We start from the raw sequence: 72,089 nt of genomic DNA, 5'->3' as shown, positions 1-72,089 counted from the left end.
GAGAGACAGAATGGAAAAAGCATTAAAAATTATAGAAGTGATGGAGGAAACTTACTAGGATTTGGAGAAAAGTTTTTAAAAAAATTGAAAATTGAGAATAGTGGAGGCAAAAGCCCAGGGTTTAAGAGAGCAAGGTGGGGCTCAAGTCTGAGATCTAGTATATTCACAGATTACAAGCCTCTTAGACCCACAGCTGAGAGGTTTTTTATTTGACCCTGGGAGTCAGAGCCAACAAAAATATTTAAGGAAAGGTGCAAAATAGTCTGTTTTTGAAATATACCATTTTTACCTGATCCTATGAATGCCAGTAAATTTCCATTAGTCCTTAAGCCAGATTTGACCCACCCCACATGAGTAGAAGGGTGAGCTGTGACCATTAATTGACCTCGACTGAGGGTGCCGCGACAGGTAAAACTAGCAAGAAAGAAAATCATTACTGGGATCCTACTCCAAAGTGAGAAGCCCGACAAGAACCACGTCACCTCCTGTTTCCTGGCCACCTTCTTAAATTTTCCTTCCCGAGGAGCCCTGCATGGCCACCATCTTCCTGTCCAAATCACATATAAGCCCTGCTTCCTCATAGCTCAGGGAGTTGGATTTGAGGAAATTCCTCCCAGGCTCCTTGATCTTCGCATTGCAATAAAGTTACTTTCTTGAAGACCAGTGTCCAGATCATTGGCAAGTCTGAGCATACCAGACAAGGACACACCTTCCTGGGTTTTGCAACAATTTTATTCCCCATTGTGGGGCCAGAGGGTCACACAGGCTTTCCATCTGGAGCCTGGCATCCCCTCGACCACTAGTGGAACCTCCACAAACCGTCAGCATGCACTGAGCCTCTTGTTTGGGAGGATTGAGTGGGTCTTCTAACCAGCACCCAGGAGGCGGCCAGCCCAAGGCAATTTTACTTTGAGAATTGGAAACTAACTCAGGTCCACTAAATAAGTGCCCTCAAAATTTCTCTTGTTAAGTGTAAGTGCTTGAGATTGGAGGTAGGGAGGTATCTAGAGGATTGCAGGTAGGACTAAGACATTCCCATAAATGGAAATTGAAGCCCTGCTAAGACATCTTTGTTACTTGTCCCAACACTCTCCCTAGCCAACAGCAGAGAAGGGACACCCTAGTTTCTGGTTGGCTGTGGTCTGGTTTCTGTTACTGGTTCTGAGGTGGGGAGTTATCTGGAGGGTTGAAAGTGGGGATTAAAACATCCTCATTAGGGGGGAATTGAAGCCCTGCTAAGACATTCTCTTACTTTCACCACCACTCCCTCTAGCTAATGGCAGAGAACAGACAGCCTAAGTTCTAGTTGACCTTGGTCAGCTTCTGGTTCTGGTTCTGAGTGTGTGTGTGTGAGTGAAATATAGGAAACCAATCTTTACTGGTGCTCTTTGTTTTTGCATATGGCTTATAGCCAAGTGAACAAGACAAATTGAAATGTTTTAAAAGGGTTATGTGTTTAGGATTATGTGTTTATCTGAATATACTGTAGTGAATGTTTTTCCTCCCTAGTGTTGTAAAGCAGAGCTAAATGTATGCTAGAAATAAATATTGGGCATTACAGATTACAGAGAGCACGTAACTCCGCCTTCAGCAAGTACTTAATTGGATATGCTAAAAGGGGAACTAGAATTTGCCTGTGAGAAACATGGGCTTTTTGTTTTAAACCAATAGCAGATTTGCCTCCTATGCCCCTCCTCCTAATCCATCTGGAAGTGTAGGCCTGGTTCCTGACCTGGCACTGGCCCCTTCAGCACTAGGAATTTCTGACTTCCAGCCCTGCCCAGGGAATAGCCTCCCCAGTGCACACCAGTAATGGGGTGCAATTTGACCAGGATTCCACCCAAGTGTCCTCAGGGCAATTTCTGCTGAGTCAAATGCCTGCTGGACTGGATCACAACGACCAGCCTAAAGGGTTTATCTGGGTTCATACACTGTTCTCCACCTCCACTGGAATATTCTTTTCACTCCAGAGGAATGGAGGATGGTCTTAGAAAAGGCACACCAGAGACCAACAAGTTGCATAACCTCAACTCTCAGAATGGTATTAGACTCCCAGCAGCCCAGACTGTACCTGCCATAGATCCATCCACACTGGAACCCAAATGATCGGCTAGAGATAAGACAGCTAGAATATTATAAAAACTGTTTGTTAGCTGGTTTACCGGCAACGGACCCCAAAACAGAAGACTCTTAGAAAAGTCCAGGATCCACAACAAAGCCCCAAAGAAAATCCCTCCAGCTTCCTAGAATGGGTGCATGGAGCATATTGGCAGTTTACTGATATAAACTCTGAAGACCCAGAGAATGCTGAGTTAATAAATATGACTTTCATCAGCCAGAGTACCTTACACAACTGGCAGAAACTTCAAAATTAGAAGGAGGTCTAGGAATGAATACTTTGCAGCTTGCTGAGATTGCCTTTAAGGTCTTCAATAATTGGGAACAGGTACAAGGAAAAAAGATGTGCTCCTGGCAGCAGCTCTTGGAGGTAACCCATCACCCAGGCAGACTTCATGTGGGGTAACTCCTATTGGGTTCCAAAAGGGCCAGTGGCCAACACAAGGTCCCCTAAAACTAGGCCCCAGTGTACCTACCGCAAACAAGAAGGCCACTGGAGATGAGACTGCTCCTTGCTGCCAACCCAGTCCAAGAAAAGAACCTATAACACAGCTCCCTCAGCTGTCAGCCAATGACTTGGACTGATGGAGCTCAGGAGCTCCCCTGCAACCCATGATGAGCCACGGGTTGCAATAACAGTGAAAAACAACTTACTGACACGGGCACAACTTATTATTTAATGCACAAAACAAACCAAAGAGCTGGAGAACATAGCCTCTGCTGCTGTCCCAGGCACACAAGGAACCCTCCAGCCATCCCAGGGGGCAAGTCTGCAGTCCCAGGCCTCAGCTGGCTTCATTGGCAGGATGCAGAACTGCCAAATACAGGTAGAGGAAGCACACAGCTTCAGGGCCTGGCGAGACAGTCACCAGCCTTACCCCGCCTCAAACCCTGGTAGGCCCGTGACAGCAAAGAAATTCTCAGCTGGATGAAAGAAAGTCTATTAGAGATGCCTTTTTGGGATAATGTACTATGGTCAACAGAGGTGGCAGTTATACACTGCCCTGGGCACTAGAAGGGAGAGTCTCACATAATTAAATGATTAGGCAGCCAAACAAGCTGCTAGAACAAAAACCTCTGCCACTTGCCTTGTTTTCATTCCTTATTATCAGCTACCAGAAAACTCCCGGTGCACTGAATGTGATATAAACAAAGCTTGTGAATGGGGCTTTGATCTTGATAACAGAGCAGAAGACGGGTGGTTGTACAATTCCCAAGGATGGGTATCAATGCACCTGATAATAAATGCAGTTTCTGAGAGCACATGTTACTGTCGGGATGCTACGTTTCAGTGGCTAGCCAAACTGATTAAAAGGTCTAATACAATCCAAAAACAGGCCCACCACATCCCATGCCTAAAGTGCAAGCCCATGGGACCAGACCTGGAGAGGACCGGCATGTAAACTTCACTATTATGTTAACAGCTACAGGATGTTTCAAATATCTCTTAGTAGTTGTAGGTACCTTTACTGGATGGGTAGAAGCCTTCCCCTCCCTAATGAAAAGGCATTAGAGGTAGGCAAAGCTCTTCTTGATGACCTTAATCAATTCAAAGCCATAATGGAGAAACTTCTGTATCCAAAGTCACTCAAGAATTTTCAGAACATTTAGGAATTTGGTGGAAGCTACATGCTCCCTGGAGACCCCAGTCAACTGGAAAGACAGAGAAGATGATCCACACCCTAAAGAAGACAAGCTAAACTATGCCAAGAAACCAACCTGTCCTGGATCAAACTGCTACACATTGCCCTATTGAGAGTCCAGGCAGCCTCTAGTAGCAGGCTCTAATTGAGCCTCTATGAAATGCTGTAAGGCAGATCTTCCTTTAAGATAGCCTGGGGATGTAGTGCTTCAGATGATCCTCAAGTAGTCCAGAAACTTAGTGTTTCCAGGTGTTTTAGGTCACTATATGTAACTCTGAAAGCTATTAACCATTATACTTCCAGTTGTATGTTCTTCTCCACAGATACCCCTCTTTATCCCTTTGCTCCAGGAAACCTGGTCCTGATAAAGAAGTGGGACTATCATCATCCTCGCAGCCAGCTTTAACCCAAGTAGATGGGTCCTTACGAAGTTCTTCTCGTTACCCACTCCTCAGTGAAGTAGTTGGAGTCAAGCCTTGGATCCACTTCAGCAGGTGTGAACCCACCATTCCAGATGAGTCCTTAAAGACTTCACCCTTCAGCATTGGTCACCAAACTGGAGACTGTGGCAAAGACAGCCAACACTCAGAACCCTTAAAATAGAAGTGGGAGTGCGAGCCTCTGGAAGACTTGAGACTATTCTTTAAGAAACGGCCTCAACCTATAAAAGTTCTACTTTTCCACCTTCTAAGTCTTGTTTGCCTGCTTCACCCAGGAGCTAATCATTCCTTGCCTGTTCCTAGGTCCCTAAAACTCTACCCCAGGCAAGTCGCCAGCCCTCATCCCTTGTTGTTGTTATTATTAGCTGCTGTCTAGTAGGTTCCAACTAAGAGTGACCCTATGTACAATAGAATGAAACATGGCCTAGTCCTGAGCCATCTTCACAATCCTTGTTATGCTTGAGGGCATCGTTGTGGCCACTGTGTCAGTCCACCTCATTGAGGGTCTTCCTCCATTTCGCTGGCTTTAACAAGCATGACATCCATCTCCAGGAATTGATCCCTTCTGATAACATGTCCAAAATATGTGAGACAGAGTCTCCCTATCCTTGCTTCTGAGGAGCATTCTGGTTGTACTTCTTCCAGGACAGATTTGTTTGTTCCTTTGGCAGTCCACGGTATAGTCAATATTCTTCACGAACACCACAATTCAAAGGCGTCAGTATTTCTTACATATGAAATGATTGAAACACCATAGCTTGAGTCAGGTGCGCCTTAGTCTTCAAGGTGACATTTTTGCTTTTCAAAACTTTAAAGATGTCTTCTGCAGCACATTTGCCCAATGCAATGCGTCTTTTAATTTCTTGACTGCTGCTACCATGGTGTTGATTGTGGATCCAAGTAAAATGAAATCTTTGACAACTTCACTCTTTGTTCCGTTTATCATGATGTTGCTTATTAGTCCAGCTGTGAGGATTTTTGTTTACTTTGTGTTGAAGTGTAAACCATACTGAAGGCTGTGATCTTTGATCTTCATCAGTAAGTACTTCAAGTCCTCTTCACTTTCAACAAGGAAGATTGTATCATTTGCATAATGCAGGCTGTTAATGAGTCTTTTGCCAATCCTGATGTCCCTTTCTTCTTCATATAGTCCAGCTTCTCAGATTATTTGCTCAGCATACAGATTGAATAAATATGGTGAAAGGATACAACCCTGACGCACATCTTTCCTGGCTTTAAACCTCATAAAAATTTATGCTGTAAAAAAACTGCCTCTTTGCTCCTCATGAGCACGATTAAGTGTTTTGGGATTACCATTCTTCCCAATGTTATCCATAATTTGTTATGATCCACACAGTTGAATGCCTTAGCATAGTCAACAAAACACAGGCAAACATCTTTCTGGTATTCTCTGCTTTCAGCCAGGACCCATCTGATATCAACAATGACATCCCCAGTTCCATATTCTCTTCTGAATCTGGCTTGAATTTCTGGCAGTTCTCCGTTGATATATGGCTGCAGTCGCTTTTGAATGATCTTCAGCAAAATTGTACTTGCCTGTGATATTAATGATATTGTTTGATAATTTCCACATTCAGTTGGATCACCTTTCTTGGAAATATTGCATAAATATGGATCTCTTCCAGTTGGTTGGTGAGGTAGCTGTCTTCCAAATTTCTTGGCATAGATGAATGAGCACTTCCAGGGCTGCATCCGTTTGTTGAAACATCTCAGTTGGTATTTCGTCAATTCCTGGAGCCTTGTTTTTTGACAATGCCTTCAGTGCAGCTTCAGCTTCTTCCTTCAGTAACATTGATTACTGATCCTATGCTATCTCCTGAAATGTTTGAACATATACCAACTCATTTTGGTATAGTGACTCTGTGTATTCCTTCCATCTTCTTTTGATGCTTCCTGTGTCATTTAATATTTTTCCTGTAGACTCCTTCAATGTTGCAACTTGAGGTTTGAATTTTTTTCTGTAGCTCTTTCAGCTTGAGAAATGCTGAGTGTGTTCTTCCCTTTTGTTTTCTATCTTCCAGGTCTTCACACATGTCATTACAATACTTTACTGTGTCTTCTTGAGCCACCTTTTGAAATCTTCTCTTCAGGTCTTTTACTTCATCATTTTTTCCTTTTGCTTTAGCTACTTGATGTTCACAGTTTCAGAGTTTCTCCTGATACGCATTTTGGTCTTTTCTTTCTTTCCTGTGTTTTTAATGACCTCTTGCTTTCATCAAGTATGATGTCCTTAATGTTATTCCACAACTTGTCTGGTCTTAGTTTGATAGTATTCAATGGGTCACATCTGTTCTTGAGATGATCCCTAAGTTCGGGTGGAATATACTCAAGATTGTACTTTGGCTTTTGTGGACTTCTTCTAATTTTCTTCAGTTTCAACTTGAACTTGCATATGACCAATTGATGGTCTGTTCCACAGTCAGCCACTGGCCTTGTTCTGACTGTTGATATTAAGGATTTTCATTGTCTTTTTCTACAGATGTAGTCAAATTGATTCATGTGTATTTCATCTGGCGAAGTTAATGTGTATAGTTGCCATTTATGTTGGTAAAAAGATATTTGAAATGAAGAAGTCATTGGTCTTGTACAATTCTATCATGTGATCTCTGGCATTGTTTCTATCACCAAGACTACATATTCCAACTACGGATCCTTCTTTTTTGTTTCCAACTTCCCCATTCCAATCACCAATAATTATCAATGCATCCTGATTGCATGTTCAATCAATTTCAGACTGCAGAAGTTGGTAAAAATCTTCAATATTTTCACCTTTGGCCTTGGTGGTTGGTGAGTATATTGAACAGTCATACTAACCGGTCTTTCTTTTAGGTGTATGGCTATTATCCTATCACTGACATTGTTGTACTCCAGGCTAGACCTTACAATCAGGTGATTTTTGCAAGTCTTGATAAATTGTGTGGGGAGACCTGCCCAGAATACTTGCCAAATACCTGCATAAGCAGAGCTTGACACCAGCACACCTATCTCACATCTTGCAACTGGAAAGGAGAAGAATATCAAAGACATTTATTTGTGCAACTGCAAACAGCAAGGTAATCATTGCATTTTGTTAAGCTAATGAAATGACGCTATTTTCCTACTGGAGGTATAAGGCTTATTTCAGTGAACTATACAAGGTACCATTGTTTAAAATTGGCTAATTAGGTACTTATGTCTTTAGGAGCTTTAATTACCCAAGGGAAATCAGCTAAACTGTTTCTCATTTATGCATTATTATGCTCATTTTATAAGTAATAGGAAACAAATGGATTTCAAATTGAGTAAACTTAAAAGAAAAGTAAGAATGGAATTAAGGGAAGACAGAGACTTCCTCTCCGCCATTCGCATTGATATGGATATGGTCCTCATTTACTTTTATTTTATAATTATCTAGTATTATGCTAATTAAAAATGGAGAACCACTACAAAAACTACAATGTTAAGTCTTTTTTTTTTTTTTTTGAGGACTTGGCTCTGTGCACAATGCCGAATAACAATATAGGCAGATACATCCGCTTGAATTGAGCACAATGTATCTTTCACACTTCCGTTCTCTTCTATTCTAACTTGGGATCACCGCCTTAGATGTCTAGTAGGAATAATCTGCCTTTTGACTGCCCCGATGTCTGCACTCACATGCTTTTTCTGCTTGCTTTCTGTTCCTCACAGCCTCCTCCTCTGTTCTTGAGAGTTTAAAGGTGTACAGATTTTAATATAATCTTAAAGTTATCAAACTTCTTGTCTTCATACTTCATATATTCAGACACCAATTATTCACTTTGACTAATCAATACAGATTAATCAATACTGAAGTCCTAAATTATCACTGTTATTTTTACCAGAATTTTACATTACCATTTTTCTACAACTAACAGTCTTTTGAACTCTTCTAAAATAGTCTTGAAATTTTAACCTGTTGTTCTGTAGTGTGATTTTTTTTTCTCGTCATCAGTGTAGCTGTATAATATTGTGCTCTACCAGCATGTGTTATTTCACATTTACTATATTTAAAACTAAGAAATTGTAACATATTATCTATTTCAGTACTAATATTTATTGTCAAACTAGCACTCTAAATTTTTTGATAAATGGCAATTTTAAAATTTATATATGCTTCTAAGAGAACCTAGCTGTCTTCTTTTATCTTCTGTAAAATGGGAATAAAAATAATAATGATAATAATAATAGCTACTTGTTAAGAGTTGTTTTTTAAAGGATGAATTAGTAAGTTGAGAATAGGGTTCAATAAATATTGTAGTTTTTAGTATTAATAATTGTTATTATGAATTATTATTATTAGTGTTCCAAATATAATATTATGTTTATGATAGGGAGATATTTTGTTCTGCTCACTGCTGTAATCCTGTATTCTATAACAGACTGGTACATAAAAGACATTCAATGAATAATGTTAAAATAACTAAAAACAATTGATTGATAAATTAATATTTATTGAGATCCTAGGCACTAAAGGAGAGTATTTACGAAAGGCTCTGGATGTAACTGAAGTGGATTAAAATTGCAACCCTGTTTCTTACTAGCTGCATCAACTTTGGTAATTTATAAAAAATTTTAATCTTCAATTGTTCCATCTGGAACATGAGATGATATTACTCTTAACCCATATGTTTCTTTTGACCATGAATATGAAGATAACCTATATGGTAATAATTGGCAACATGTAACAAACATTTTCTATTATTATGAAGTCATGTTTTCTTCAAATAAGTTATAGAGAGATAGTAGTACAAAAGAAGCTAAAATTTGAAACATATTAAAATAACTACTCTAAGAAGAGTACAGGTTTCCAGAGAAATTCAAAGGAATAAGATGAATTCAATACTGGAACAGAATGAAAAGAGGCTTTAGGAAGTTGATAGTACTTTAAATAAACTTAAAGTATGAAGTTAAGAACAATGTTGAATATTTCAGAAAGAAAAAGAGAACATAAGGATAATCATGTGTTCAAAAGTCCATGTTTAATTTGTATATAGTGAAGTCTCAAAAAGGAGAATAGAAATGAATACGTAAAAATGATAGTCTAAAAGTGACTATTTTTACAAGGATTTGTGTGTTTGTTGATAGGGAGACACAGCTGTTTATAAGCTGGTTGGTAATACACATCTTAGGAACATCTCCAAAGTCAGAAACAGAATAGTGGATTAAATAGTCTATTTACCCAAAATATAGAGGACATTTTAAGTTTCACTTCATAATAACCTCTCTCTGATGATAAAAAATAGAGATGGGAAAAAGAAGGCAAATATGAAACTCTGCTGGAGTGTTTTCTAAAGGCAGTGGACAATTTATATCCCTTTGAAACAAATGCAAAGGTAATTTTGATGGATGTTATGTTTTGATTTTAGGAGATATTATTTTGTACTGGTTTGTACAACCCGACACGATAATATTGTAATTTACTATTACAGTTTTCCTAAGTAAATTAGAGTAACTAAATCAATGATATTTAGACCACAACTTGGGTTTAGGGAGAATTGATCGAATTAAAAATATGCCTTACTGTCTTGGCGAAAAAGTAATTGTTGATAGTATATTCTTGATTTAATGGAGCATAGCTGTGTAGGAAAAAGAAATAAAGACATTTCGTGATCTAGTTCCAGCTTATGGCTGATGCGATTAAGTTTAAGTGATTAAGTTTACCCCACTCGGAATTGACTTGACAGCAATGGGTTTGTTTGTTTGTTTTTGGTTCATGGGGTTAATGGGGTACTAAGACACTTCTACTATTGGATAGTACAAAATACCTCTACACAGTGCCACTACTGTTATTGTTGTGCATTGTTGAATTGATTTTGACTCAGAGTGACCCTATAGACCCTATAGTAGATCTGCTCCATAGGGTTTCTTAGGCTATAATTTTTACAGGAGGCAACTGACAGGTCTTTTCTCCCTCAGAGCTGCTGGTGGGTTTGAACTGCCGACCATTTGGTTAGCAGTGGAGTGCTCGGCCATTGTGCTGTCAGGACTCCTTAGTTGCCCTATTAAAAAAACACCTAATTAGAAAATTTTGTACCTATTGCATTGAGTCGATTCTGACTAATAGTGACCCCATGCGACAAAGTAGAACTGCCTCTTAGTGTTTCCAAGGCTGTAGTCTTTACAGAAGCAGACTGCTACATCTTCCTCCCACAGAGTGGCTGGTGGGTTGAAGCACTGACCTTATTAAAAAGGGCACTAAAGTTCCTGGGGTCTAGAGGAAGCAATTATCTGTATTCTACCAAGTGTTAGTGGGAAAAGTGCCTGATATCTAAAGTTATCCCAGTGAGATCAAAATGTAAGAATAAAAAGAGCACCAGTTTCTGATGACCATCCCAAAGAGGTAAGCATAAATGTGGAATTTATTGTCAAAGGACTGAAGCGCTCTTGTGGTTTGAGAGGTTGTTGTTTCTTTGACTAAATGTGTTCTCCAACCAGAACAGGGCTGGAGTTGAGTATAAGCTTTATCCAAATTCTTAGTTAACTACTAAATATAGACACATTGGACACTTCCGGAGGGGGCCAAGCAAAATATTCACACATAGAAGGAGGAAATAAAAAAAAAAAAACTATACAGATTCATCAACAGCTGAAATCTGTACAGAAGATAAATTCCACAAGTAAGGCAAGTTAATTCCTACGAGAACAACAACAAAACAATATTCCTCAGAGTAAAAAAAAAAAAAGCAACACTCCAGTCATTTTAATATATACAATATCCAATTTTCAACAAAAAATTATTACATATCAAAGGCACATAAAATAACCTTTACTAGGGAAATAGTGCAATCAGTAGTAGCTGTCCCAGATGTTTGACGAACAGATAAAGAATTTTTTTTTATCTTCAAAGAAAATGAAAATATATCCAAATAAAGAAAAATATACCAATAATGTGAGAAGAGACAGACTTTCAACAATGAAATACAGAGTACGATATAGGATTAAATAGAAGTTCTAGAGGTGAAAATTTTGCAAATAAGGTCAATAGCAGGTATTGGAGAGCAGAAGTGAACTTTAAGATAAATCAATAAAATTTTTTCAGTCTGAAAAACTGAAAGAGCAATGATTGAAATGAAAAGCAAACAAAACCTCAAAGATTTGTGAGATAAATCAAAATCCCCAAATATTTATTATTTGAGTCTTATCTGGAAAGAGTGAGAATGGGGGAGAAACTGATGAAGAGGTAGTGGTTGAAAACTCCCCATATTGTGGGAAAATAGCAACTTACAATTCAAGAAGTTCAACAAAACCCAATGAAGATAAAAAAAAAGCAAAATATAGACACATCTTAGACTAAGTATTAAAACATAATAATACAGGTTTAGCCCCTGACTTTCAGTGGGGTTCCAAACCAAGGGCCCCGTCATTAATTGGTTTTGATGTAAAAAAAACCTCATTTATTTTATTTTTTTGTTTTCATCATTATTGCTTTTATTATCAGTATCTTCATAAATCTGATCTTTATTTGTCTTTGGAGTTTGGAAACCTTACATATAAACTTACAGATATATTTTCATGCATAGATACATAAAAAAAGAAAAACACAAATCATAAAAATTTACTTCAACAACGAAGACGACTTGCGTAATGTTGGCATTTTGCCAGTTGCTGTAATAACTACTTTTGTGGAAGCTCTAGATCATCTGCATTATCCCTGGGAACGTGGATGGCATGTCCAGTCAGAAAATTAGTGAGAGTTTTCTGTAGGGTTCTTTTCATTTTTCTTCATATATGTTGGCATCACATCTCACTGCTTCCCAAACCGGCCAATAAATTTAGCAAAGCGATCAGTGTTTGGGCTCATGGTTTCAAGCAACTGAAGCTCCTGATTTAGTTTAGAAAAACTTCAGCTAATACTTTCATTGTAAAATTACTAATGATAAGATGTGCAAATAAAAAAACACACACATGCACAAAAAACCAGACTGTCATAAGTGCGGTTTGTCCTAACTCGAATATGTCTTAAATCGGGGATTACATGTAATAAAAAATACTGAAAGCAGCAAGAGAAAATTGAGATTTTTTATTCAGGATAACAATTCTACACTTATATCCTGATCTCTCATGAGGATCAGGACAATGGAAACCAGGGGACACTAGCTAGACATATTGAAAGTGCTGGGGGCTGGGGGGGAGAACTAAAAACCACTGGGGTCTCATATTTAGAAAAATGTCACTCATAAATGGAGGCAGATTTAAAATATTTCAAGACAAACAAGAACTGAGACTATTTGTTGCTAACACAACTTCACTAAAACTAAAAATAAGAGATGGTAAAAGTGGTCCTTCAGGTTGAAGGGAAATGATACCAGTTAGTAAACTGGATATGCAGAAAAAAATGAAACACATGAGATGCTAAATGTGTATTTATCTATATGTATCTATATGAATATGTATTTTTTTCTAAATTTCTATTTAAGATATATCACTAGAGCAGGGATTGGGAAATCTTTCCGGTAAGAGTACAGATAATAAGAGTTCAGCTTTGCGACCTGTGAAGCCTCTGTCAGAGCAACTGGCTTCACTGTTGTTGCACAGAGACAGTCACAGACAAACCTAAATTAGTCAGTTTGGAAATGTTCCAACAAAACTTTATTTTCAAAAAGAGATAGTGGGACAGATTTGATTCATGGAACATAGCTTTCTGACCACTGCTTTAAAGCAAAAATTATAACACTATCTTGTTGAGTTTATGAGACAGGTAGACAGAATATATGATTTTTAAAAGCACAAAGTGGAGATGAAGAAACATAATGGTCCAGGCTTCCTACATCTTTCCAGAACAATTCAGTAATAACTTTAAGAAGATGTTAATGAGTTAGAGACGGAAATTATAATCCCTACAGGAATCAGTAAAATACAATCCAAAGAAGTTTGGTCAAAACATCAACAGAAAAGTTGATAATATAAAATATTTGTTTAATAAACAAGAAACTAGGAAAGAAAGAAAGGATGTTTAAAGAAATGTGATACAAACAGTAACCAAATACTGATATCAAAAACACAAAGTTAAAATTAAAACAACAGCCATGTAATGTTCCACCACGAAAAAACTCCCAAACCTAGATAGCTTGCCTGAAGAATTCTGCAAACATTTAGGAATAAGGATTACCAATCTTGCAGAAACTCTTTTAAATATAGAAGGGAATATTTTTCTTTCTAATGAGAGAGGTCAGTATAACCCTGAATATAAAACCATTCATATAAATTACAAGGCATAAAACTAATCACAAACATAGATGAAAACACTCTTAACAAAATATTAGCAAATTTTATCCAACAATATATGAAAGTATTAATGTATCTTGACCAAACATATCTTATCCAAGGAATACAAAGATGATTTAAAACCTGCAAATCTATCAATGTAATGCACAATATTATTACAATAAACAAGAAAATAATTCATTCATCTTAATGGATTTTACATATTTAATAAGCATTCATGATAAATAAAAAATACCTGAGTAAAATAGAAATTGAAATTAGTTTCCTCGAATTGATGAAGCCTGTAAATGAAATCCTATATCAAAAATAATAATTGTGAAAGAGTGAATTTTTTACATTAACGTAAGAATAAAGGTAAAAGGTTTGTCTCTCATCACTTCTACTCAATATTTCAGTAGAAATTCTAGCTAGTGAAATAAGGTAAAAGGAATAAATATAAGCTGCCATCGAGTCAATTCCGACCCATAGTGGCACACAAATATAAAAGAAATGCTTGTTTGCAGATGGAGCAATCGTATATTTAGAAAACCTTAAGGAATCTTCAAAAAAAGATACTAAAATAAAAAATGAACTTAATATTCACAGGATAGAAGAGCAATCTTTTAAAATATTATAACATTCATAATTTAGGAAACTAGTGGGAATTGAAGTAAACATATCAATCCATTTTAAAGTGCCATGAAAGTAAATTTCATAGAAACAAAATTAAAATATATCTAAAACCAGTAAATTGAAACTCATAAAAATATCAGTGAGAGAAATTGAGGACCTAAAATATGAAGAAATATGCCTTTTCCATTGATCATTTAATCAATGCTAAAATTTAATATTTAATATTGCTAAAATGGTAAATGTCCCAGAATTAATATTCAGATACAATTCAATAGTAATCACATACCACATTCTCAGAGGGTTTGTTTATTAATAAATTAACAATTTAGTACTAAAACTGATACAGAAATTAAAAAGAACAATATAATTTAAACAAAAAATACAAATGAAGAAGCCAATCAGGATAGTCCACAATACTTAGAATCTAAACAAAATAACTAAACATGAAAAAGACAAAATTTGAACTAGAATGGGCAAAGATTTAATCAATTAAAACTGCACCATATATGACACAAATGATCAAATTGGCAAAGTAAGACAGTTTTATATCAGTTGATATAAAACGAGAAAATACAAAAATGGATAAAGAGAAAATAGAAGCAGTTTTAAAAATAATATTCAGGTTTTAAGTTAAACAAAAATATAATAAATAGAAAGGCGTCACAGTCACATTTAAAAAGATGAAAACTATGTCTAATATAAAAATGCAATGATTGGATAAAGAGCATATTAAATATTGCATAAAAAACTTAGTAAACTTGAAGGAAAAAAAATATTATCCAAAATGAAGTCCAGATTGTATAATGAAGAAAATAAATAAATGAACAGCATGAGAGACTTCTACAACTTCAATGTAATCTGTTTGTATTTGGAATTTTTAAACACAGGAAAAGAGAAAGGGAAGGGAGCAAATAAAATGTTGGAAGAAATAATATCTGAGTGTTTTGCAAATTTGATAAAAATTACAGACAAGAAAGTTTAAAAAGTGCAAAAACCTGAAGAAAACTACACCAAGGGTATCAAAATCAAGTAGCTCAAAACCAATCATAAAGAGAAGCCATTTAAGGTTGTTTTAAAAAGAAATCCTGAAACCCTGTATCTATTAACAGTCGTTACCCATCCTCAACCATATCAACTACTCATCTACTTTCTATCTCTGTAGACTTACCTGAACCAGATATTTCATAAGAATATAATAATACAGTAAGTAGCATTTTGTCCCTGGCTTCTATTACTCATCTTAGTATTTACAAGTTTATCTATGTTATAGTATGTATAAGTAATGTATTCTTTTTTCTTTAGAAAAAGGAAATCTAAGGTGACTTTTATTGATGCACCAATAGACCAACCAGCAATTTGGTAGGAATGATAATGTTAATACAATAAACATCACTGAAGCAGATTCAATTTGAGATGGCATTATAGTGACATGATGCCTTAATAAATTAAGTAAACTTAGTGCTTTTTAATTACTTTCTCTTTTCATGTTCTATAGAAACTATTCTCATTTCTTGAATGCAGCTTTAAGCTCAGAAATCACTTTGGGTACCATCTTCTATTCAAAAGAGGAGATGTTACCAATGCCCAGATTCAACTCAGTGCTTTTTGTTCCTAGCAGTAATGGTGTGAAATAATAGGAACAGTCCATTTCTTGTGACTTCATAAAGGAGCATTTGTCAACTCCTTTTCATTCATTACATCCATAAGGTAGAAGACGAACAGGGCACCTACATGTGCCATGGACCCAGGGAGGTGGGTGCAGAGCCTGCTCCAGCTTTAACCATGACCACGTCCATGATGACCTCCTTGGATGTGCTCAGTGAGGGCTCAGCTGGTCCTGGGAAATGTCTATTTTTGGAGTGCACTGAAAATTCAGGGAGATGATAGTCTTCCCAGCATAGCAACCAATGACATGAACATTACTTTTTATGTTGGCTTTTTTATTTTTAATAAATGCTCCATAGATTGTTGTATACCTTTTCAATGTAAATAAAAAGTTGATTTTTGCCATTTTTGTCGGTGTTTTGACCTATAACTAAAAAAAGAAATTGAATTTTAGGTCATAATATTTCCTCAAAGAAAGTCTACTCCTAGAATTCAGTGGTGATTTCTACTGAAAATATAAAAAGAAAAAATACCAAGTATACCAAACTCCTTCAGAAATATGAAGACGATGGAATACTTTCCAATTATATCTTTAAAAACAGTGCTATATTGTTTTTCAAAAACTGAAAAAAGACATTATAAGGAAAGGAAACTATAGACCAATATACATCATTAACATCAATGCAAAAAACTCTAAAGTTTTAGTTCATTGAATCAAACAATATATATAAAGAATCATACATCAAAACAAAGTGTACTTTACACAAGGCATGAAAGATTGGTTTGATATTTAGATAACAATATATGCAATTCACAATAACACACTAAAAATGGAAATAATATATTATCATTTCAACATACACAGAGAAAACACATGACAAAATCTAAGATCTCTTCCTGAATAGACCTACTATATAATTCAGCCACAGTATTCACAGGTTATCCATTTACCAAAGAGAAATGTAAACACACCTCCCTACAAAGGACTGTCTGCTAATGTTCACAACGTTTTTATTTTTAATGTCAAAAAACAAGAAACACCCCAAATATCCATCAACATTTTATTAAATTCATTCAGTGGAACATTATACATGGCTCTTTGATACATGCTACAACTTGGATCAATCTCAAAATAATTAGGATAAGTAGTAAGAAATGTACTTAATGTAAGACTTCATTAATATAAAAATTTCTACATAATGAAAACTAATTGATAGGGACAGAAAGTAGATCAATAGTTGCTTGGGGACTAGGGTGATGGGAAGAATGAGAAAAAGTATTTTGAAAAGGGCTTAACCTATTGCCATCAAGTCAATTCCGAGTCATAGCAACCCCATAGGACAGAGTAGAACTGCCCCATAGGGATATATTAGCTATCTTAATTATGATTATGTTTTCAAAGTTGAATACATAATCAAAAATTTCTAATTAAATGTATTTTAAAAATCACTTTAATTATATGTCAATTATACCTCATTAAAGTTATTTAAAAAATGAAAGCTTTTTTTTTTTGAGGACTCTGACTTGATGGCCTAAAAATCATGAATAAATATTTTTTGGAATACATACCAGACAATTTAAGAACAGAAGCTAAAACTGAAGGATTTTGGCTCATTTCAAAATAAATGGAGTGCCAAATGCATAAAACCTGAATGAAGTCTCAAAATATGCTAGGCAGGGCTTCCTTCTAGTACAGTGTCCCATCCAAAGAGAATCTGCCAGGCATAATATAAATTTTGAAAAGAAAAAGGACAACAAAGATAAAATGAAAGTTTATATAAAATTGTGGAAATTAAGAGATACAATCAATCTCAGGAAACCCATATTTTTATGTTTTATACAGAACAAAAACAAGAGATTGGAGACTTCAGTAATTTTTGAAAATGCCCTGAACTGAACATCTGTTTAAAAGTTCCAGAAAAATGAGTTTACGTAACAATGAATGACAAAAATATTGAAACTGAAACTCATACATAGTTAATATTTTTTAAAAAGCATACACACACACATACATACAAACACCAAAAAACAAAACAAAGAAGGTGTACTTAAAAGACATGCTAAACAAAATAAAAAGATAAAAAGTATAACTCAATATTTGAAAGCAAATGAAAGTACATCAACATGAATGAAGTCATGGAAGATATCCAAGAATATCATAAATAAGAAAAAAAAACCGATTTAACTCAAGAAATAATTATAAATAAAAGTAATAATTTCTGATATGAAGACTAAATTAGAAGGAATATAAAAGCAAATAAGCACAACAAATAATTTCTTATGGTAAATAGAAGAAAACACAGACAATTTTCCAAGTTTAAAGTAATAAAAGATAAAAGGTTTTAAAATGCGACAAATATTAAAAATAAGCAGATAAAATCCAACATACAGATGATAAGATTCCCTTTGAGTGGGGGAGAGAAAAGCAAAGCACATATTAATAAGTATAATTTAAGAAAAAAACTCTAGAAATTAATTAAAAAATGAGTTTAAAGTTACATCCTGAAAGACGGTATCATGCATATGAGAATATTCACCAGAAAGACCAACAACAAAATATGTCCTAGTCAAATTATTGAGTTTAAATAACAAGAAAAAATTTTTACACACATGAGCAAAAATGGCATGTGACATATAAGAAAAGTCAATTCAATTAACATCAGAAGTTTAATAGCACTGATTCAATGCCAGAAGAAAATGGAATCATATTTAAAATACAGAGAAATAAAAAAGAAAAAATGAACCAATGATTTTTTTTTTTAACTTATCTTAAAGGGTAAAAAAAAAAAAAAGTATAGATAATAAGTTTTAAACATGCAGGAACTCAGGTAACATTCTTCCCATGCGTCCTTTTAAAGAAATGCACTAAAAAATGACCCCCAGACAGTCAAAATTACTAGAGAGATATTGACATCGGAATTAACACATCAATATTTTGAAAACCCCAATGTATTAATTTATTTAGGAGGAATAGTGAATAGTGTGTCTTATGATGAAAGATTAAACCTCTGGATCCAGGTGCCCATTTAGAGAAAATTTATGTAGGGGAACATGTTGAACTACACTATGTACATGATACTAGCTAAATCCAGATTACGGGAAATCTAAAGGTCAAACAGCCTAACTGCCTCAGTGTATAAATTGTAAGGAAACAAAATAGGTGCAAGGGGAGGGGGAGGGGGAACTTACACACTAAAACTTAAAATAAAGAACACGTTTAAAAATAAGAGACAGAATAAACCAAAGCACCTAGAGATACATACTTGTGTAAAAGAAAGTAAAAAACCACAAGAGAGTGATATCCCGTAAAATTATAATAGTGGTTACTTTTAATGGGTGTTGTAATTGGGATGAGATCCATTGAGAGGTTTTTTACTTATTATAATAATTAATTATGCTCTAATTTCTGTGTGTGTGTGATTTTTTGGATCTGTATTTTATTATAATAAGTGTAAAATGTTACATATTTCTAATTGTAATGCAATATAAAACATTAAATATATGATGAGGGAGTGACATAATCTCACATAAATTTCACCTCTTATACTATGTTGTTGTTAGGTGCTGTCGAGTCGGTTCTGACTCATAACAGCCCTATGCATAATAGAATGAAACACCGCCCAGTCCTGAGTCATCCTTACAATCGTTGTTACCATTGAGCTCTTTGTTGCAGCCACTGTGTCAATCCACCTCATTGAGGGTCTTTCTCTTTTCCACTGACGCTGTACTCTGCAGCTAGGAAAAAGAACAATCTACAAATACATTAGAAAATATGGCTGAATATTAGTAAGTAGAGTAGCCTGACACAAAAGACAAAAGACCTAACATACTGTTTGATTCCATTTAAATGAAGGTTAAAAACAAGCAAAACTAATATATGCCATGTGATGGGGGGGTGGGGCGAGTTATACACATGGGCTTAGTGTTTCCTGTAATGTTCCACTTTTTAACCTAGATGCTTACTATATGAATATATTCAACTTTGTGATTATTCATCAAATTGTATAAGAATTGTGCAACTTATAGTATGTACATTAAAATTATTAAAACTATTCCATTATTAATACACTGTTAAATATGTTGTTGTTTGCCATCAAATAGATTCAGACTCGTAGTGACCCTATAGGACAGAGTAGAACTGTCCCTTAGGGTTTCTAAGGAGTGGCTGGTAGATTTGAACTACTGACCTTTTGGTTAGCAGCCTCAGCTCTTAACCACTTCATCATCAGGAAAAAGACAGGAAAGAAAGAAAAGACCAAAAGGGATGTCAAAAGAGACTCTGAAACTTGCTCTTCAATGTCAGGTAGCTAAAGTGAAAGAAAGAAACGATGAAGTAAAAGAGCTGAACAGAAGATTTCAAAAGGCAGCTCGAGAAGACAAAGTATTATAATGACACGTGCAAAGACCTGGAGATAGAAAACCAAAAGGGAAGAATATTCTCGGCATTTCTCAAGCAGAAAGTACTGAAGAAAAATTTCAAGCCTCGAGTTGCAATACTGAAGGATTCTATAGGGAAAATATTAAATGACGCAGGAAGCCTTAAAAGAAGATGAATACAGAGTCACTGTTCCTGGGTACCAAAAAAACCCAAAAAGCGGTTGTTGTTCAAACATTTCAGGAGGTAGCATATGATCAGGAACTAATGGTACTGAAGGAAAAGTTCCAAGCTGCACTGAAGGCACTGGTGAAAAAGGAGACTCCAGGAATTGAAAAAATAACTAATGAGATGTTTCAACAAACGGATGCAGCTCTGGAAGTGCTCACTCATCTATGCCGAGAAATATGAAAGACAGCTACCTGGCCAACCGACTGGAAGAGATCCATATTTATGCCTATTCACAAGAAAGGTGATCCAAATGAATGTGGAAATTATCTAACAGTGTCATTAATACTACACACAAGTAAAATTTTACTGAAGATCATTCGAAAGCAGCTGCAGCAGTATATCAACAGGGAACTGCCAGAAATTCAAGCCAGATTCAGAAGAGGACTTGGAACCAGGAATATAATTGTTGATGTCAGATGGCTCCTGGCTGGTTGCGACAAATACCAGAAAGATGTTTACCTGTGTTTTAATGACTATGCTAAGGCATTTGGCTGTGTGGATCTTGGCAAATTATGGATAACATTTCAAAGAATGGAAATTCCAGAACACTTAATTGTGCTCATGAGGAACCTAAACAGAGACCAAGAGGCAGTCACTGGAACAGAACATGAGGATGCCGCATGGTTTAAAGTCAGAAGAGGTGTGTATCGGGGTTAAATCTTTTCACCATTAGCTATTCTATTTGTATGTTGAGCAAATAATCTGAGAAGCTGGACTATTATGAAGAAGAACCAGGCAACAGGATTGGAGGAAGACTCATTAATAACCTGCATTATGTAGATGACACAACCTTGCTTGGTGAAAGTAAAGAGGGCTTGAAGCACATATTGATGAAGATCAAAGACCATAGGCTTCAGTATGGATTACACCTCAACAGAAAGAAAATAAAAATCCTCACAACTGGACCAATGAGCAACATCATGATAAACAGAGAAAAGATTGAAGTTGTCAAGGATTTCATTTCTCTTGGATCCACAATCAACACCAGCAGATTTGCCCAATGCAATATGCCCTTTGATTTATTGATTGATTGGTTTATTGACTTTTCATTTGATTTCTTCACTGCTGCCTCCATGGGCAATGACTGTGGAATCAAGGAAAAGGCAATCCTTGATAACTTCAATCTTTTTTCCATTTATCATGATGTCGCTTATTGGTCCAGCTGTGAGGATTTTTGTTTTCTTTATATTGAGGTGTAATCCATACTGATGGCTGTGGTTTTTGATCTTCATCAGTAAGTGCTTCAAGTCCTCTTCACTTTTAGTAAGTAAAGTTGTGTCATCTGCATAACGCAGGTCGTTAACGAGTCTTCCAACCCTGATGCTCTATTCTTCTTCCTATAATCCATCTTCTCAGATTATTTGCTCAGCATACAGACTAAATAAGTATGGTAAAAGATACAAACCCTGGTGCATACCTTTCCTGATTTTAAACCACACAATATCCCCCTGTTCTGTTCAAATGACTGCCTCTTAGTCTATGTAGAGGTTCTGTATGAGCACAATTAAGTGTTCTGGGATTTCCATTTTTTGCAATGTTGGCCGTAATTTGTTATGATTCACACAGTCGAATGCCATTGTCATTTTCATGATGTTCAGTCTACATATCCATGAGCATGGATGTTTTTCCATTTATGTACATCTGTTTTGGTCTCTTGCAGTAGTGTTTTGTAGTTTTCTTTTGTAGGTCTTTTACATTACTGGTTAGATTTATTCCTAAGTATTTTATTTGTTGATTTATATTTTAGGGGCTATTATAAGTGGTATTGTTTTCCTGATTTCCTTTTCATTGCTCTCTGTATTGATGTATAGGAATCCAACTGATTTTCGTATGTTTATCTTGTATCCTGCTGCTTTGCTGAGTCTTTCTATTAGTTCCAGTAGTTTTCTCACACAGCCTTTTGGGTTTTCTGTGTATAGTATCATATCATCTGCAATAAGGCACAGTTTAACTTCTTCATTACAAATTTGGATGTCCTTTATTCCTGTTTCCTGCCTTATTGCTGTAGCTAGGAATTCCAGTACAATGTTAAATAGGAGTGGTGACACAGGGCATCTTTGTCTTGTTCCTTTTCTCAAGGGGAATGTTTTCAACCTCTCTCCATTAAGAATGATGCTGGCCATTGGTTTTGCATATATGCCCTTTATTATGTTGAGAAATTTCTCTTCTATACCTACTTGATTGCAAGTTTTTATCAGGAATGGGTGTTGGACTTCTCGCATCTACTGAGATGATCATGTAATTTTTTCTTTCTTTTTATTTATGTGGTGGATTACACCGATTGATTTTCTAATGTTGAGCCATCCTTACATACCTGGTATGAATCCTACTCGGGCATGGTGTATTATTTTTTTGATATGGTGCTGAATTCTATATTTGCATCTATATTCATGACAGACATATTGGTATGTAATTTTGTTTTATTGTGGTGCCTTTGACTGGTTTTGGTATCAGAGTTATGCTGGCTTCATGGCATGAATTTGGAAGTATCGCTTCCTTTTCTATGTTCTGAAATAGTTTGAGTAGTACTAGCATACGCTCTTCTTTGAATGTTTGTTAGAATTCTCCACTGAAGCCATCTGGGCCAGGGCTCTTTTTCTTGGGAGTTTTTTTTAAATTACCTTGTCAATCTCCTATCTTTTTATGTGTCTGTTCAGATTTTCAACATCAATTTGTGTTAGATTGGATAGGTAGTGTGTTTCTAGAAATATGTCCATTTCTTCAAGGCTTTCAAATTTTTGGAGTAGTTTTTCATACTAATCTGTTATGATCCATTGTATTTCAGCTGGGTCCCTTGTAATGTCCCCCATTTCCTTTCTTATTTGGGTTATTTGCCTCCTCTCCTATTTTTCTTTTGTCAGTTTGGCCAGTGATTTGTCAATTTTATTGATCTTTTCGAAGAATGATCTTTCGGTTTCGTTGATTCTTTCTATTGCTTTTCTATTCTCTATTTCATTTCTTTCTGTTCTGATCCTTATTATTTCCTTTCTTCTGGTGGCTGTGGGCTTCTTTTGCTGTCCCTTTCTATTTGTTTAAGTTGTCTAGCTAACGCTTTGATTTTCCCCTTCTTTTTTGATGTGCGCATCCATTACTATAAACTGACCTCTGAGGCCTGCCTTTGCTGTGTCCCAAAGGCTTTTGTATGATGGTCATTCTCATTTGATTCTAGGAATTTTTTTACTCCATCTCTGATTTCTTCTATTTCCCAGTGGTTTTTAAAAAAAGCAGGGTGTTATTCAGTTACCATGTAATTGATTTTTTTTTCCCCTTACTCTTCCTGTTTTTAATTTGTACTTTGATAGCATTATGATCAGAGAAGATACTTTGTACTAAGTCAGTATTTTGGATTTTGTTGAGGGTTGCTCTGTGGCCTAAGATGTGGTCTATTCTGGAGAAAGTTCCCTGTGCGTTGGAAAGGAATGTGTACTTTGAAGCTGTTGGGTGGAGTATTCTATACATATCTATGAGGTCAAGTTGGTTGATTGTGCTCTTTAGCTCTTCTGCATCTTTGTTGAGTTTTTTTCTAATTGTTCTGTCCTTTACTGAGAGTGGTGTGTTGAAGTCTCCCACTATTACTGTAGAACTGTCAGTTTTTCTTTTCAGTGCTTTTAGGGTTTGTTTTATGTATTCTGGAGCCCTGTCATTAGGTGCATAGATGTTTATTATGGTTGAGTCTTCATGACGGATCATCCCTTTAATTATTACATAGTGCCCTTCTTTGTCTTTTATGGTGGATTTTGTTTTAAAGTCTATTTTATCTGAGATTAGTATTGCCACTCGTGCTCTTTTTTGGTAGTTATTTGCTTGATATATTTTTTTCCATTCTTTGATTTTTAATAAATTTACATCTTTGTTTTGGTGTGTCTCTTGTAGACAGCATATTGATGGGTCCTTTTTTTTTTTTTAAATCCATTTGTCGCTCTTTGGCTCTTTATGGTGCATTTAGGCCATTTACATCCAGTGTAATTATTGATAGATGTGAGTTTACGGTTGTCATTTTGTAGTGATTTTTTTGTGGTGCTAACATTTTCTTTGTTCCTCTTACTCTCCTGTACCGAGTTCATTTTGTCTGTGGATTTCATTTTCATTTCTTTTGTTTTTGTAGATTTTGTTTTTATTGAGACTTTATGTTTTCCTTCTTTGTTCTGATGAGTAGGTTCGTTAACTTTCTTTGTGGTTACCTTGAAATTTACCCTTATCTTCCTAGGTTTGAAACAGGCTATTGTTACTTGGTATAGCTTTGTCTTCCTCTCCATTAGAACGTTCTATACCTATACCATTTATTCCCCCTTTTATTGTTCCAATGTTGTTGTCATTTAGAGATTAACCTCTCTAGTTCTCTGTTGCAATTCTTTTGGTTTTGGATAGTCCTTGAGAGTTCATTTCCTACTTTAGTATCTGTCTGGTACAATCTTGCTTCATAGATTCAGGCTGTGGTCTGATGTTGTTTGTTCTCAGACCGAAGGACTCCCTTTAATAATTCTTGCAGGTTTATTTTTACTTTTACATATTCCCTTAATTTCTGTTTATCTGGAAATGGCCTAATTTCAACATCATATTTGAACAAAAGTTTTGCAGGATATATTATCTGCAGTTGGCAATTTTTTTTTTCTTTCAAGGTGTTATATATGTCATCCCATTGCCTTCTTGCCTGCATGGTTTCTGCTAAATATTTAGTCTTGTTTCTCCTGTGTATGTGACATTTTGTTTTTCTTGAGCAGCTCTTGGGATATTTTACTTTGTTTTTGGTTTTAGGGAGTGTTTTTTTGGTCATGATGTGCCTTGGCTTTTTTTTTTTTTTTTTTTTAGGCGGGGGGGTCTGTCCTATATGGGATTCATTGAACTTCTTGGATGTTTCAGCTCTTCATCATTCATGATATTAGGGAAGTTTTCTGCCAGCAATTCTTCAATAATTCTCTCTGTGTTTCCTATTTTCTCTCCCTGTTCTGGAACTCTGATCACTAGCAAATTTTTGCTTTTGATTGTATCCCACATAATTCTTAGGGTTTCCTCATTTTTCTTTGTTCTTTTTTCTGATTTTTTGTCAGAATCCCTATACAAATTTTTATCTTTAATTTCACTGATCCTGTCTTCCATCATTTCAAACTTGCTCCTCAGCCCTTCTATGACACTGTCCATTTCTGAAATCTTGGTGTTTATCTTCTGGATTTCTAATTATTGTTTTCATATGATTTCTAGTTGTGAATTTATTTTGGCATTTTGTTCCTGTATTATTTTCCTGAATTCTTCCATTTTTTGTCTGTATTTTCCATAAATTTGTCTAATTTTTCTTCATTTTTGTCTGCTTTTTCTTTCAACTCTTGGATTGCTCTGAATATTAGAGATTTGAATGCCCTTTTTGGTACGTCTAGTGCCTTTTCTTCTACTGGAAAGTCATCTGGTATTTTACTTTGGATGCCTACTGAAACCCACCTGTCCTCTTTTTTTTTATGTGTTTTGATATTGTCTGCTATCTTTGGGACATTCAGTAGTTGTTTTCTTCATTTCTTGATTGTAGATTTGTTTGTTTCGTCCTGGTTTTTTGTTTTATTTGGTTGTCTGAGCAGGTAGATTCTGCATTCATTGTTCTTTGCTCATCTGTAGTCTGTAGTCATGATACTTTTAATCTCCTTGTCGAATGGGCAGGGTCTGTCACTCAGCTATGGTGTAGCAAGGCAGGTCCAGCTGAAGGGGAGGAGCTGGGATGGGTCGTTTGTTGCATGCACTAGGGCTGACAGTGTGGGCCAGGAATCAGTGCTGGGCAGGTTCCGGTAGGCCATGCCTGTGCTGCTCAGAGATGTGATATTCAGTGCCCAGTGCAGGTAAGCAGGATGGAAGGGGGAGGTTGTGACGTACAGAGCTAATATGGGTATGGGAAAGAGGAGAGAGAGACAGGAGCCAAAAGCAAACAAAGGTTAAGAAAAAAAAAAAGAGTTCAAAGGGAGCTTGCCTTTGGAATGGAGAGATGAGAAACCAAGAAATGGAGAAAAGCAAAAGTAAAATAAAAGTTAATTAGGAAAAATAGAAAAAAGATAACAGGATAAAAATTCGGAAAATAAGAAGAAAAGAAAAGCCCCTAGAGGCCCCACCAGTGCAGCCTCGAAGACTGGGGGCATCTCCCAGGCTGCACAGTACAGCCTGGGTAAAGTTGGTATAGACATCACACAGCGCTAGATACTCAGGAAACAGGAAAAGAAGGCATGTATAGACAGATGAGAACTGAGAAATGAAAAGAAAGGGGAAGAAGAGAGAAGGAAAAAAAAATAAGATATGCCCCTAGGGATCCCACCTATGCAGCTGTGCAGACTGGTGGAGTGGCTCCTAAGTCATGCAGTGCAGCCCAGCTAGAAGGGGCTCCCAGCTGAGAAAATAGAAAACAAACAAACAAAAAACACCAAACAAAACAGAACATAGGAAAACAAAACAAGCAAAAAAAGAAAAAAAAATCCCCAGGGATCTCACCAGTGTGGTGGTGTGGGCCGGGGAAGTGGTTCCCCAGTAGACTGGGGCTTCAAAGCCTTTCAAGAAGAAGCAAAGATGGCACACAGAGCCAGGTGTTTGAGAGAAAGGAAGGAGAAGTGGTGGAAGGCATGGAAGAAACCAAAAGAGACAGAAAGAAGCAACACCAGCTCAGGGACCCAGCCAGGGTGGGCTGACTGCATCTGGCAAGAAGAGGAGGCCGAAGGGGGAGGGGAAGAAGGGTGGGAGTTAGGAAAGCATATATTGCTCATTACCGGGTGCTCTGCCTCCTGCTGGGAACTTTGTGAAGCTGCTTTACCATACTCCCTGTATGCCGATCTGCGATGTGGGTGGGACGAATCCAAGTGGCACAGATGCTGCACTTCCCAGCTGGCTGAACCACCGCAGCCTGCCAGCAAGCTCAGGGAGAGCAGCAGGGAGAGGATTGGGGGGTAGGAAAGCCTATATAGCTGGTTACTGGGTGTTCTGTCTCTTTCTGAGAGCTCCATGAAGCTGCTTTCCTGTGCTCCCTGTCAGCCGATCTCTCCGACTGGAATCCAAGATGGCAAATCCCTGATGCGTTAGCTGATAAGGAATCTCTGCACGTATCTCTCCTCCCTCTCTGTCCTCTGCCAGTTTCTTATTCCATTTGGTGTTTGGCTGAGTCGTCTCTTCATTTGACATTTCGGATTCCAGGAATGACATTTGTCTCTGTTTTACTTAGTTTTTCGGGTCTTTCTTGTGGAGAGAGGGTGTGGTGCTTCTGTCTACCGCACCGTTTTGGCTAGAAGTCTTGAAATACGAATTTTCTAATTTCTCATAAAAAAACCATTTCCACAGAGTTGATTCCTCTTCATAGCGATCATATAGGACAGACTAGAACTGCCCTATGCGGTTTCCAAGGCTGTAAATTTTACAGAAGGTGCCTATCACATCTTTCTCCTGAGTTGCTGCTGCTACATTTGAACTGTCGACCTTTCAGTTAGCAGCCAAGTGCTTAACCATTGTGCCATGAAGGATCCTTTAATTTCTAATAGTGGTAATTGAAAAAGATAATCAGTAATTTTTGAGACTCATACACAATTCAGTAGTTACCGTTTTATACTTCATTATATATTCATAATTTTAGCCTACTCAGCAAGTAATTATTAATTAAAAATCAGCAACTATTCCCCATTCTAATTCTAAAATTACTTTTCTCCCATTTCATATAATAATACAAGTTCTGTGCTTTAAAAAGAAAAAACAAAGGAAAGAATTGCAGTTTACATAAGGAATAGATGATTGGTTAGGATTAAACTATATTTATGGTTAACTTGGTTAACATCAATATGAGTGAATACAATAATATAGTATAAATATAAAATAACTGACATACATAATCAGAATTACTCCCTGAGCATATTTCAATGTATTTTAGTCTGATTTTATTATATATGAGTGCTTGTGAAAATTGGACATGTATCATTTTTCAAATACTATGAAAAGATTTACATATTTGAACCTGATTTTCTACATAGTATTTCATACTTTTTGCCAACTTACATATGTAAATGTAGTTATTTATTTTTAATTAAAATATTCAATATCCTTAGTAAAAATGTAAATTTTTGTATATATATAGAGAGAGAGAAAGAAAGAGCCCTGTTGGTATAATGGTTAGGAGTTTGGCTGCTGTCATGGATTGAATTGTGTCCCCCCCAAAACATCTGTCAACTTCGCTAGGTCATGATTCCGTTGTATGCATGACTGACTGCCATTTTATATTCTGATGTGGTTTCCCTAAATATTGCAATCTTATCACTCTGAGGAAATAAGATGGATTAGTGGCAGTTATTCTGATGAGGTCTAAAACATTAGATAGTGTCTTAAGCCAGTCTCTTTTGAGATATAAAAGAGAGAGGCAAGCAGAGTAACACGGGAACCTCACCACCAAGACAGCAGCTCCAGGAGCAGGGCAGGTTCTTTGGATCTGAGGTTCCTGCGCTGAGATGCTCCCAGACCGAGGGAAGACTGAAGACAAGGTCCTTCCTCCAGAGCCGATGAAGAAAGACTTCCCCTGGAGCCGGCACCCTGAATTCAGACTTTTAGCATACTGGACTGTGAGAGAATAAACTCTTTGTTAAACCCATCCACTTGTGGTATTTCTCTTACAGCAGCACTAGATAACTATGACAGCTGCTAGCCAAAAGCTCAGCAGATCAAATCTACCAGCCAATTCTTGGAAACCCTAAGGGGCAGTTCTACTCTGTCCTATAGGATTACTATGAGTCGGAATCTCCTTAATGGCACCTAAGGACAACAGCAAATAGATATACATTTTTTTTTTTTTGTTAGGTGCCCTCGAGGCAGTTCCAACTCAGAGCAACCCCGTGTACAACAAGATGAAATTCTCCCGGGTTTTGCTCAATCACAGAATCCTTGCTATGTTGGAGCCCATCGTGGCAGCCACTGTGTCAGTCTACCTCATTCAGAGTCTTCCTCTTTTTCGCTGACCCTCTGCTTTACCAAGCATGATGTCCTCTGGGGACTGGTCGCTCCTGATAACATGTCCAAAGTACATAAGATAAAGTCTGACTATCCTCCCTCATATACATACAAAACAAACAAACAAACAAAACCATTTCTATCTAGTCGACTCTGACTCATAGCAACCCCATAGGACAGAGTAGATTTGTCCCTTCCAGCTTCCAAGGCTGTAATCTTTAAGAAGCCAAATGACACATCTTCCTCCTGAGTAGCTGCTGGTGGGTTCAAACTGTCAACCTTTCAGTTAACAGCCGATTACTTAACCAGTGTGCCACCAGGTGTATACATATATCTCTCCAAAAAGTCAGTTGTCTTCGTGTTGATTCCTGTTTATGGTGATCACATGTGTTTCAATGTAGAAACACTGTACTCCATAGGATTTTCATGACTGTAATCTTTTAGAAGGAGATGGCCAGGCCTTTCTTTGGAAAGGCAGGTTTGAACTGCTGACCTTTGAGTTAGTAGCCCAGAACATAATCAATTTTGCCTCCCAGGGACTCCTACACAAATATAAATTAATATTGTCTCACTATAAACACCAAGAACAAGAACTACTGTGTAAAAGCTGTGTACATTTTTAGCCTATGGATATTTTATGAAATCAACATTCAAATTATGTTATTCATATAAAATGTATTTTCATTTACTGTAATCCTGTACCATAAAACCAAAGCTACATGTAAATAAAACATAAAAAAAAAGAACCCTAAGACAGTGGGTCCTGAATTTTGCTGTTTATTGTTCCTTGTATCTAGCCTCAGACATTTTTATATAATTTGTTTAGCATGTGACCTGAGCATTAGAATTTTTAAAAGGTGATTTTAATGTGTAATAAAATGTGGGAGCTGCTCTTTTAAATTAATTGGTTCCGCACTACCCCACCCAGGAAGAGGAGTGCTTTACATCCATCAGTGCTTTTTTACCAGCCACCCAATTACACTGTCTTTTTATTTAGAAGGTTTAGTTGTATAAGGTGATCTGATATATATTGTTTAACACACTTTTTTATAAACATTCATTTGCTCTGCATTTTGTTAAAACATCTGGTCTGTATTTTCTTTTTCTAATGGTTTAATCTTCACCTATTATATAATGTCCCTCACTTTGTGTCTACAGCAATTTTGTTTATTTTGTAGTTGTTGTAAAAGGCATGTGGTGTAAATTTGGAACCCAACTTAAGAGTATTTGCCTTATAATTGTCCTTTCAGTGATTTGGAATCATTTATCCTAATTTACTCTCCTTTTTTGTTTTAATTAAAAAATATAATTGACCTATCTGTTCTATATTTTCAATGTAATGAATAAAATTGTGTGTTGAAATCATTTGGGTCTAGTACTTGGAGCTGAGGGACTGAGGATCCAAATGAACATGAAATTGGTGTAAAGTTGCAATGTTTGGAGGAAAATTTAATTTATGATAACTTTAACGAAACGGCAGTAAAGAAATGTAAGTATGGTGCTTAAAGACTACAAACAGATGAAAAAGTAGAAAGTACAAACCTCAGATGAGCAGAAGAAAAAACATTTCATCAGATACAAATCTGACAAGAAAATATATTATTCAAATATTAAATGCAGGAATTAGGAAACATTAAATGACAAAAATATAAGTAGTACTAAAATAGAAAAGTATTAATATAAATTGTTTAAACATGAATTAAAAGGCAAGAACACTCTGATTTAACCTAAAAATAAGTTCCCACTTTGTCATGTCTAGATGTAAAGCACTAAAAAGAAAAAAAAAAGAAGAAAAAAAACTAAAGAGAAAGGAAGCTGAAATGGTTTTAAAAGATCAAAATAAATAAATAACAGTGGATTTAAGCAAAATAAAATGGAGATATCAAAGTTATTGCCTAAAAACATAATTTAAGTAAAAAATGTCATATAGAACAAACAACATCACATATTGGTAAAGGAAAAGTAGAGCAAGAAAATAAAAGGAGAATGAATACTTATGCAGCACAGTGAGGAAAAGATGAGAAGAAAACAAGATTATACCTAGAATCAAATGCATCTGGGAAAGATGAGTAATAAACTTTTAGTTTTACTTGACACCTCAGTACCCTGAAAGATTATCTTCTTTTGTTATGTCAAAGCAATACATCTTATACACATATAAATAAAATATGTGCTTTCAATAGAAAGGTTCCTGGAAAAAAAAAAAAAAAAAAAACAACTTTCATTTCTTATAAATAGTGACATTTTGGAAATGTCTGTTTAAAAAATATTTTAATACTTAGATTTTTTCTCTTTGTATTTTACTCTATCACACTTTTTTAAATTTACAATGGTGATTAATCTGTGATGATAAAAGCATGGTTATTGGAGTTAGGCAACTGTGACTTTGAATACTGTGTTTAACACATAGTAATAAAGCAAATTTCCTCAATCTAACTTATCCTCACATTCTAGGTTATCACTTTTCTAAAATAGAAAAAAAAGCAAAGATGTCACTATAAGGCCTAAGGTGTGCCTGACCCAAGCCACGATGTTTTCAATTACCGCATATGCATGTGAAAGCTGGACAATGAATAATCCTCTGTTTGGGGGGCATTATCCGAGCAATGGCATTGCCCTCCCGAATCTGGGTGTTGTCCATATTTCTAGATTCTGGGTGGAGACCCTTTAGCCCTGGACTTCAGCTCTGCCTTCCAGACTAACTTTGCTCCTTCAGCTTTGGGCAACCCCATTCTCCCAGTACATCTGAGTGGCAACCCTACAACCTGGGCAGGCCCCATTCTTCTGCCACTTGGGCATGACAGCCGCACTTCCTCAGCTGTGGGCACTGGCCCAATTCTCTTGGCCAAACTAAATGGCAGCCTCACACTCCAGAACCAAGTTGGTGAGTATCTTACTCTTTGGAATTTAGGAGGCTGAGGCTCTACCCTTTGAGACCCCAGAGGCCATGGCCCCACCCTTTGAGAACAAGGCATCTCTACTTCCAGTGCTCCTCCCAACAGTTCTGCTGATCTCCAGCTGTTCCAGGGATAGCTGTTCCCTTTTCTTGGAGGACAACAGATGTATCTCCTTTGGCCTATATCCTGCCTGTAGAATTCCAAGAAGCAGATAATGTTCTCTTGCTTTGTTCTTTCTCTGTACCCTTCAGTCTAAACTGATGGATTTTCTGCTGTGGTAGTTGGTTAGAACCTTAATTTGTTTTAAAAAAGATTGTGTAGCCATGTCCTTGGTGAACATTCTAGGACACATGTCCCTAGTTCATACAACAGAACTTTCCATAGTTTTAAGTTTTGTTTTCATTTTGCACAGTTCATCTCTTCCTTCTCTCATTTAACTATTAGCAGCAAGGAGAAATCACACGGCCCCTTTAAGATGTCATTTAGAAGTCTCCTCAGCCTGATATCCAAGTTCATCACTTACAAGTTCTACCTTGAACATAATTTGAACATAATTCAGACAAGTTCTTTGCCCATTGCCCAATCACATGTTCACTTTCTTTTAAAACCTCACGAGAAGCACAATGAACATCCACATTTCTAGCAATATTCTGTTGCTCGTGCCATATGTATTCTCTAAGATGATAGAGACTTTATAGCTCTTTGTACATTCTTCTGAGCTTTCACTAAAATTGCCTTTGACATCCACAATTCTACAAACAGATTCTTCAAGACATTCTAGGCTTTTACTATTACTGGCTGCCGTCAAGTTGATTCTGACTCATAACCACCCTATAGGACAGAGTAGAATTTCCCCATAGGGTTTTCCAAGGAGCAGCTGGTGATTCTAATTGCTAACCTTTTGGTTTGAGGTCGATCTCTTAACCAGAGTTCCCTGCTTAGGTACCTTCCAGCCTCCACTCATTACTTAATTCCAAAACCACTTCCACATTGTAGGTATTTGTTAGAGCAGCATCCCACTCCTGGTACCAAATTCTTAGTTATCTAGTGCTATTCTAACATAAATATCACAAGTGAGTGGCTTTAACGAACATCTATTTTCTCATAGTTGAGGAAATTAGAAATCTGAATTAGGCTGCTGTCTCTAGGGGAAAGCTTTCTTTCCTTGTCTGCTCTGGAGGAAATTCTTGCTCTTTGAGCTTCTGTTCCTGGATTACCTTCATGTGACTTGGCATCTCTCTTCCCCCATTTCTGCTTTCTTAGCTAGTTTAATCTCTTTTATATCTCAAAAGAGATTGACTCAAGATACTTCCTACACTAATCCTGCCTCATTAACATAACAAAGACAATCCATTCCCAAATGGAATTATAACCACACATATAGAGGTCAGCATTTACAACATGTATTTTTGGGGAAAATAATTCAGTCTATAACAACATCTAACAACAACAATAACAAAATAGAGAAAATCAATTTATTGTGAAGATTTTATGCAAATTATTTAACACTGAAACTAGGAATTTAATAAAAATATTACACCAAGGTAGTAATGCCTATAATTTAAGAAGACTACAATGTAAAAAGAATTTTAATATTTATTAAATTTATTGCTAACATTTGTAGGATCCTATGGCAATTCAATTCAAAAGAGCCCTGTGGTTTAGCTCTTGGCTGCTAGCTGAAAAGTCGGTGGTTCAAACTCATCAGCTGTTCTGCAAGAGAAGATATGGTAGTCTGCTTCATAAAGATTTACAGTCTTGGAAACCCTATGAGGCAGTTCGACTCTGTCCTGTAGACTCACTATGAGTCAGAATCCATTTGACAGTAACATTTTTTTAAGGCAATAAATAAATAAATGGATAGATAGATAGATAGATAGATAGATAGATAGATAGATAGATGATAGATAGATAGATAGATAGATAGATAGATAGATAGATAGATAGATACATGATAGATAGATAGATAAATACATAATCAACAGTTGCCCATTGTGTTAACTCAGACTCGTGTTGACTCCATGCTTCTTAGACACCTCTTATTGGCTCAAACCTTGAATCTCAAATCTATCAGTTAACAGCGAAGCACCTTAACTCTGTGCAGCACCCAGGAAAGCCCAAGTAGACATTGGTGGTTGGGTATAGAATTTTGCCTTCTATGCAGGAGACCTAGTTTTGATTCCTGACCATGTGTCTCATGAATAGCCACCACCTGTCTGTTAGTGGAGGCTTGCATGTTGCTCTGATCCCAAACAGGTTTCAGCAGAGCTTCCAGGCTAAGGCTGACTAGAAAAAAAGGTCTGGTGATCTACTTCCAAAAATCAACAAGTAAAAACTCTATGTGTCACAACAGTGACCAAACAGCATTTTTTTCTGTTGTGCATGGAGTCAACATGAGTCAGGGGCTATCATGGCAGCTGAAAACAAACAACAATACGGCAACCGAATGTCTATCATATTATGACTGTGAGTATAGCTTTTCACAATACATGTGCTCCAATAATGAGACAAGATGACAAGGTCAAAGTAATAAAGACACTTCAAACTCTGACTATAATAACTAATTACAAAAGCAGGTTTGTATGTACTCAGCATTTAAATAAGATTAACTTGCACATTGAGCTTTACAGTGTGCACACTGATGGTAACTCCAAATAGTACAGGATTCAAAAGCATTGTAAATAATGATATTTTATAACTAGAATCACATTAATATTTTCTTTTATATTGATAGTGTGTAAAGAAACTTGTATTTTCACCCAATTTAAACTACAAAATTACTGAAACTTGTGTTCATCAACATCATAGAATAACTGACCGTAAAGCATGAAATTGGTGCAAAATAATACCTATTGCAACAATGTCATTTTTAGAGTTCAGGGAACTGAGAACAAAGTAGAAGCAACTTACTTAGATGCGTACACATAAAGAGCTATTATCATCTGAATTACTAGTCAGTGCATTACTGCCCATAAATTGCGGGCATTGCTCTCCTTATTTTTGGAACCTGAACAAGATTTTAATACATCTTTTTTTTTTTCATGTGTTGGTGGTGTTGGTAATTGTTCTCCTCCTTTCCTTCTTCTTCTGCATTTTTTGTTTGGTAATCAAGAGTTATAGAAAAATGGATATACTGTGCCCAACATTTATAATGAATGGTAACACAAAGAATAGCACAGGATTCCATCTGGGTTCACTTTAAAAGATAAAATGGCATTGTTCAATAATATAGACTTATATAGGCAAGCCAGGCTGACATTCCTCTTATTTATTTGTGGTATACTATAAAATATCAAAATGATGTTTGATGAAGAGCTTCGATGGGAATTTAGAAAGTGCATAGCTGTAAAAGACTTTAAATAGTAGATCACAACTTAGAGTAGATAGTGTAGGAGAATACCCTCTAAAGATAGAATGGTCACAGAAAAATTAGAAAGCATTCAGATCTGAGAGTAACTAAATCATGTTTAATAATACTTAGATTGATTGATGGGATATTTCCTGTATTTATGACCAATATCTTGATAAGAGAAATATAAACTCCTATTTGGTTTGGATATTGTGATTTGGACATATTGAAAGTTTGTGAAAGTCTGCTGCTAACACGATTTTATAAGTAGAGTATTTTTAATGAACTAATATCGACACTTTCTTCATATTTATTAATGTATTGTTTGCAAAGAAGACAATAATTTCTTTCTAGTAGCAAGCCTATATTTTCTGCAAAAACTTCATTATTCATTAATAGCTAATATGTTTTGCCCATTGATTTTTAAATTCTGTTTTGCATTTATATATTTTTTGTGAGCAGAAGGATAAGTGGTCCATTGTGTCTTTATGAAATATGATTCTAAATTTCTGTTTTAGCTATTAGAATTTTAGAAATAAATCTAAGATCATTTTCACAACCTTTTTGGGTTCTGTTTAGTTTCTTTTCCTTCACATGCATTTGTGGGAAAAGGCTTGTAAATTAGGAAAAGTAAATATGATCATCTTTTTTTTTTTTTTTTTTGAGAACTATTTGTGAAATCCCCACTGGAAGGATAAAAGTTTTTCTCTCTATTATAAAGACTGTGTCTCTGGCCAGGAGTTTTCTTAAGAAAATTTTTAGCTATTATATTTGCACAGCATTTATAGAAAGCATCTTCTTAAAAAATGTGTACTAGCCATGTAGACCAATGGAACAGAATCTAGAACCCAGACATAAATCCATTTACCTATAGTCAGGTGATCTTTGACAAAAGATCAAAGTCCATTAAATTGGGAAAAGACAGTCTTTTTAACAAATATTGTTGGCAAAACTGGAAGTACGTCTGTAAAAACAACGAAACAGGATCCATACCTCACAACATACACAAAAACTATATCGAAATGAATGAAAGACCTAAATATAAAACCTAAAAAAGTAAAGATCTTGGAAGAAAAAATACGGACAATGGTAGAAACTCTAATACATGGCACAAATACAATACAAACCAGAACTAACAATGCACAAACACCAGAAGAGAAACTAGAGGTGGTGAGGGGAAATCACAAACTTAGATAGTAGACAAGTATAAACTTTGGGGAAGGCAAAGACAACACACAAATAGGGAAAGTCAGCACAACTTGAACAAGGCAAAGTCATAGAAGCTTCTTGGGCACGTTCAAATATCTTGAGGGAGCAAGTTACTGTGGCTGAGGGCTGGGGACCATGATCTCAGAGGACATTTAGGTCAATTGGCATAACATAGGTCATAAAGAAAAATTTCTATATCCTATTTTGGTGAGTAGCATCTGGGGTATTAAAAGCTTTCAAGAAGCCACATAAGGTATATCTATTGGTTCCATCCCTCTGGAGCAAAGGAGAATGAAGAAAACAAAAGATATAAGGAAAAGTATCAGTCCAAAGGACTAATGGATCCCATGAAACACAGCCTCCACCAGCTTGAGCCCAGAAGAACTAGATGGTGCCTGGCTACCATCACCTACGCTTTGACAGTAATCACAACAGAGGGCTCCTGACAGAGTGGGAGAAAAATGTAGAACAATATTCATAGTCACAAAAAAAGATCAAACTTGCTGGTCTGACAGAGGCTGAAAGAACCCCTGAAACTATGGTTCTTGGACACCTGACTAATTCAGAATTAAAGCCTCTTCGGAAGTCCACTTTTCAGCCAAAGTTTAGACGGGTCTATAAAACAAACAATAACACATGTGTGGAACTTGCCTCTTAGTTAAATCAAGTATAGGAGCCCAAATGGACACACCTGCCCAAAAACAAAGATGAGAAGGCAGAAATGGTCAGGAAAACTGGACACATGGACATGGGGGGCCCAGGGTGGATGGGAGAGAGTGCAGACACATTAAGGCAATTGCAACCAGTGTCACAAAACAATTTGTGTATAAATTTTTGAATGAGAAACTAATTTGTGCTGTAAACTTTCACCTAAAGCACAATCAAATGAAATTAAAATTATGTATGGTCTATCGTGTCTGTCTTTGAATAGTAAGGATAGAATCACGATGAAGTTCAAATTCAGCTCAGAGGGAGATCACTGTCTTATGTACTACTTTGCATTCCTTAAGTTTTCACCTTGTAGTTTTCCACCATCATTCAGAAAAAAGATAAAAATTTTAACTTTTAAAGAAAGGATATAAAGTAACAGAAACCATGGAAAGCACATTTAGCAGCACATGAAGATACAAAATTCATACTGAAACACAGAGTCAAATCTTTTGTTTCATCAAGGCAAATTGTGAACGCCTTCTCTCAGTGCCTGTGATATGCAAAAATTTAATTTATGGGTCTGTTCAGATTTCAAGACAGAAGATCACATGACTAATTGGACAAAGTAGACGTTCACCTTGTCCTAATTTAGCTATATTTCTCTTTTGGTTTGACTCAAGCAATCACTTCATATTACACCTAAACTTATTTGACCAAATTTTTATTCTACTTAGAGAATCACAAATGGAATAATCTCAAACATAAATCATATGAATAGTGTAATTGACCAAATCACTACTCAAATTTGAAAGTCAGTAATAAATTAACCTAAACTATAAGAATAATTTCCACACCCTTGGTGCTTTTGTCATTAGCCTCATCAAGGTGAAAGTTTTGCTGTTGTTAGAATTCAAACGCATTGTTAAGTTTCCTCTGTTTCTCCATGTAATTTTGGCAGTGTAAAATGAATAAACTAATATTATCAAGCAAATTCATTACATTTACTTTTATCTTCATTTAAAAAGTTCTATAGAAACAAAAACGCAGACTTTTTCTGACAAGTTTATCTTAAACTATACAAATCCTGTAATATGCATTCTTCTGCTCAGAATATGATTGAAGGTGAGCCAGGCTCCTAAATTAGGCTTTAAACAATAAGAGGGGGGAAACTATTATCAGCTGTAAGAACAGCCTGGTGTTCTGTAGAACTAGCCAACCTGCAGCAAAAAACTCAGAACCAATCCATGGCACACCATCTGCTGAGTTGCTCATCAGTGCAGCTGCTTGCTAACACATCAAAGTCAGTACTTTCATTTCTGATTCATGAATTTTGCAGCCTCTTGGTTGGAAACCTGATGCATCCAGAGATTGGTATAGTCTCAATGACTGTTAAATTGAATTGAAACATGAAGTTCAGACATAATTTTGCAATATTCAAAATCATTTATGGATCCTACAAATTTAAGGTAGACCTGGAGAAGGTCCAAGAAGCTCAAATTTGAATAGCCACCCCCCTCCCTAGGTCAATAGAGCTTTTTTCCTCTAATCCAACTTTGATTAAAGATATTCAGTGACATACCTCCTGAAACACATAGCCATTAATTAGTAAACTAAAAAGTCCCTCAATAGAAAGAGAACCTATGGTATACATGCGTATTGTAAAAATGCATTTTTTCTTAGCCCGGTAGATGAGGCAGTTTGAGATGCGTATCCTAGTATTTTATGTACTCATGTTTAATTGAATCATCAGGAAATATGAAGAAAATTACTTCAAGTTGTGAATGTATGTGATGAAAGATCCTACAAGTGACATGACACAACATCTACTGAAATGATAGGGGAATAATAGTAGACAAAATGTAAATTAAAAAAATAACATTCTTTTACATTCTAGAACAGGTCTTTTATTCTTCTAATGTTCTCAGAAAGAGTCAAAGGTACTGCCATAGATATTATCTAGCCCATATCATAGATAACCAAAGATGAAGCTCATGGATCCAATTGATTTGGAGATACTATATACCAAGTAAATATTAAACATCTTCCTCCTTCTTTCTGTTAAATACATTATAAGTCAGTGGTAGTATTATTCAGTTCTTACATAATGTTACTAATTTTCTAATTCACTGCCCTGTTAATTATTGAGGAAGAAATGTTGAAGTCTCCAACTATAATTGTTCCTTTTTCTATTTTCCTTTATAGTTTCATCTGTATTTTGCTTCATGAATACTGAAGCTCTGTTTCTAAACGGGTGCCCATTTAGGACTACTATATGTTAATGATAATTCGACTCTTTATATGATGTCCCTCTTTATCCTTGGTGAACTGGGGTCTACATCTTCTGATATTAATATAGCACTGTGTTTGTCTTTTGATTAATGATCGCATCATCTGTCATTTTCCCTTCTTTTATTTTTAACCTATACATATTTTTTATAGTGAAAGATGATTTTGTGGAGATATTACACGGATGGATCTTGCTTTTTCTAAATCCAGTCTCACAAGCAACATCTTTAAATTTTAGAATCTGAATGATTTATTTTAATGTAATTATTGACATGTTGTTGTTATTAGGTGCTATCGAGTCAGTTCCAATCCGTAGTGACCCCACATACAACAGAATGAAACACTGCCTGGTTTTGCACCATTGTCAAAAACATTGCTATGTTTGAGCCCATTGTTGCAGCCAATGCGCCAATCCATCACGTCTAGGGTCTTCCTCTTTTTCCCTGATCCTCTCTACCTTACCAAGTATGATGTACTTCTCTAGGGACAGGTCCCTCCTTATAACATGTCCAAAGTACGTGAGACAAAGTCTTCTCATCCTCACCTCTAAGGAACACTATGGCTGTACTTCAAAAACAGATTTGTTCATTCTTCAGGTATCCATGGTATACTCAATATTCTTAGTCAACACCATAATTCAGAGGCATCAAATCTTCTTCATTCTCCCTTATTCATTGTACAGTTTTCACATGCATGTGAGGTGACTGAAAATACCATAGTTAAGTAAGGAACACCTTAGTCCTCAAAGTGACATCTTTACTTCTTAACACTTTAATAAAGAGGCCTTTTACAGCAGATTTGCCCACTGCAATCCATACCTTTTTTGCTACTCCCACGGTTGTTGGTTTTGTATCCAAGTAAAATGAATCCATAACAACTTCAAAATTTTCTCTCTTTATCACAATGTTGCTTATTGACTCAGTTGTGAGGATTTTTGTTTTCTTTATGTTGAAGTATAATCCATTATAATCCATACAGGAGGCTGTAGCCTTTGATCTTCATCAGTGTTTCAAGTCCTCTTGGTTTACAGCAAGCAAGGTTGTGTTATCTGCGCATCACAGGTTGTTAATGAGGCTTCCTCGAATCCTGATGCTGCATCCTTCTTCATACAGTCCACTTCTTGGATTATTTGCTCAGCATAGAGATTGAAAAATTATGATGAAAGGATACAACCCTGACACACACCTTTCCTGACTTTAAACCATGCAGTATCCCCTTGTTCTGTTAGAATGACTGCCTCTTGGTCTATGTACAGGTTCCTCAGGAGCACAATTATCTGAAATTCTCATTTTTTGCAATGTTATTCATAATTTGTTATGATCCACACAGTCCAATGCCTTTGCATAGTCTATAAAACACGGGTAAACATCTTTCTGGTGTTCTCTGTTTCAGCCAAGATTCATTTGACATCAGCAGTGATGGCCCTCGTTCCGCATACTCTTCTGAATCCAACTAGAATTTATGGCATTTTCCTCTCAGAGTACTGCTGCAACTGTTTCTGGGTTACCTTTAATAAAATCTTACTTGCGTGTGATATTACTGATATTTTTTGATAACTTCTGCTTTCTGTTGGGTCATCTTTCTTTGGAATAGGCACAAATATGCATCTCTTCCAGTTGGTTGACCAGGTAGCTGTCTTCCAATTTCTTGGCATAAACAAGGAGCACCTCCAGTGAATGCTGCATCTATACTTTGAAACATCTCAATTGGCACTCTGTCACTTCCTGGAGTCTTGGTTTTCACCAATGCCGTGGACTTCTTCCTTCAATACTTTGGGTTCTTGATAACATGCTACTTTCTGAAATGGTTGAACATTGACCAATTCTTTTCGTACAGTGACTTCGTGCATTCCTTCCATCTTCTTTTGAAGCTTCCGGGGCTTTCCAATATTTTGCCTATAAAATCCTTCAAAATTGCCACCTGAAGATTGAGTTTTTCCTTTAGTTCTTTCAGCTCTAGAAATTCTGAGCATGTTCTTCCCTTTTCATTTCCTAACTCCAGGTCTCTGCACATATAACTGACTTATATCTACCAAGTGTTTTTGCCAGTTGTTTTCTATTTGATCTACTGCTTCGTTATTCCTCCTTTTCACTTTCTTCTGTCTTTGTTTAGCCTGTGTATTTTTTATTATCCTATTTTATCTCTACACTTGGTTGAGTAGCATACCATTTTTGGTATTTTTTTAGTTGTTTTTGTTAGTGCTTACAATTTATGTCTTTGATTTATCACAATTTATTTTCAAATAACATTATACTATTCCACTTAAAATATAAGGGCTTAAAGTAATATACTTCAAATTCCTCCATTCTTTGTGCTACTGTTGTCATGCTTTTTATTTTTGCATATATTGTATACTTCATACATTACTGGTATATTTGCTTTAGATTTTCAAATGTCTTTTAGAACAAATAAAAATAACAAAAATATATTTACCTACATTTTTGTCATACCCTGAAATCTACATGTCTTCATTTAGACAGCTCTTGGTGTCGTCCATCATAATCTTTCTACATGAAGAACTTCTCTAAATCTTTTTTCACAGAATCAGTATGATAACAAATGATTCTTTTAAGTTTTTGTTTGTCTGGAAAATGTATGCTCTTTTTCTTAATTTCTGAAAGATATGTAATTTTGGATGAACAGTTTTTTTTTCCTTGTACTTTTAAGGTAATGCTCATTGTCTTTTGCCTTTCTTAGTTTCTGATGAGAAAATTCCTATAATTTTTCTTCACCTGTATGTAGCATACCCTATATCTTCATTTAAAAAGTATATTTGTGTGTATTGCTTTTTTTTTTTCCAGGCTCTTTTAGTTGGTGAAGTTTTGTCTCTTAAGCCCCAGGCTACCATGGAAGATTTCACTCTGTCTTTGGAAATCTACCTCTCCTCACTACAGGCTCCTTTAAATTTTTCCTTCAGAGCCTGTTGATGTTATGCTTCTTGATCTGAAAATTCTGCCTTTTGCAAAAAAGTATAAAGACAGAAAAAAAATTTGCTGGTTGTGAGGACTTTGGCAGGGAGGGTTGAAGGAATGAATAGTTGAAGCACAGTAGATTTTTAGGACAAGACTATTCTGTCTAATATTTGTAATTACAAATACAGGATATCATGCATTTGTCAAAACTCATAGAACTGTACAACACAAAGAAGAAACTCTAATGTAAACTATGGACTTCATTTAATGAAGTGTGTCAAATATTTTCTCATCAATTGTTATTACCAGGTGGAAATCCCAGGTTCTTGCTCAGCATGCATTGGCCGATAAACGAGAGACCGAGGTGGGAACAGGAAAGGCACCTGTATTTTTGTTGTACAAGGAAAAGGAGTTAGTTGGAGTGGCTGCTGCAGACTGCTCCCCAAGGGCCAGCAGGCAAGTTAATTTTACAGAGTTTACAAGTAGGGAGTTCATACAAGTTACATCAGCAACATTCTTAATCATACTACACAGACGCAATGGGGTTTACATATAACCTCCAAGCAAAAGCAGGATTCACATGCAAAGCTGGGGGGTGGGGTGAGGAAGCCCAGCAAAGGAAACAGGTCCTTCAACACAACACTGTGAGGGAGGAAGCCAAGCAAAGAAAACAGGATTTCCCATACAGCACTGCCTCATTCCTTCCATTTCTTTTTTGGACATTGGTCATTCAGGATCAGTGTCCATTTTGAATTATAGTCTGGCTCAGAATTGTTTGGCGTATTTTCGGAGATGGTCAAATATTGGACCAGAGCCTTTCATTGTGGCTACTGACCTTTTGTTGGTTTATAACTATTTACTAAATATTTAAAAGAGAAAAGAGTGGCTTTTAGGCCCTGTTTATGTGAATGTTTCCCTAAGAGTCTTTTTTTTTTTTTTTTCAGATTTGTCTTAGCTATTGTCTTTATACCTCAAAGCCCAGTTGATGTGCCTTTATGAGTCCTTGTGAGTTCAGCTCCAGCTAGGTCACATTCTTCATGCTCGAGGACAGGGAGTAATGGCTCCAATATTATCTCCTAAATCGTTCTTTTCTTTTGATCAGAGATTGGAGATAACATATTGATGATTAATACCTGAACTTAGTTGAGCCTTTAGATGGCACCCACAGCAGGCTCTTTAAACTCATGGGCCTGTCTTCCACCAGATACCATCTGGTACTTCACCAGGATCTTAAGTAAGAGCAATGTTCCCATCAATCACATTGCCAAAGTGTGCAGACTCAATGTGCATCAATATTTTAGCCTGAGGCTTTTTTAAGTGTGAAAGACATAGAAGATGAGTTTTATTATGCCTAATACTATCAGGATGTGAACTAAGAATTAATAGTGATTTAACTCATGTATGTAACTAACCAAATAAATCTGGTGTTTGCAAGTGTGTTATAATGCGTACCCAACTAGCTTGTTGTCTAATTCTAGATATATTCTGTTCTATTTCTCTTGTGTTATTCTTCAGAATGCAACAAGAGGTCTTTGCTACAGTACAGATTACCCTTTCTTGGGCTAAAAATCTAAGGCTATTTTGTTATTTCACCTTGGCTAATGAGGTCAGAAATTACTGTTGTGTTTTTATCTCATTAGCAACTTCATCTTTTATTTGTCCCATAATGATTGATAAATTAAATTTTTTTTTCAGTTCAACTATACCATAATAGTTACCCTGAGTATTGGACCAATGGGTTTCTTTTTTACTCTTGTTTTATAATGTGTAACCATTGAGTATTGCCTTTTCAATATTTACTAGCATCATTACTATGAATATCTAAAGGTAACCCTAAAATTCTCAAAGTGCTTTGCCCATGCATTCTCAGGAATCTAAACAAGAGATTGCCCACATAAACTGTGAGCTGGAAAGGGATCATTTAAACTAGTATAGTTGGCTCCACCCCACAAAAACATGAATCCATCAGGTGCACACACACAAAAAAAACACACAGTTTGTCTAAATGAAACAGAAGGTATAGAAAAATTTACATGTGACAACCAAATTTTCATTAGAGAATACATGATTTTTAATATAATCGAGGATGGACCTCTCCTTTTGGAAGTCTTCAGTTAGCCTATTTAAAACATACTAGATGTTCTTCTCTAGGGCAAGCTGCTCCTCCTTTGATTACCTTTTAACAGTCACGGGTCACTTTCTCAGAAGCAGAAGTGTCACAAAACTGTTTTCATGAGAGAAGAACTTCTAATTCAAGAGTTACAATGTCTAAACCCACTGGTTAAGTAATTAAGGAGGAAGAAAAATGGTTTCTCATATCAGAAAGTAGAACTTTCAAACATCAGCAATATTCCCACATAAAACCCACAGTATTCCTTTACTCAGTCTTATGTAGTTAATTTCTGTTCCACATGATTCCAGATCAGTCACTGTCTGTGAACTCATCAGTTTCTATACAAGAATTTTGGAAATCTTGATTCAGTCTAGTCACCGTTCTTTTCATAAGCCTGATATAGTCCATCTTTTTGTTAAGATATTTTGGTTAAACATTTTCAGCACATCAGCAAAGTAAAAACGTATTAAGACAACAAATCTTAATATGGCCATGATTAATTTATAAACAATACTCTTAATTATAAAAAAATTCAGAACTAAAGTCAGTTAAAAAAAAACTTTAGATGAAAATATTTTTAAATATAATGATTGTAACCTCATTTTTAAAGAGCTTCAGATATTAAAAACAAAAACAAAAACCAAACCAGTTGCCATCAAGTTGATTCCGACTCATACTGACCCTATAGGACAGAGTAGAACCGCCCCCTAGAGTTTCCAAGGAGTGCCTGGTGGATTCGAACTGACAACCTTTTAGTTAGCAGCTATAGCTCTTAACCACTGTGGCACCAGTGTTCTCTAACACATTACATAATAATTTTGAGACATCAAGTCTCTAAATACCTGAATAGGAATAAAAAGACCTCATAGGTAAATGATGTGAATGCCCCAGTCAAACCATTGGCTTTGATACTAGATTCAAAAAAAATAAAGTTGCAGCCAAGTTGGCAATAAAGAAGTAATAAAATTATGGTATTGTATTATGTGTTTGCTGTCTAATATTAGGCAAAGACATAAAAGGAAATACTAACACATAAATGTTGACACGAAGGGAATCAGGTGTTTCCCAAAGAGAATCAGGCATTTCTCTTGATTTTGACTACACGTTTTACGTAATTTATGACGTATTAAATAAACCTTTCCTTTATATATATATAATATATATATAATATATATTATATATAATATATATATAATATATATAATATATATATAATATATATATTATATATATAATATATATAATATATATAATATATATAATATATATAATATATATATTATATATATATAATATATATAATATATATAATATATATAATATATATAATATATAATATATATATTATATATACAATATATATAATATATATATATTATATATATTATATATATAATATATATTATATATAATACATATTATATATTATATATATTATATATATTATATATATTATATATATTATATATATATTATATATATATAATATATATATATTCCGCCCCCCCAGCCATGTGGCTTAGTTGTTGACTCAGAAATTTTATTTTAATGAAAGGCTGAACCTTTGTCTTTGAGGCAGATTATACAAAGAATAAATTAACCCTTTAACTCAGAAATCAATTTTTTTTGTGTTATTTTAACAGTAATTCAATTCTGTTTTTTATATTATTTAGTGTTACTGCTCTTAAAAATCTCATAAATTAAGCTTTAGTCAGACAGATAGAACTTTTGACCATAGTAAATAAATTTCTTTTTAATAAACCTCTTAAACTTTGCCTTTGTTTTATATCTCTTATAGTACCTCTTTTTAAAATGGCAAAAATGAAGATGTTACAGTCTGGGATCCATGGACCCCAAAAAGTGAGTCCTTGTTTTGCCCACAAGAAAATAATTACTCAGGAAGACTTGGTTGACTTTCGAAAGGAAAACCTTTACTGGAAAATGAAAGCACTACACAGTGGGGCAGCAGCCGAGTGTATAGCACTCTAGGAGGCCACTCCTGTGCACAAGTCTTTGTCTTGAGCTTTTTCATTATTCGCTAAGGAAAGGAAGTGGGGTAATAGCAAATCAGCAGCTAGGATTTCAAATAATTCCTTTTTTGGTATAAGCAGTCCATCCGGGCTCTTTAGTTCCTTATCTGCACACGCACTCTGCTGGTACGATGGAGTCCATGACAAACGCTTCTGGGAAGGTTGGCAGCACTTATCATGGGGTGCTGCACCTGCACAGTCCCTCCTGTGGTGCAGTTTCGATTTCTGCCTCTAGCAGAAGTCATCCATCGGTCATCTTGCAGATGTCTGTGCGTACTCCAGGGAACAAATCAGGCCTGTCCTTCTGAAAAAAACATCTTACAAGGGAGTACATTGTTTGTTCTTTCTTTATTACCCATTTCAGGATGGGGGTCTTATGTTATTAGCCAAACATATAGTATTGTAAGTAAGTTGCAAGTTGTAGAACTTTTTGCCTAAGGGCTCAGTCCCTGTTTCTTCCCTGTCTCATTCCCCCCTGAGAGAGATGTTATTCATAATGCTTTATGGAAGAGGGGAAATGGTCTCTTCTGTAGCTACTTCCTGCTTGTCAGGGGCGCTGTCCTGCCTAGCCAAGTAAAAATCTCTATCTGTTCTAAAGAGCTCTGGGTTTTTTTTTTTTTTATTGGGTGCCACCCTTGCATCACCATAAGTTTAACATGGAACTGTTGGAGCCTGGAAGACACGAACTTTATCAGAAGTTTGAGGAGACAAGGCCCAAAAATCAGAAGTAGAAGTATACCAACTAGAGGGCCCAAAAAGGGTAGAAACCAAGTAATAGAGGGGAGTGCCTCCCACACTGTCCACCAAATATCTTGGCCTCCCCCTCTTTTGTTTCCTAGTCTCATGCTCTTTTTTTTTTTTTTTACATTACTGATTTACCCTCAACATAATTCTCAGTCTAATCTTTGGAGTCAGTTTCTCAAAACTGACTGAATTCTTCAAAGAAAAGCACAATGCTCAGAGCAAAAATGGTCTTGCTAGTTTATCTGAACAACTGTTTGACTTAAAGTGGCTTCAGGAGTCAGTTTTTCTTTTTTCTCAAAGCTTGAGGCTCAAAAGGACATGCAAAGGTGGTTGCATGTGTAGGTTGCCCCAACCCCTATGAAAGCCAGAATTCTGGATTCTAGGAGAATTACATACAGCTCTCTCATGGTTCCCTCCTTTGGATTATGATCTTGTTATAGAATCTTTTGATCAAAAATGTTTAATAAATTATAATTGGGCACTATTCTGGTTTTTAAGATCCCAGGCACCATACAGCAAATCAGGAGGTAGACTAGAAACACTAACACTAGAGCAATTGTCTGAAATAATCAACGAAACCATGACCCCAAGGTCTTTGAACCAAGGAAACAAATCTCATGAGGTGTTTGTTTACGCATAAGCAGCATCCATAACTGTTTTTCATGTGCCTCTGTAGCAACCATACTCTGCAAAATCTATGATAGTGTGTTAATATAAATACAGTAACATTTACCTGTTAAAACACAAACTGTTCCTAATAGAAAATCTAATACTTTTTGAATTTGTAAAATCATAGCTCAAATTTTAGACACTTTTCTGTTTATGATATTTACAACTTTGTTACGTTTACCAACAGGAACTTTTAATTCAAGAGTTACAATATCTAAACCCACTAGTTAGATAATTTAGGAGAAAAGAGGAAATTTTTTTTTTTTTTTATATCTAGAAAGTAGGACCTTAGAGCTTTTCTTATTTCCAGAAAGAAAGACTTTAAAACATCAGCAATATTCTCACATAAAACCCATAGTACTCTTTAGTTTACCCAGGCTTATGTAGTTAATTTCTGTGCCAAATGATTCTGGATCGACTGCAGTCTGCAAAACTCTCAGCCTCTGCATAAAAAAAAAAAACTCTGCATAAGAGTGTGGAAATCTTGATTGAGTCCAGTTAGTCTTTTTTACAAGTTCAATATAGTCTATCTTTTTTGTTGAGATATTCTGGTCAAATATTTTCAGAAAATCAGCACAGTAAAAATTTATCTGTAGATGACAAACTTAATATGGCCATGATTAGTTTAGAAACATAATTTTTAATAGTGAAAGGCCTGATAGAAATTAATTACAAGCATAATGTAAAGGCCAAATAAAATCAGTTAAGTTTTAGATAAAAATATATCTAAATACAGTCATTAACCATATTTTTAAAGAACTTTAAATGTAACACATAAAAATCTTGGGACATAACTGCCCTATAGAGTTTCCAAGGAGCACCTGGCTGATTCAAACTGCTGACCTCTTGGTTAGCAGCTGTAGCACTTAAACACTACACCACCAGGTTTTCCCATAATAACATACAGTCCGGACATGCTAACATACCCAGATTATCAAGTCTTTAAATACCTGAATAGCAATAAAAATAACTTCATAGGTAAATGATGTGAATTCTTCGATTAATCCATTGGCTTTAATGTTGCTAGATTAAAAAAAAGTTTTAACCAAGTTCGCAATAAAAAATAATAAAATTATGATATATTATGTATTTGCTGCCTAATATTAGGTAAAACACAAGAGGAAATACTGACATATAAATTTGGCACTACCCTTGATTTTAACATGTTCCGTGTAATTTATATCATGTCAAATAAACCTTTTTAGCACTTTCTTTATAAAAAAAAATTTCAAGGTTTTCAAACTTGTCAGAAGTTTATCATAAGTTACCAAGAAACAATACTTTAGATATTTAACCAGAGATCTTAAAAACCTTAGCTTTTCCTTTTTCTCTGAAGCCATGTGTCTTGGTTTTCTACTCGGAACCTTATCCTAATGAGAGAACCATTAAACTTTAGTTAGACAGACGTTTTTGAAAAGCAAAAGGTACCTAAATTTCCTTTTACTGTTCTGGGACTGTTGCTTTTACTTCAAGACAAAATTATCTTTTTTCTTTAAACCACCTAGAGCAAAAGATGACCAATGGAAGACTAAACAGCGCAATCAATAAATTCTCAGGAGTCTCTACAGGTATGTTCTAATTTAGCCTGAACTTCTTTTCACCAATTAATCTCTATGTATCACTCATAAATTACATGTAAGACACAGACAAAGATGACTGAGATAATCTTGCAGTCTCAACCTCCCAGACAGCCCCATATATAAGACATCACATGTAAGATGAACAAACAGAGAAGGCTTGGACCAGACAAGTCAGAAAGGGAAAAGGGGAATGAGGGTAATCTTAGTGAGGTCTAACACATTACTAGGAATATCTGAATCTCTACTTTGATCCTCCAGATACCTCTTATCTCCAATACCAGATGGGGCTTCAATCTCCCGGTCTAAACAGATAGAGATGTCTACATCCACTCCCCAGAACCTGGGTGCACTAACCAGAGACAGGCAACATCCAGACACACAAAAACGATGGCTGCCACACACTCTTAAAAAAGTGGCTGGGCAAAAGGCCAGCTTGAGAGGAAAGGAAAAAGGAGAAAAAGGACCAGCTGCAGTTCCCATCAAGAGTGCACTACCAGCTGAGCAGAAATTCCAGATTCTGTCCTCCAAGGTGAAGACAGCCCAACACCTAGGAGTTACAGAACTTTTCCCTAGGACTTAACAGAACAAATTCTGCCCTCCAGGGTGAGGACAGTCCAGTGCCTAGGAATTATGAGACTTTTCCCTAGGACTTGACATACTAAATTATGCCCTCCAGGGTGAGGACAGTCCAGCACCTAAGAATTACAGAACTTTTCCCTAGGACTTAACTAAAGTGGGTGTCTATGCCTGGCCCTCAAGCTAACCGATAAACCAAAACAGGTCTGACAGTACCACGCTCAAGTCCAGGACTTACCAGATTCCAAATCCTGAAGAGGGTCTAGCACCCAAAATAGGAGTGGAAAGGAAAGAAAAGAGAAGTAAAAAGGAAAGACAAAAGCCTTCCTCAGGCCCCAACCTGTTCTGAAGTCGGTGGCAGCCGCTTGCCTGGTTCCGATGGTGAGATGGCCCTTCTGTCATCTGCCTGGGCTGGGGTCTCAGTTAGCCGTTCTTGAAGAGTCCCACCAGAGTCACCAAAGATGTTACAGTCTGGGACCCATGAACCCCAGATAGTGAGTCCTTGTCTTGCCTATGAAAAGAGTTATTCGGGGAGACTTGGCTGACTTTTATAAGGGAAAACCTTTATTAGGAAATTAAAGTACTGCACAGTGGGGCAGCAGCTGAGTGTGTAGCACTCTAGCAGGCCACTCCCATGCACAAGTCTTTGTTTTGAGCTTTTATTACTCCCTAAGAGAAGGGAAGGAAGTGGGGTAATAGGGAATCAAATCACTCCTTTTTTGGTATAAACAGTCCATCCTAGCTCTTTAGTTCTATATCTGCACGTGCACTCTGCTAGTAAGATAGAGTCCATGATAAAGGCATCTGAGAAGGTTGGCAGCACTTTTTATGGGGTGCTGCTCCTGCGCAGTCCCTCCTGTAGTACGGATTGGATTCCTTTCTCGGGCAGAAGTCATCCATGGGTCACCTTGCAGATGTCTGCGCATGCTCCAGGGACCAGATGGGGCTGGTCCTTCTGAAAAAAAAACATCTTAAAAGGAGTACATTGTTTTTCTTATGGCACGTTCCAGGATGGGGGCTTTATGTCATTAGCCAAACACATAGTATTTGTAAGTAAGTTGCAGAGCTCTTAGCATAAGGGCTCAGTCCCTGTTTCTCCCGTATCTCAAACACTCATTAACAAATCCGAATATATATATATACACGCACATATCTATCTTTGTGTATGTGTGTTAATAAAAAACAAAAGTTTGTAAACTTAAATTACAACTAGTATCTACTTACTCAATTTAATATCTGAAAATTATCTAAAAGGTCTTGGAAATTGTTTTAAGCTTATATACCATAAAACATAATTGTTGAAATAAAGTTTGCATAAACATTCCAAGTTTTCCTTCAACTTTTACTATTTTTCGTTTTTTTTCCCAGTCTAATTTTATCTATTGGCTTTGGAAATCACAAAGTCTCTGCTCAGCTGACTGATTCATTAATATGGGTATAGCCTTAAGTCTCTGGCTAGTTTTTTCAGACCATTTCAGGTGTATCTCATTGTGATTTCTATTTTTTTGGCTTCTGAAAATTCCCCTACAATAGAGAGAACTTGTTTACAGTTCTTTTATGATTGGGATCCACCCATTTTCTGGTAACTATAACAAAGAGGCAATTTTTTCTTACTTTCTTCTTGTCTTGAAAGGGTCTCCGCCTAGTTGGAAAGGGTCTTTCAAAAGCTTCCATGGAGCTATATGGCTTCAGAGACTGAGGGCTGATCCTGTTCCGCCCATGCTCTCTTGACTCATGGAAGACAATGTTGGGTCATCCCAATTCATTTACATATGTTTAAATTGGGTTAGGCATTTTGAAAAGCTGTCTACCCAGTAAATATCCAAGCTCTTTAGCAATTTTGTAAACGAATCCATCAGTTCTTGGCTATGAAGACTGGGGCTGAGGAGGTCTAATCTTGCCATGCTCTCACTCTCTTGACTAAATTCATAGGAAAAAAAAGGGTTTTAGGTAAAATTTATTAACTTTCCAGAGCCTCAGATGTAGGCATATTAGACCTTTTGACAAAAACTGAAAACCAAGCAAAAGTTCCCCAAAAAGGAAAAGACAGGAAACACAAGTGGAAAGCTAATTTTCCCAAAGTGGTCCCTGAAATTCTAAATTGTTTTTAGTGTATTTAGTTTATAGTGTTAAATATGAACCTTAAACCAGCATCACTATTGGAGGGAAATCCAGGCTCATTTATCAAAAATGTTAATCTCTAAGGTTCAAAGTTTTGGTTTTCTTTCTCTTTTTCTTTTTTTTATCTTAATTCATTTTGTTGGCTAGAGACTGAGTCTCTTATTTTAGACCTTAAATATACCAGTTTTTTTAATTGGAAGGTGTTGTAAAGTAGCTACTGATGATTTTAATTTTAATGTTGTGATTCTTTTTTGAAAAACTGTATCATAAAACAGGAACAGAGCTGCCACTTCTCCCAGCAAATTTCATAACACAGGTCAGGATCTGCCACTTCCCTCTGAGAATTTGGAAAAACAGGTCAAGAGCTGTCACTTCCCATTGCAAATTTGACAAAACGGAGCAGTATTTCCCAGATTTTCTTTGAATCACAAAAAGAACCCTAATGTGGAATGCCAGGGGTTTTGGACAGTGTTTTGCTTAGACCAATGCATACCTGAGTTTGCTTAGGGGTGGCAGGCAGCCTACCCCTCTAGCCTGTCTCGTGACCACCTTACCGTGTAATGGGAGTCTTTAATGCTCATAATGAGTACTGGCAACTGCCCTACTGGCTTTTACTAGTTGACCTGTGCCTGAAGTTTGAAGCTTATAGTGACTCAGAGTTCTTTGAAAATGGAATTACCTCTTTAATGTCTCAAAAGCCCATATCTGATTCTAAACTAAAGTTCACCAAGAATTACTAGATATCACTCTTAGCCAAATGATCAAACAAAAATCTAAGAAAGATTCTCCTTAACTAAACAGTTTTTCAAACAAATAGCCAAACAAAACATGAGAAAGAACAAAAAACGAATAAACAAAGGCTCGTTTTCTGAGAGCACTTACACCGTCAGTGTCAAAGGGACATGGAGTGTGAATACATGGGTCCAGGAGATAGGACTTTTTTTTTTTTTTTTTGCTGGCTTCTGTTCTGCAGTCCAGGTTTCCAAGAGGTAGACTGGATTCGTGGTTTCAGAATCCCCACAACAGCTATACCATTAACTCTTGTAGGGTGAAAACTCAACAAAGTTTAGTAAAGAAAAAAAGGAAGGTTTTATTTGGAACATATTTAAAGAGGCAAAAGTAGGAAAGGAACAAGCATGCTCCCAGGGCCATGTCTGTGCAAGTCTCCGTTCCCAGAGGAACAGGCTGCATTCCAGGATCCCTCAAACGTTCCTCATTCTCTGGATGCACACACTTATTTACTCACACAACTTAATCCAGTGCACTAACTTAACAGGTACCTGAGCCTTTTATGCCCACAGCAGTCAATTCCTCCAGCTTCTTGGGACTCTTATAAGCCTTACTTAGAAACTGCCCTATTATTTACCAAATAACCTCAGATTCTTAATGCCCTCAATGGTAAATTTCCCCCACTTCTTGGGACTCTTCTAAAGCCTTACCTGGGTGCTTACCAAACAATTCAAGCATGTTTCATGTCTCCCACAAAGCCATCTTTGTGTTTGAGTTGGATCAGCTTTTGAGCTGCTCCAAAGTCTCCAGGAGAAATGTGGTGCTGTCAGACTTTGGGTCTGGTTTTTTTCCAGTCCACCTCAGGAACCAGTCAGATGGCTCCTGGCTGGCTCCCCAGAATGGAAAGTATGAAGTAAGAATCTAGGAAAATTGGAGGTTTTTGCTTGGCGCGACTAGTGTTGGCCAATAAGTGAGAGACTGAGGTGGGAGAACAGGAAAGACACATTTATTTTGTTGTACAAGGAAAAAAAGTCAGTTGAAACTGCTGCTGCCAAGACAACTCTCCAAGGGCAGGCAGGCAAGTTACTTTGAAGGGGTTTACAAGTAGGGAGTTCATTCAAGTTATGTCAGCAGCATTCTTAATCATACTACACAGGCACAATGGGGTTTACGTATATCCTCCAGCAAAATCAGGACTCACATGCAAAGCTGGGGAGGAGGAAGCCCAGCAAAGGAAATAGGACCTTTAATGCAACTCTGTGGGGAAGGGAAGCCAGCAAAGAAAACAGGATCTTCAATATACCACTGTGGGAGAGGAAGCCAACAAAGAAAACAGGATTCTCAGTACAGCACTGTGGGACCTCTGCCTCACTGTAACAAATGTACCATGCTATCGTGACACGGTTAATAGCTGGAGAAAGTGTGTGAGGAGGAGAGAGCAGGAACATAAGAGATGCATCTATTTTCTGCTCAATTTTTCTATAAAACTAAAACTTCTCTAAAACATCAAAAAACCCAAACCCGTTGCCGTCAAGCTGATTCTGACTCCTAGCAACCCAACAGGACAGAGTAGAACTGCCCCATCGGGTTTCCAAGGAGTGCCTGGTGGATTAGAACTGCTGATCTTTTGGTTAGCAGCTGTAACTCTGAACCACTACGCCACCAGTGTTTCCCTCTAAAACATAAGGTCTACTAATAAAAGCATTCTACCTTTTTGATTACTTATTCCTTTGCTTTTTTTTTCCTTCTTCTTACTCTTTTAGTGTCTGACCAGTATCTTGAGAAAAAGACCTAATATGTGTTCGTGCTAATGACTTCTACTAGCATAACCTGTGAGTTACCATAGGAATAAATGCTTTGCCAGCCACTTTTTATGGCTCTGGACCTCAGTGGCAAGGTGTTATTCAAGTCGTAATTCATTTAGTTTCAAGATGGGTCCCTTTCGAAATGTGTGAAGCTCAGCCAACTGGAGTTGGAGCTTCATTATTGTGTAGGCTGAGCATTCTATTAGGTGATGCTTCCTGAAAGTGTTAGTTTTGTAAATACTTGATTTTTTCCCCATTATTTCTGTGAGATAAGGCTTGCAAGCATAATTATGGCTTTCTTGAGTGAAAGTTAGGAAGCAAAGATGGGTTTGTTTTGGTTTTTCTGTGTTATATTTTAAAAACCAGAGGTTCCGCATGTAACCTAGTGGAAAGGCACCACAATAAATTATATACCACAGTGCCACTAGCCTCATTGGCAGATTGTATTGTCAAATCATATTTCTCAAAATTCATATTACAAACCAAAAATTTAAACATTCTCAATTAGTGAGTATGCATTCCAACACTGAAAACACATTCTCCCTAAGTTTTCAAAAGCTCAACTGACATTTCTTTTCTCTAGTATAGTCCTCTCTGCCTATGACAAGTCTCATCCTCAGCCTGAGAAAATGTCCAGGGAGTAAAATATCCTGTAATATGTGCTCTCCTTGTAAGGTCTTTACCCATTTTAAAAGCTTAGTTAATATAATTGTCTTCATTCTATCACTCTGATTTCATTAAAAAATATACTTTAATTTTTTTTTTCTTTACTAGTTGCAAAGGGAGCAATAGCTTATAGCTACTTACTACATCCTATTTAAAACAGAAAATCTAAAAGTAGTAGTTTCTCATTTAAGGGGTTTCTATTTGTTTCCCTTATATTATAGATAACTCTTGACATGCACATGAATGTACATAAAGAATTTTTTTTCTTCCTCTTTTGTAAATTTACTCACTTAGTATATATTCTCAGTAGTATAACTAGTAGGTTAGAGAGTTTTGACATGTTAAGGTTGTCTATATGTATTTAAGAAGCCCTGGTGGCACAATGGTTAAAGAGATTGGCTGCTAGCCAAAAGATGGGCAGTTTGAATCCACCAGCCCCTACTTGGAAACTCTATGTGGCAGTTCTACACTGTTCTTTAGGGTTGCTCTGAGTTGGAATTGACTCAATGGTAATGGGTTTGGTTTGGTATATGTATTTAACTGCCACACATCTGTCAGTTTGTCATACTTGGTGGCTTCTGTGTTGCTATAATGCTGAAAGCTGTGCCATTGTTATTTCATATACCAGCAGGGTCAAGCATGGTGGACAGGTTTTAGTGCAGCTTCCACACTAAGACAGGCTAGGAAGAAGGATCTGGCAGTCTACTTCTGAAAAAAAAAATTGCCAGTGAAAACCTTATGAATAGTGTTAGAACACTGCCTGAGATAGTGCCTAAAGATGAGCCCCTCAGGCTCCAGTCACTCAAAACTCAACTAGGGAAGAAATACCTTATCAAACTACAGTAGGCCTTGATGATATGGGTGGAGTACTCAGATCTTCATTTGCTGATGTGGCATGACTCAAAATGAGAATAAACAGCTGCAAATATCCACTAATAATTGAAACTTGGAAGGTATGAAGTAAGAATCTAGGAAAATTGGAGGTCGTCAGAAATGAAATGGACTGCATAAACATCAATATCTTAGGCATTAGTGAGCTGAAATGTACTGGTATTAGCCATTTTTGATAGGAAAACCATATGGCCTACTATGCTGGAAATGACAAATTGAAGAAGAATGGCATCGCATTCATTGTCAAAAAGAACATTTCGAGATCAATCTTGAGGTACAGCCCTGTCAGCGATAGGATAAGATTCATATATAGAGATACATATAGACAACCTACAAGGAAAACCAGTTAATATGACTATTATTCAAATTTATGCACCAACCACTAATGCAAAAGATGAAGAAATGAAAGATTTTTACCAGCTTCTGCAGTCTGAAATTGATTGAACATGCAGTAAAGATGTATTGATAATTGCTGGTGATTGGAATTTAAATGCTGAAAACCAAAAAGAAAAATCAGTAGCTGGAAAATATGCCCTTGATGGTAGAAATGATGCTGGAGATTCAATGATAGAATTTTGCAAGACCAAAGACTTATTCTTTGCAAATACCTTTTTTCAACAGCATAAATGGTGACTCTAGACGTGGACCTCGCCAGATGGAATACACAGGAATCACATCGACTACATCAGTGGAAAGAGACAATAGGAACACTCAATATTATCGGTCAGAACAAGGCCAGGGGCCAACTGCAAAAAGACCATCAATTGCTCAAATGCAAGTTAAATTGAAGCTGAAAAAAATTAAAACAAGTCCACAGGAACAAAAATATGACTTTGAGTACATCCCAACTAAATTTGGAGACCATCTCAAGAAAAGGTTTGATCCTTTGAACACTAATGACAGAAGACCAGATAAGTTGTGGAATGACATCAAGAACATAATACATAAAGAAAGTAAAAGGTCATTTAAAAGATAGAAAAGAGCAAAATGGATGTCAGAAGAGACTGTAAAACTTGCTCCTAAATGTACAGTAGCTAAAACTTGCTTCTAAATATAATCAGAAGAAATGGTGAAGTAAAAGAACTGAACAGAAGGTTTTAAAGGGAGGCTCCAGAAGACGAAGTATTATAATGTAATATACAAGGACCTGGAATGATAAAACCTTAAGGGGAGAACACTCTCGGCATTTCTCAAGATGAAAGACCTGAAGAAAGAATGTAAGCCTCAAGTTCCAATTTTGAAGGATTCTATAGGCAAAATATTGAACTACAGAAAAAACATCAAAAGAAGATGGAAGGAATACACAGAATCACCATATCAAAAAGAATTGGTCAATGTTCAGCCTTTGCAGGAGGTAGCATATAATCAAGAATCAATAGCATAGAAGGAAAATATCCAAGCTTCACTGAAGGCATTGGGAAAAGACAATGCTCCAAAAAGTGGCAGAATGCCAATTAAGATATTTCAGCAAACAGTTGCAGCACTCACTGGAGGTGTTCACTTTTTTAGGCCAAGAAAAGTGGAAGACAGCTACCTGGCTAACCAACTGGAATGGATACATACTTGTGCCTATTCCAAAGAAGGGTGACGCAACAGAATGCAAAAATTATCCAACAAATTCATTAATATCACAAGCAAGTAAAATTATGCTGAAGATAACTCAAAAATAGTTGGAGTAGTACATCAACAAGGAACTGCCAAAAATTCAAGTCGGTTTCAGAAGAGTAGTTGGAACTACGGATATCATTGCTGATGTCAGATGGATCTTGGCTAAAAGCAGGGAATACCAGAAAGATATTTACCTGTGTTTTATTGACTGTTCAAAGGCATTTGACCATGTGAATCATAACAAATTACAGGTAACATTGCAAAGAATGGGAATTCCAGAACACTTAACTGTGCTCATGAGGAACCTGTACACGGATCAAGAGGCAGTGGTTGGAATAGAAAAAGAGCATACTGCATGGTTTAAAGTCAGGAAAGGTGTTTCAGGGTTGTATCCTTTCACTACACTTATTCAATCTGTTTGCTGAGAAAATAATCAGAGAAGCTGAATTTTATGAAGAAGAATGCAGTACCAGGCGTGGGGGAAGACTCATTAACAACCTGCAATATTCACACGACACAATTTTGCTTGCTGAAAGTGAAGAAGACTTGAAGTAGTTATTGATGAAGATCAAAGAGAACAGCCTTCAGTATGTATTACACCTCAACATAAGGAAAACAAAAATCCTCCCAACTGGACCAATGTGACACCATGATAAATGGAAAAAAGACTGAACTTATAGAGGATTTCTTTCTACTGGAGCCACAATCAATACCAGAAGCAGCCAACAAGAAATAAAAGGATGCATTGCATTGCACAAATTTGCTAGAAAAGACCTCTTTAAGGTGTTGAAAAACAAAGACATCACGTTGAGGACGAAGGTGCCTCTGACCCAAGCCATGATAGTTTCAATCACTTCATATGCATGTGAAAGCTGGACAATGAATAATGAAGACTAAAGATGCCTTTGAATTATTCTGTTGGCAAAGAATATTGAATATACCATGGGCTGCCAGAAGAATTAACAAGTCTGTCTTGGATGAAGTGCAGCCAGAGTACTCTTTGGAATCAAGGATGGCAAGTCTTTGTCTCATTTACTATGGACATATTATCAGAAGGGGCCAGTCCCTGGAGAAGAACATCATGCTGAGTAAAGTAGGGGGTCTACAAAAAGAGGAAGATCCTCAACGAGGTAGGTCAACACAGTAGCTGCAACAATGGGCTCAAGCATAGCAACAACTGTGAGAATGGTGCAGGACCAACCAGTGTTTCCTTCTGCTGTTGATTTTGATTCATACAGGGTTGCTGTGAGTCAGATAAGGCAACAGGTTTGTTTTGTTTTGCTTCGCTTTGCTTTGCTTTTTTTTCAGTACATAGGGTCACCATGATTTGGAACCAACCCTATGACACCTAACAAGAGTAGATTAACAGAACTAGGAGTAATAGCAAAATCCACTTTTTCAGTGAGACAGTGGAATGACAAATTATGCTAAAAATTTAAAATGACTTGAGTCCAAATGTTAATTCTGGAGCCTGGGAGGTTATCATTTTTCTAGTTGACTTATATTCCCAAGAGTCCATGCCCAGGTCACTGAGAGGGTACCCAAGTAAAAATCAGAAAAAAACATGAGAGTGTTAAGATACTCTCTGTGGCTTAGCACATGATCATTTTCTTTTGTATGATATGTGAACATTTAAAAATAAAGCATATCCATTGTAGAATACAAAGTTTGTTATTACATTTATTGATGCAATCATGTTTTTATTTTCACATGTAAATTAGCACCACAATTTTATTTGTGTTTATTTTTACTGTCACATACCTACATTAATAATAATACAGCTATTTGTATTATATTCATTACCTAAAATGCTAGGCAGACTCATCTAATTATACAATTCTGCCACAACTATATCATTTAAATTTTTATGTCACAAACTTCATAAGTATAAGATCTGCTATTAAGACAAGGTTACTCCTAGTTCCAAAACCTCGACATTTTCCACCTATAACTACCACTCTACTCAATCATACTCAACCATGTATAGCCATTCCTTATTGAAGGCAATTTCTTTCTGAAGTGACCTACCCAGAGTCTCTCCCAATTTATTCCTTTACCACGAGTCAGCTTTTTTACACTTATTTTCTTCTTTCTGAAGCCTCTTTTCAGAACAGAAAGTAGAAAGCATCAGGTGATAGACCATTGCCTCCTGAATATGTGAGACCCTTTACATTAGCAATTTTTACCTTATATGATAGCACAAACTTGGGAGAATAGTTCTTCATTTACTCCTCCTAATGAAAACACATTGTCTGACTTTAGTTAACTGAAAATAAGGCAAAGTTGTTCTTTAATTCAGCCGTAAGAATAACCCCTCTTCCAAGATCTGATACACTATCAACACTTTTCTTCCATTTCAAGGTTGTTTTTATTCTTTCTTTTCTTTTTTATTTTCTCTCTCTATCTCCTTTTCTTTCTTCTTCTCTTTCTTTTCCTGTTTTTATTGTTGTTGTTCAGTTTTTTTTTTTTTTTATTGTTGCTTCCCTGAATAAATTTGTGGATATGTTGGATGAGGCATTGCAATACAAACCTGTTGACTTTCTATGCAATACTCTAGATTTATGACATTAAATGAGAATTCTTATAATTACTGTCTGTAGTATGTTGAATAATGTTTTAAAATTTATTCAGTTGAAAATAAAATTAGACTCCACCTCCACTATTATCTATACCATTAATTAAGAAAACGAGGGCTACTCTTCTGGTTTTCCAGCTAAAACTCTTTTAAATACTTTTACCAGTAGGAAGAACAATGCAAAATGATGAGTTATGGGTCACTCTGAATGTCTAGAACCTGGCCTATAGTGCTCTGTCAAGGAATATGAAGGACAAATGACTGTATTTGTTTGTGGCTTTAAGATATTATCTCAATAACTTTAAAACTAAAGTAAGAAGGAGTGAAACCAATATGGCAGAATAGTCAAATGATTTCTGTGGTCCCTCTTACAACAAAGACCAAAAAAAAAAAAAAAAATGAATGGGTTATATATGAAAATTTAGGAGCATGAACTTCAAAGACAAAGTTGAGGAGTTAGACTGAGTGGAAGGGAGAGGGAGAGACAGTATGGAAGCAGGGAAGAAGTGTCTAACCCTCCCCGGTCTGGGACTTCTATAGTGGAGAAGTGCCTCTCTTGCCATCACCTGCTCCCATCCCTCTCTGCTCTGGTGCTGGTCTGACCTTATTCAGAAGTTCCTGAGCCATCTACGCAGGAATTCAGGCCTGTTGCACCCTAGCCAGTCTGCTGGCTTTGGGAAGGGAATCAATAAACCAATGAACAAACAAACAAACAAAAGAGAAAATGCCAGTTCCTGTAAGCTGGGTGCTCAGGACAAACCACGTCCAAATCAGTCTGACAACTTTCAAAAATCACCACGTCCTCTAAGCTGGGAACTCAGGGCAAGCACTGCCCTTTTGTCTAGGCACAGGCATAAGGAGTTAACAGACTTTGAATGCCTTTCACCCATGCCTAGACCTGTGTGGGCCCATTCACCAGCATAGACCCTCGTTAGCATAGTACGACAGAGTATATACCTGAAGCCTATTTTCAACTGCAACAGCTAAGTGGAAGTGGCAGATTTATGACATCTGACACCACCTTGCTCATTAAGCAGGGTCCTCACCTACCCACAACAAGGGCCTGAAGACTGGTGGCTTCACCCATTCTGCCTAGCCACTCATGGCAGGGGTCTTAGAATAAGTGGTGTCTCCCAATCTTTAGAGTCAACAGGATTGGCTGCCCAAAGTCCAACTGCAAAACCCACCCACCTATGCTTTCGAGGGGACAGGGACCAGCCTTACACCTAGGCATTCACAGACAGCTGTGAGCCACCTACCTTGCTTGGCACATAACCCTCTAGTGCAGCCAGATACTTGTGCCTGCTCTAATCACCTCTATGTAACCCTGCCTATCTAGGACTTTAGGTGAGAGCCTGCACCACACACTTGGTGACCAAAGGCCTGGACACCTGCACTGAATCCACACAAGAAAAGTTGGACTCCTGGGCTCACACACCTCTTAGCAGCTCTAATCACCTGATGACAATAACTAAAGTAGCTCACATGGCCAGCCTATTTGGGCTTATGAAAACAGAACAAAACAAAAAGCTAAGACACAATAAGCAAACATACCATAAATAAATATAATAACTTACCAACGGCTCGACAGCACTGGGTTTCTGGGTTACCGGTGGCTTGGAGATAACAGTCAATATCAAATCACATAAAGATGCAAACCATGTTGGCTCCAGCAAGTGACCAAAACAAAGAGCCAGGAAACTTCCCAGAGAAAGAGAATATCTTGGAATTTCCACAGGTAGAATTCAAAAGATTAATATACAGAGCTCTTTAAGAAACCAGGAAGGGAATCAGCAAAACACAGACCAAGCCAAAGAACACACAGAAAAAGTAATAAAGGAATTTAGGAAAGCTATACAAGATCAGAATGACAAATTTAATAGGCTGCTAGAATCCACAGGGAGACAGCAAATAGAAATCCAGAAGATTAACAATAAAATTTCAGAATTAGACAACTCAATAAAAACTTGTAGGAGCAGAATTGAGGCAATGGAAGTCAGAATTAGTGAGATTGAAGACAAAGCACTTGACACCAATTTATTTGAGGAAAATGAGATAAAAAAAATGAAAAAAACCCTAAGAATTATGCAGGACTTTATGAAGAGGAATAACCTACGAGGGGAGGGGGAACAGAAAATACAGAGAGAATTGTTGAAGGTTTGTAGACAGAAAATGTCCCTGCTACTGGGAAAGAAGAGATTTATCCAAGAAGCTCATTGAACCCCACACAGGTAGATACCAAATGAAAGTCACCAACACATATCAAAATCAAACTTGCCAAAACCAAAGATGAAGAGAGAATTTTAAGAGCAGTTTGGACTAAGTGAAAAGTTACCTACAAAGGAGGGTCAGTAAGACTAAGCTCAGACTACTCAGCAGAAACCATGCAGGCAAGAAGGCAATGGGATGACATACAGAAAGCCAAGAAAAAAAAAATTGCCAGCCAAGAATTATATATCCAGCAAAATTCTCTCTCAAACATGAAACCGAAATTAGGGCATTTCCAGACAAAGAGCAGTTAAGGGAATCTGTGAAAACCAAGCCAAAATTACAAGAAATAATAAAGCAAGTCCTTCAGCTAGAGAACCAATAATATCAGACAACAACTCAAGACTGGAACACAGGACAAAACAACCAGATAACAACCCAGATAGGGAAGTCACAAAAATAAGTCAAAGCTAAAGCATCGAAAATAGGAAAACAGAGACATCAATATGTAGTAGTTGACAACATTGAAACAAAAACAAAGGATTACTTAATAAAGCCATAAAACTTTCATATCCAGAGAAAGTTAAGGGGATATCAAGAAATAAAAGGCTAGTTTATACTTAGAAAAAGAGGTAAATATTAAGAAAACCACAAGAAAACTAACAAATCTACATATCAAAATAAAAATATAAGACAAACATAAAAACTAAGCAAATACAAAATCAAAAATAATGAAAAAGATGAAAAGAAAATACATAAAGAAAAATGACTCAGCACAGAAAATTAAATGGAACAAACTGTCAACAACACATATATATATATAAAAAAAAAACCCACAAAATGACAGCAGTAAACTCATCTCTATCAATAATTACACTGAATGTAAATGGACTAAATGCACCAATAAAGAGACAGAGACTTGCAGAATGGATAAAAAAACACTGTTGGTCTATATGCTGCCTACAAGAGACACACCTTAGACTCAAAGACACAAACAAATTAAAACTCAAAGGATGGAAAGAAATATATCAAGCAAACAACAATCAAAAAACAGCAAGAGTGGCAATGTTATTCTCTGACAAAATAGACTTTGAAGCAAAATCCTCCAAAAGAATATGGTATGATGCTATACAATAATTAAAGGAACAATACTCCAGGAGGACATAACCATAATAAATATATATGCACCCAACAAGAGGGCTCCAAAATAGATAAAACAAACTCTAACAGCATTGAAAAGAGAAAGAGACAGCTTCACAATATTAGTAGCAGACTTCAACACACCACTTTTGGTGAAGGAACGAACATCTAGAAAGAAGCTCAATAAAGACACAGAAGATCTAAATGCCATAATCAAACAACTTGACCTCATAGTCATTTACAGAACACTCCACCCAGCAGCAGCCAAGTATACTTTCTTTTCCAACACACATGGAACATTCTCCAGAATAGACCACATATGAGGCCACAAAAGGAGCCTTAACAGAATCCAAAACATCAAAATATTACAAAGCATCTTTTCTGACCATAAAGCTGTAAAAGTTGAAATCAATAACAGAAAAAAGCAAGGAAAAAAAAAAAATCAAACACATGGAAACTGAGCAACACCTTGCTCAAAAACTACTGCATTATAGAAGAAATTAAGTCAAAATAAAGGAACTCATACAGTCAAAAGAGAATGAAAATACACCTTACAAGATTCTTTGGGACACAGCACAGCAAAAGCAGTGCCCAGAGGTCATTTTATAGGAATAAATGCACACATCCAAAAAGAAAATAGGACCAAAATCAAAACATTATTCCTACACCTCAAACAAATAGAAAGAGAGCAGCAAAAGGAGCCCTTGGAACCCCTGAGGGAGCAGGAGATCAGTGGGATGCAGACCCCAAACTCTCATAAAAAGACCAGACTTAATGGTCTGACTGAGACTAGAGGAATCCCAGCTGTCATGGTCCCCAAACCTTCTGTTGGCCCAGGATAGGAACCATTCCCGAAGACAACTCATCAGACATGGAAGGGACTGGACAATGGGTTGGAGAGAGATACTGTCGAAGAGTGAGATACTTGTATCAGGTGGACACTTGAGAATGTGTTGGCATCTCCTGTCTGGAGGCGAGATAGGAGGGTACAGAGGGTTAGAAACTGACAAAATGGTCACGAAAGGAGAGACTGGAAGGAGGGAGCGGGCTGACTCATTAGGGGGAGAGTAAGTGGGAGTATGGAGTAAGGTGTTTATAAGCTTATATGTGACAGACTGACTTGATTTGTAAACTTTCACTTAAAGCACAATAAAAATTATTAAAAAAAAAAAAAAGGAGCCCTTGGGCATCAGAAGAAAGGAAATAATAAAAATTAGAGCAGAAATACATGAAATACAGAATAGAAAAACAATTGAAAGAGTCAACAAGGCCAATAGATGGTGCTTTGAAAAGATCAGCAAAATTGGTAAACCACTGGCCAAACTGACAGTAGAAAAACAGGAAAGGAAACAAATAACCCGAATAAGAAATGAGATGGGCGATACCACAACAGACCCAACTAAAATTAAGAGAATCATATCAGATTACTATGAAAAATTGTACCCTAACAAATTTGAAAACCTAGAATTGGACAAATTTCTAGAAACATATTACCTACCTAAATTAACACAAACAGTGGTAGAACAACTAAATAAACACATAACAAAAGAAGAGATTGAAAAGGTAATTTAGAAGCCCTCAGCAACAACAACAAAAAACTCTGGCCCTGATGGCTTCACTGGAGACTTCTACCAAACTTTCAGAGAAGAGTTAACACACTACTATTAAATGTATTCCAGAGCATAGAAAGGATTGAATACTCCCAAACTCATTCTGTGAAGGCAGCATTTCCCTGATAGCAAAACCAGGTAACGACACCACAAAAAAGGAAAATACAGACCAATATTCCTCGTGAACTTAGACACAAAAATTCTCAACAAAATTCTAGCCAACAGAATTTAATGACTTATCAAAAAAAAATTCACCATGACCAAGTGGGATTCATTCATTTTTTATTTTGTTTTATTCAAGGATGCTTCACCATTAAAATAAACAATCAATGTAATCCATCATGTAAATAAAACAAAAGACAAGAACCACATGCTCTATCAACTGATGCTGAAAAGGCATTTGACAAAGTCAAACACCCATTCATGACGAAAACTCTCAGCAAAACAGGAATAGAAGGAAAATCCCTCAGTATAATAAAGGGCATTTATACAAAGTCAACAGTCAACAGCCAACATCATCCTAAATGGAGAGAGTTTGAAAGCATTCCCCTTTGACATCGGGAACCAGACAAGGATGCCCTTTATCACCACTTTTATTGAACATTGTGCTGGAGGTCCTAACCAGAGCAATTAGGCTAGATAGAGAAATAAAGGGCATCCAGATTGGTAAGGAAGAAGTAAAAGTAACTCTATTTCCGGATGATATGATCTTATACACAGAAAACCCTAAAGAATCCTCCAGAAAACTACTGAAACTAATAGAAGAGTTCAACAGAGTGTCAGGATATAAGATAAACATACAAAAATCAGTTGGATTCCTCTACACCAACAAAGAGAACATCAAAGAGGAAATCACCAAATCAATACCATTTACAGTAGCCCCCAAGGAGATAAAATAGTTAGGAATAAACCTAACCAGAGACGTAAAAGACTTATACAAAGAAAATTACAAGACACTACTGCAAGAAACCAAAAGAGGCCTACATTAGTGGAAAAACATACCTTGCTCACAGATAGGAAGACTCAACACTGTAAAAATGTCAATTTTACCCAAAGCCATCTACAAATACAGTGCAATCTTAATCCAAATCCCAATGACATGTTTTAACAAGATGGAGAAATGGATCACCAACTTTGTATGGAAAGGAAGAGGGCTCAGATAACTAAAATATTACTGAAGAAGAAGAACAAAGTGGGAGGCCTCACACTATCTGATTTTAGAACCTATTATCACAGTAGTCCAAACACCCTGGTACTGGTACAACAACAGATACACAAACCAATGGAACACAGTTGAGAACCTAGACATAAAATCATCCACCTATGAGTAGCTGATATTCAAAAAAGGCCCAAGGTCTGTTAAGTGGGGAAAAAGATAGTCTCTTTAATAAATGGTGCTGGCATAACTGGATATCCACCTGCAAAAAAAGAAACAAGGCCCATACCTCACACCATGTACAAACACTAACTCGAAATGGGTCAAAGACCTAAATATCAAATCTAAAATGATAAAGATCATGGGTGAAAAAATTGGGAGAATGCTAGGAGGCCTAATACATGGCATAAACAGAATATTAAGCATAACTAACAGTACAAAAATATCAGAAGAGAAACTAGATAACCGAGAGCTCCTAAAAATTAAACACTTCACCAAAAGAGTAAAAAGACAACCTAGAGACTAGGGAAAAAATTTTTGTTATGACATATCAGATAAAGGTCTAATCTCTAAAATCTGTAAGATACTGCAACACCTCAACAACAAAAAGACAAATAACTCAATTAAAAAATGAGCAAATGTGGCTACCACCACTGACTGCTCCGACAGAGATCACAATAGAGGATCCTGGACAGAGCTGGAGAAAAATGTAGAACAAAATTTTAACTTAAAAAGAAAGATCAGATTTTCTGGCCTGACAGAGACTGGAGAAGCCCTGAGAGTATGGCCCCCAGACACCCTTTCAGCTCAGTAATGAAGTCACTCCTTAGGTTCACCCTTCAGTCAAAGACTGGACAGGCCCTTAAAACAAGACTAAAGGGGCACACCAGCTCAGGGCCAAGGACTAGAAGGCAGGAGGGAACCAGAAGGGAGAGTGTGACATGTCATGGAGTTCTTAAACCAATGTCATAATATAATATGTGTACTAATTGTTTAATGAGAGACTAGTTTATTCTCTAAAGTTTCATCTTAAAGTACAATAATAAAGAAAGAAAGAAAAGACAAAATGGGCAAAGGATATGAACAGACATTTCATCAAAGAAGACACTCAGGTGGCTATCAGATACATGAGGAAATGCTCATGATCATTAGCCATTAGGGAAATGCAATCAAAACTACAATGAGATACTGTCTCACCTCCAAAAGGCTGGCAGTAATTCAAAAAACACAAAATATTAAATGTTGGAGAGGTTGTGGAGAGACTGGAACACTTATACACTGCTGGTGGGAATGTAAAATATTACAACAATTTTGGAAATAAATTTGGTGCTTCCTTAGAAAGCTAGAAGTATGAGTTCCATAGGATCCAGCAATCCCACTCCTTGGAATACATCCTAGAGAAAAAAGACCCATCACACGAATAGATAAGTTCATTGCAGCACTGTTCACAGTATCAAAAAATGGAAACAATCTAGGTGCCCATCAACAGACAAATGGATAAACAAAGTATGGTACACACACACAATGGAATACTACGCAACAATGAAGAACAGTGAGGAATCCAAAAAAACATCTCACAACATGGATGAATCTGGAGGGCATTATGCTGAGTGAAAGCAGTCAGTCGCAAAAGGACAAATATTATAGGAAACTACAATTAGATGAACTCAAGAAAAGGTTTATACACAGAAGAAAACATTCTTTGATGGTTATGAGGGTGGGGAGGGAGGGAGAAGGGAATTCACTCACTAAATAGACAAAAATTATTTTAGGTGAAAGGAAGCACAACACACAATACAGGGGAAGTCTGTACAACTGGGCTAAACCAAAAGCTAAGTTTTCTGAACACAACCAAACACTTTGAGCGGCTGGGGTCTGGGGACCATGGTTTCAGGGGACAGCTAGGTCATCTGGCATGGCAAAGTTTATTAAGAAAATTTTCTGCATCCCACCTTGCTGAGTGGTGTCTGGGGTCTTAAAAACTTGCGAGCAACTATCTAAGATGCATCAATTGGTCCCAGCCCAATTGGAGTAAAGTAGAATGAAGAACAACAAAGACACAAGGACAATATTAACTTTAGAGACAGAAGGGCCAATAAACCAAAGAATCCATCAGCCTGAGACCAGAAGAACTAGATGGTGCCCGGCTACCATCAATGGCCACCCTGACAGGTAACACAACAGAAAGTTCTCGATTGAGCAGGAAAAAAGTGTAGAGCACAACTCAAATTCACATAAAAAAAACTAGACTTAATGGTCTGACTGAGACTGGAGTAAATCGCAAATGCATGGCCCCCAGACACTCTGTTAACCCAGAACAACAACCATTCCAGAAGTCTACTCTTTAACCAAAAGTTAGAAGGAGTATAAAACATAAAATAATACTTGTGAAGAGTGTGCTTCTTAGTTCAAGCAGATACAAGAGACTAAAATGGCAGCTTCTGTCCAGAAGCAGAATGAGAAGGCAGAAACCGGCAGAAGCTTGTTGAATAGGCACAGGAAACCTGGAGTGGAAAGGAGAAGTGTGCTGTCACAATATAGTGATTGCAACCAATGTCACAAAACAATACATGCATAAATTTTTGTATGGGAAATTAACTTGAGCTGTAAATTTTCACCTAAAGCACAATTTAAAAAAAAAAAGGAACACAAACTAGTAGCTTCAGCCCTGCCTCACTAACGTAACTACTGCTAATCCCATCTCATTAACATCATAGAGTTAGGATTTATAACACATAGGAAAATTACGTCAGATGGCAAAATTGTGGACAATCACACAATACTGGAAATCATGGCCTAGTCAAGCTAACACACACTTTGGGAGTACAAAATTCAATCCATAGCATTCTACCCTTGGGGCTCCCAAAATTCATGTCATTGCCACATGTAAAACACTTTCACCCCATCATATCAGTAAAAGTCTTAAATCAACTCCAAAATCCAAAAATTTGTCTGTGTAATCTAGAATACAAGGTATCTGCCTCCAAAGTACAATGGTGGAAAAGGCAGGCACAAGCTAGACATTTCCTTTACAAATAGAAGAAACTGGAGAGAAAGAAGGAATAACAGATATCAAGCAAGTCAGCAGAACACATTACATTAGCCCTCAAGGCTTGAAAATAATCCTCTTCTCTGACATCGTTTTCACAATGGCCCTGCCCTCCAGACTCTAGGTATTGGTCACACTATCCAGATTATGAGTGAAGCCCCTCAGTCCCGGGCTTCAGCTCTGCCTTCTTGGCCCACTGGAATAGCAACTCTACTCCTTCCAATTTGGGTGGCCCCATTCTCCTAGTCCATCTGAGTAGTGAGTGACTCTGTCATTTGAGATCGAGGCAGCTCTGCTTCCTGTGCTCCTTGCCTTTTCAGCTTCTGCTTCCTGGTTCCTTGGACTCTGGGACCCTACGGCCTCACCACCCACATCTGCCTTGCTGGGGCAAGTGTTCTAAAGCTCTATAGCTTCACCAGTAAGTGCCTGGATATCCCACACCACCAGAAAAGTTCAGCTGGAAGACATTCAACTCTCTTGCTCTGTGGGTTTGCAAGCCTAGCTCCATGGATAAGTGCTCAAAGACATCCCACCCTGCTAGTAAGCCTCCCGCCAAAGAAATTCAGCTCTCTGGCTCCATGGGTCAGCTCCAGTGCTGTCTCGCACTGATCTCTTTGCTCTGCTGCTATGTTTCTCTGCTGTTGCATCTTGCTGTCTGTGTTGTCTCCAGTGTAACAGCTCTCTTCACTTCCTTCTGAGTTCTCACCAGAGTTGTCTTTGATGTCCATAATTCCAACGACCTCTTCAAGACAATCTAGATTTTTACTATTAGGCACATTAAAACTCTTCCAGCCTCTATCCATTCACATTTTCAAAACCACTTTCACATTTTTATTATTTGTTAGAGCAGCACCCCACTCTCTCAATACCAAATTAATACTTGGTTATAAAAAAAAAATTTTTTTTTTTTTTTTTATCTAGTATTGCTGTAATGAAAACATCACAAATGAATGGCTTTATCAAACAGAAGTTTATTCTCTCAGAGTTTAGGAGGCTAGAGGTCCAAATTCTGGGCACCAGCTCCAGGAGAAGTCTTTCTCTCTGTTGACTCTGGAAGAAGGTCCTTGTCATCAACCTTCCCTTGGTCTAGGAGCTTCTCAGCACAGGAACCTCAGGTCCAAAGGACATGCAATTCTCCTGGTTCTTATTTCTTTGTTGTACAGGTCTCGCCCTGCCCTGCTTGCTTTTCTCTTTCATACCCCAAAAAAGAATGACTTAAGACACAAACTAACCTTGTAGATTCAATCCTGCCTCATTAACATAACTGCCCCTAATTATACCTCATTAACTTTTTTTTTTTTTTTAACGCTATAGAGATAGAATTTACAAGATGTAGGAAAATAGGATCAGATGACAAAACTGTGGACAATCACACAAACCTGTGAATCATGGCCTAGCCAAGTAGGCACACATTTTGGGGGAGCACAGTTCAACCCGTAACAGTGAGGTAGAAATTAAAGAGAATTTTTAAAAAGACATATCATGCAAATATTAGTCGAAAGAAAACAAGAGTGGCTATATTTATATCAAGTAACATAAACTTCAGAACAAAAAAATTAACAGAGGCAGAAAGGGACACATGTAATGATAAAAGGGTCAACTCATCAAAAACATGCAGGTAGTACCCAACTTAAAATAGATTCTGTTCCAATAGCTCTGTCGTAAGTCAGTTCTGATGTAAGTCAAATACCTCATTTATTTTTTGTTTCATTATTACTGCCTTTTATTATCAGTATGTTTATAAATTCAATCTTTATTTGTCTTTGGGGTTTGAAACATTACATATAAACTTACAGATATGATGGCATAAGCAAATTATGCACTGAAACATTGTATGTACTACATATTACTAAGGATAAGATGCAAATAAATAAATATCTGGCCAAGACGATAATTTACATTAAGATTAAAATTCTTCAAAACGTGATCCCCTGTCTATTCAAACATTCATAGGGACTAACAATATTATCAAGTTTAACATTAGCAGTCATTGGTTAAGAAAATGTTACTGTAAATATTGTTATCAAGAATCTTCTTGATGATTGAACTGACTTTGCTTGGTAAAATTATGTGACATGTGATAAGCTCATTTTGCACTGAGAAGTCCTTCCAGGCATAAGGGCCAAAAGATTCAAGATATTTGAGTATGGAAAAGAGCTAGTGCATTTCACCAGGGGGCAATGATAAGAACAATCAAAATTAATGTTCTCTTTGAAATTTTGTGTTAGTCTAGGTCCTCCCTGAAGCAGCTGCTGTATCAGATGAGGTCCTTTGAGAAGAGAGAAACCACACAGTAATT

The sequence above is a fragment of the Loxodonta africana genome, chromosome 13 (assembly GCF_030014295.1).
Source record: "Loxodonta africana isolate mLoxAfr1 chromosome 13, mLoxAfr1.hap2, whole genome shotgun sequence".
NCBI lineage: Eukaryota > Metazoa > Chordata > Mammalia > Proboscidea > Elephantidae > Loxodonta > Loxodonta africana.
The sequence above is the reverse complement of the archived record's forward strand: the minus strand, read 5'-3'. Positions refer to the sequence as shown.